Genomic DNA, 72,089 nt, shown 5'->3' with positions numbered 1-72,089 from the left:
TTAAATTAATGGGAATGTCTTTCCTTCACTACTTGGTGGCAGTATCTCATAGCCTTAATAATAGGCAGTGAACTTGAGGTATTTTAAATTTACAAATGTTGTCTATGTCTTAGATAGAACTTTGGCCTAGAATCCATAGATGTTTTTTGGGTGATGAATGCATATTTAAAATATGTTAATGACAAAGGTAGATTGATTTATAGACAGTGGAGAATTGAGGACAGACAGGACAAATTAACAGGACAGACACTCATTCACATTGACTGTTGAATGGTAGAGGAGACTTAGGTACAAGATAGGTTGCAAAAGCAATGAAAGCCAATCTAGAGGCTGTGTTGTTTTAATTAATCTTTACAGCACCTTTGTCAAACTGTGAGGCAATACTTCAACTGAATTTAAAAAACTGTTTTATTAAGTGATTTCTATGCTCTAGAATCTGGTATATATTTTATATATATTATTTCTAATGTACATAGCCATTTTGTTAATCGATATTTTTTATTTTCATTGAAATAATGAAAGTGAAACTCAAATAATTAACTTGTCCAAGATCCAAAGGTTTGTAAAGTCCATGTTCCTTTATAACATTCTTTAAAATGTCTCATCTTACACAAAAGTTTGTGCTGTTAACCACTAGAACATATATCCTACCACATTTAGCACTCATAGCTCAACACAGAGTTAAGTGACCATTAAAATAATAGATACTAAAAAAAATCAATTTTGGTTGTTGTAAGTTATGTCTAGACAAGTGATTTGTTCAGAAGATGAGAAAACATGTGTGTGTGTATATGTATATGAGTGAAATCAGGTTTTAGTATCTAGACATGAAAGAAAGCCCACATTTGTTAACTAGAGTCTCAGTATAAAAGTGAGGAGTAAACAAATCAAATTTAATAAAACCCAGTGCTTATACATTGAGATACATGAATATATTAGCTAAGCCACTAGCAACTGTTTAGGAAGTTAAAGATTTTCATCTTATGAATATTGACAATTTCTTCGGATTCTGATTTATTCAAAGACACCAATGCCTTGTAAAGTAAAAAAGATTGCCAAAGAAAATGTTTGCCTATAGACAAATGAGTGGACATGCTAACTTGCTCCTTTTTTATGAGCTAAATAATTACATATCTTAGTTAGACCTGATCAGTTCTGTATGTATTGAGGGATATTGCTGAAATCTGATTCAGGAGCACTGTGGTGTGAACAGGTGCCAGTTGACTTCCAAATTCTTAGACATGAGACTTCAGTCTAATCTCTAAGTGCTTAAGGATTCAATTCCCTCATCTATAACAGTGGAAAGCAAGCAAGCAAGCAAGCAAGCAAGCAAATAAACAAACACAATTTGGGGATTCTTCTTATTGTGTGTTTCACATCATTCTCCTTTATTCAGCATGAATATTTTAGAGAGCCCTCTCCTTTGTAAGCCAACTTCTTGGAAGGTTATCTTCTCTGTACTACCACCAAATGCCTCATTTCAAGAACATTTAAGTTTAAAAACATATTTAATTTATAAATTTTTGATGACATTAGACCTGATCATAGAATTTTATAGATGACAAATGAGATAGCATCACTAAAGTAAAACAGAATGTCTAAATTAGTAAATCTGAAAAGATTTTGTCGATAACAAGATGTGAATACAGAAGAAATAAATGTATGAGATACAAGGAAAAGAATAATGCAATACAGGTAACATTGTGTGCTTACCAGGAGAACTGAATACAGCAAACACAAGGTGGGGAGGGGGAGTGCCACAGCTACAGTAAGGAAATGCCAGATAAGTAGAAAGAACCAGAATTATCACTAAGGCATCACTGAAAAACATCACTGAATTTATTGACTTTATTGTGATATAGGGTATAAAAATCTACATAGGAATTGTCCTTTTACTGTCAATGTCAGTCAAGTTTTTATTATGTTGCCATATTTACATTTAGTATCCATCTTTTAAGAAGCAACAGAAACCTCAGAATGAGTTGAGAAAAACAGCAAAGATGTGATCAAATAACACTGGCTCTCTGGCATCTGTGCTGTGGAAATATAGAGAGTTTAATTTTGTCTCTAAAGAGGTTGGATGCACTTTATGGCTCTTGGGATTCTTTCTTTGGCTGAAGAAAGAATATTAACACCTCATTGATGCTTTCTCTGTTTCCTCAAAAAAAATTGTAGCTTTTGAATTTATAAGTTGAGTGGGAAAACAGCCGGTAGTAGAGAAAAAAAGTGTCTGACTGGAAATACAGTATTTTATTTGTCCATTCAGTGGGCTTATTTTAGCTTACAAAACCAACACATTGTAACAAATGCCTTCTATTACCATTTTCCCTCATTATGTCAATTATTTCCCCTCTTGACTGTTCTCTTCTCTGGGCTATTTTCTCTTGAATCATTCTGTGAAAGTCAGTAATGTTTTATTCTTTGTAGATTCTAAAGTGTTTTCAGAATTATATAATTATAGTAATAAGATCTCAATATTTAACAATATTAATATTTAAACTTGAAAGTTTTTCTCAATATTACATTCAGAAAGTTTATTTTTTTTCTTCTTTAGCCATTAAAAGAAAGCATAAACAGCTTTCGAAAATGATTGAAGTGTCTGTTCACTCTGGGGATATTTAGACTGTCAACAGTCTAGTGGTAATCGAATGCTGTTTGAGATATCCTCAGCTCTGTAAAATGATGTTGCTGGGTAATAGAACTGCAACATTACTAAATCAGCAAAGTGATGTCTTGGATTCATTAACTGTGTGATATAGTTAATGAATAGCAATCATCGTATGCAACAAAAGAGAATCTGGATGCACAATGAAAGTATGGGCATATTTGCTAAATTCAAAATATGATTTAGAGAATAACATTCTATAAAATATGGCTAATTTATGCAGAGTCTTTAGGGATGACTTAAAATTTTAATGGTTCTTTAAACAAACTTTTAATTAAATTTATGGAGGTAATATCAGTTTATAACATGTAAATTTAAGTGTACAACTTACATATGGCAACCATATATAACACTGTGTACTCACAACGTGAATCTAGTCTCCTTCCATCACTATGTATTTGACCTGCTTACTCTCTCTATTCTCCCTCAGCCCACCCCACCCTGGTAACCACTGTTCTATTGTCTGTGTCTATGAATTTGGTTTTCATTTGTTCATTCATTGTTTGTTTGTGTGTGTGTGTGTGTGTGTTAATAGTCTTCATATTAGTGAAATCATATAGTTCTTATTTATTTCCATCTGACATTTCACTTAGCATAATATTGTCAAGGTCCATTCATGTTGGCACAAAGGACAATGCTTCATCTTCTTCATGGATGAATAGTATTTCATTGTATATATGTAACACAGCTTTTTATCCAAGGTTATAACTTAATTTTACTTATTACAATATTCTAATGTTAACAAGGTATTGAAATAAATGTACTAGATATTTTGAATCTCCTTGGAAAGGGCTTTGATTGATTAGAGGATCCTGTTACTTATTTTAATTTTTTTTATTTTTAATCCTCACCTAAGGATACGTTTATTGATGAGAAAGAGAGAAAGAGACAGAGAGAAATGTGAGAGAGAAACATTGATCTGCTTTCCTGTTGCCTCCTGTAAGCTCCTTGACCTGTGATCAAACATGCAACCTAGGTATGTGCCCTGACCAGGAATTGAACTTGCAACCTTTTGGTGCATGGGATGATGCCCCAACCAAGCCATTTGGCCAGGACAGGCTCTTTTTATTTTTGCAATTTGCTTCATTTCAAAACTTCAACTAAACAATTTACATTTTTATTATATGGATTTTGCAAACCAATGATGTAAAGAATTAGAATCATATGGGGAAATGTTTTTTTTTTAAGAGTAAACTTTTATTTTAATAATAGAAGTGACTATTTTGCTTGGACCTGATGCCTCATATACTTTGGAGATACATATCAACCTTAATTAAGATAAATAGCCTATAGTGACAAATTCATGTTTTGTATACTAGTTTTTCTTATATTGCAAATGATATCTCAGAAAAAATGTGTGTATTTTTATGGCAAGCACATTATTTTTTCATTGCATGTTTTTCTATTTTGATGACAAAAAGATAAAGCCCATTTTACTAAATGGTTCTTTCAGTATGTTAGTTTATACATAATGAATTTTTCATGGTTAAACAATTGGTTCCCAGTATAGACATACCAAACATACCAGTGATTCTATCTTTTGGTGAGTGTGAACTGATTACAGGAGGTTTGAGTGAGATTGGCCAGCCTTGTCTGTAGACCCAGGGTGATAGGCTGCTGTCTCAGGGTGCTGGTCAAAGGTGTTTCCTTACACTTGCTAGTCTCCTTATCTGGATGCTGAGTTGTATCTTCATTCTACATTTAGCTGACTTCTGCTTTTGATAAGACTTCTCTAGGAATTTAAAGTTTCTCCACCAAAAACACCCAGGCATATCAAACCTGAGATAAGAAATGCCCTGTGGCTCTATTTCAAGTGAAACTTTTTATGTGTTTAGCCTTGGAGTAGCATGCCTTTATACTGATCTATTGTAAATACTTCATAAAGCTTAAGTAAGTCTACCAAACTAGATTTTCTAAAGATAAGAGATGTATCATTGTTTTGAAATAATATTTTCTTGATTGTCATTTAGAAAAATCTGGGTGGATAAAACCCAAAATATTAGTTAAGCAGAATTTTTATTCACTCATATTTTAAGAGAAAAATTAAAATAACCTTAAAATTAGTTCAAATAAGGGATTTAATTATATACCCTTTCACTTTCATATTTTTAATTTTTATGGTTTATTGCTGCATAATGTGAAATAGTGTTCAAAATTAATCCTCCTCTGAGACCCTGAACATTTGTGTATAATTAAAGAAATGCTATATTTTATTTTCCATTAATCATGAAATATTAGGAAAATTCCCAAAATTGCTTTGAAAGATATATTTTGACAGACTTCAATAAACCAGATTATGCAATTTCTTGAGCATTGTGTCTATTCTAGAATAATCTGTGAGGAATATGGGTCTAATATCTAAAGTTATCCATACAAGGAAATTTTTTTTATACTATAAGAATTTTGTTTATATTGACTTTAATATATGTGACCAATGTCTAAACACGTATTCAATAAATGTTTACTAAGTGATGATGGTGTCTCAGGCACTGTTCTAGGTGCTTGGGATGTATTGATGAACTAAGCATAAAAACTTCTTGTCCTCATGGGCTTACATTTTGTCAGGTAGGTAGAGGAAATAAATGAGAAACATAATAAACACATTTTATATGGTAATAAGTGCTACATAAAAAGGAAAATTAGAATAAGGTAAAGAATTAGGTAATGTAAGGAAAATTACATAGCCGCAGGGTTTTTTTGGGGGGAAATATTATAAGATCACCTAACCATTTATATATACATATCAAAATGTACTATATGTGTGTATATACATAATATACATATTATATATGTCTACCACCTACATATGCACTATATTATACTTTTGAAACGATGTTCTAAGCTAGTGTCAGTGCTTCCATTTAGAAATTGTTGCCCTGGTTGGGATGGCTCAATTGGATGGAGTATGATCCCATACATTGAAAGGTTGTGGGTTCCATTCCCAATAAGAGCACATACCTAGATTGCTGGTTCATTGCCCTCTCGGTACATGCATGGAGGCAACTAATTGATGTTTCTCTCTCATGTCAGTGTCCGTCTCTCTCTAACTCTCTCTGTCTCTCTCCTTTTCTCTTTCTCTGAGAGCAATAAAAAAATGTCCTCTGTGAGGATTAAAAGAAAATTTTGGAACATAGTCTCCTAACAAAACAAAGTCACTTAACAAAAGTAAGTTGACTTAAATTGTTGGAGTCTGGAATCAATCTAGAATTTAGAAGTCACAGTTCTCTAGTCCCCAACTATGTACTGTTTCTTTGTCATAATTTTAAAAATATTTTATTTATTTATTTTTTATAGCAAGGGAGAGGGAGTGAGAGAAACATCTATTGGTTGCCTTTGACATGTCCCCAGTTAGGGACCTGGCCCACAACCCATGCATATGCCCCTGACTGGGAATCAACCAGCAACATTCCTGTTCACAGACCAGTGCTCAATCCACTGAGCAACACCAACCAGGGCTCTTTGTTGTAATTTTGGAGGCTCATGATGAACTCTGAACTGTGTTCAATCTTTGTACATTTTATAATCTGAGGACAAGTCATATGTATAACTCTGAAGCAAAAGACCATAATGCATTTATGTGACCAGATAATTTATGTGAACAGACAATTTCATGCTCACTTGAAATGGAAGGAGAATATTGCTTCTACACAAATGTTATTGATCAAAAATCTGCAAAGTGATGAATTTTGTCCCTTTTACTTGGAATTTCAGTAGAGTTCTGGAACAGAGATTATACTTAAAAATATCAATTTTTCACTGTATAAAATTATAATTAAAAACACCTTGTTTGTGTTTAGCATCAAATTTTTAAAGCTCAAAAAGTTGTAGTTTGTTAAACAAAGTAAATCAATCAATTCAATTAATAAAGCAATGGCTATTATCTCAATAAACTAAAACTTTTATTTAATGTTTAAACATTCTTTTACTCATAAAGTAAAACTATACACTGCATAGCAATTTTTAAATCTTGATTTACTCAGATGCTTAATTTCAGAAAAGGATAATAAAAGATTCTAGTAATGCAAGTACCAAAACACAACCTATTGTTTATTTAAGCAAAGTTTCTTCAGCTTTAAGTTTGTGGGTATTTATTTTTACCTTTGATTACAACCAGATCTCAGGCTGTTTTTCACTCTTAGAAACATTGCTTCCTGTGCTTACAGAGTTGTTACTAATACTGTATCATGTGAGCAATTGTGTCCCCTTTACCACTTACAATTTTGTGTTCCTTTTAAGAATATTCAATTATTTTTCCTACAAGTCTTAATTGATCTGATCGGCAAATACGCTCTGTAGCTGGATCCACATAAAGACAACCAAGATAAACATCCATTACTGTTATGATCATTTTGTAATATATACAAATATTGAACCGTTATGTTGTATACCTGAAACAAATATAGTATGTTAATTATACCTGAATAAAAAAAAAGCCAAGAAAGTTTTCCCCTCCAGATGTTGTTAACAGTCGAGACAACTGTCACTATTGCAAGCACTCTACCATAAATAGGGAGAAAGGGCTTGGTGAGCCCAAAGGCAGAAAGTTTTGATTCTGTCAGGCATCCTGGGCAACATCATGTGGCCACATAATAAATGCTTGTGATAGACTAGAGTCACCTCAAGAGAGAGCTTTGAGTAATTATTGTCAAGAACTGTGAAGAAAATGTATTATGTAATTTTGTTGAAAAACATTAGTTATTTTGTAAACAAACTAACATAACCCTCCAAACCCAAGCCTCCATCCTTTACAATTTCTCTGGCCTGCCAATTCTCTGTAATACCATATTCTGACATGTGGTCCAACAACATAGGTGCTCAGAATTGGTTATTGTCTGGAGTCTCAGAGCCCTACACTCAAGGTGGCTGCAGTTATGGGGATCAATAAATAGCCAAAGACAAGGGGAATGAACAGGAATTTTTAAAAATTTTCTGTTCTTTAAAATTAAAATGCCTTGAATGTGTTTTCTGGTTAAAAGAGCAATAGCTGTTTATTATGAAGCATTGTGGACTAATAAAATAGAAAGAAAAAATTATCCATAAACCTGAATCCTCGTTGACACTTGGAGTCCATCCTTCTGGACCCATGAAGGACATTTTCTCCTGTCTAAAAAATCTGTGGAGACATTTTGTCCATGCCAAATGGCCCTCAAAATTTGGTTCTGTTCAGACATCCATGAGCATATTTGGTTCATGCCAAATGGTCCTTGATATTTGGTACTATCTAAGACACATATGCTTAGGAAATGTCCATGGGTTCAAACAGCTTGTAATGGTTATTTATGCTTTTGGTTTACAGAATTAAGACACAAAAGCACTACCACATTTCACTGGACCAGTATTTTTGCTGTGGTTATAGCCAATGATAACCTATTTTGCCTCTGTGGCCTAGCTGGTAATGGCACAGGGGATGAGGCAGATGGGTCTGCGTGGACCAAATATTTCCAAGGACACTTCAAACAGAATCAAATATTTGCTAATCCTCTGGACTACTGTATGTGTGTATATTTGTATATTTACTTGAATCTCACATAGATTATATAATTTTAATGTTATATTATAATAATCAATTTAATATAATTCTATAACTCTACAAAATTATTTTTATAAGTAAATATATATTTAAATATATGGATACCCTCAGTCACTTTAATTACCACATAAAACACCATTATGTTCATGTAGCATAATTAGTTTATTCTATACTTCTTGGTGGGAATTATAATATTCTCAATATAAATAGTATTATGATGAGTTTGCATCCTTGTGTTCTTATCTGTTAAATTCCTAAAGATAAGTTCTTAAAAATGTGATTGTTGGTTCAAAATATACTAAAAAATTTGTAATTAATTTTTGCTAGATTGACTTCCAATTGACATTAATAATAAAAGTTACTAACTCTTCCCAATACATTAGGTCAAATTTAGTATTAAATAACTTAATTTGCATTTATTTAATTACTAGTGAGGCTTAATACACTTCAGTGGCTATTTGTTTTGTTTTCCCTTTCTTAGTAATGCCCCTTCTACATCCCTTGATAGAATTGCCTTCTACACAAACCTTAAATGCTGGATTTCCATGTTATTTCATCTTGGGCCAACCCTTTTCTCCTTTTACTTCCCAATAGATTACCTCATTGCTCAAACAGCTTTAGTGGCTCCTACATTTATAACTCTAACTCTGACTTCTCTAACTCTGACTTCTTCTCTCAAGTAGGTGAATTCCAGCACCTACTTGAAACTTAAAAATATGATTTGGCATCCTACACAACACATTGATCCAGTATCCTATATACCAGGGGACCCCAACCCCTGGCACTGGTCTGCGGCCTCTTAGGAACCTGGCCACAGAGCAGGAAGTAAGCCATAGGTGAGTGAGCAGAGCTTCATCTGCATTTACAGCCACACCCCATCGCTCCTATTACTGCTTGAGTTCAGCTTCCTGTCAGCTCAGTGGTGGCATTAAATTCTCTTGGGAGTGTGAACCCTATTGTGAACTGTGCATGCAAAGGATATAGGTTGCACACTCCTTATGAGAATCTAATGCCTGATGATCTGAGGTGAAGCTGAGGCAATGATGTGAGGACTGGGGAGTGGCTGCAAATACAGATTATCATTAGTAGGGAGGTTTGCTACACAAAGACCATAATAAATCAATTGCTTGCAGACTCATATCAAAACCCTATCAGTGATACATCCCCTAGAGCAAGGGACATAAAGGATAGAATAAACAAATGGGATCTCATCAAAATTAAAAGCTTCTGCATAGTTAAGGAAAACAGTATCAAGATAAAAAGAGAAGCAACAGTTTGGGAAAACATATTTGCCAACGATACCTCAGATAAAGGTTTAATCTCCACAATATACGAAGAACTCACTCAACTCCACTCAAAGAAGACGAGTAACCCAATTAAAAAATGGGCAAAGAACTTGAACAGACACTTCTCCAAGGAGGACATACAGAGGATCCAGAGACACATGAAAAGATGCTCGATATCGCTAGCTATCAGAGAGATGCAAATTAAAACCACAATGAGATACCACTTTACACCAGTGAGAATGGCTATCATAAACCAAGAAACAAACAACAAGTGCTGGAGAGATTGTGGGGGAAAGGGGACCCTAGTTCACTGTTGGTGGGATTGCAGACTGGTACAACCACTATGGAAAGCAGTATGGAATTTTCTAAGAAAACTAAAAATATACATGCCTTTTGACCCAGCAATTCCACTATTAGGAGCATATCCTAAGAACCCTGAAACACCAATCCAAAAGAACCTATGCACCCTGATGTTCATAGAAGGACAATTTACAATAGCTAAGAGTTGGAAGCAACCTAGATGCCCGTTGATAAATGACTGGATCAAAAAGCTATGGTACATTTACACAATGGAATTCTATGCAGCAGAAAGAAAGCAGGAGCTCCTACCCTTTGCAACAGCATGGATGGAACTGGAAAGCATTATGCTGAGTGAAATAAGCCAGGCAGTGAAAGACAAATACCATATGATCTCACCTTTAACAGGAATCTAAACAATAAAACAAACAAGCAAGCAAAATATGACCAATGACACTCAAATACGGAACAGGCTGACAGGGTCCAGAGGGGAGAGGGGAGAGAATCATAGGGGAAAAGGGGATGGACTCACATGAACAAGTATAAAGGACACATGGACAATAACTAAGGAGGGTGTCAGAAATGGGAGGGAGGTGGGGAGAACTGGGGAGGGGGCAGGGCTGGGAATATAAGACAGAAAACTGTACTTGAACAAGAATTAAATTTTAAAAAAACCTATCAGGGAGTGGCAGGTGGCAATTAAGCTGCATCTGGTGGAAGGCTTTGTAGTGGCAAGTGAGTTAATGCACTTCAATTGTACAGCTGCATCTGGTGGCAGGCTTTAAGTAAGAATTTGATAGTTATTTTAGTCTGCAGATGACCCGCCCTTTATTTCATTTACCACTCCCTCTATGCTTCTTTCCCACACTGTGCACTGGTCTCAATCACAGTCTTGGTAAGCCCACAAGCTAATTCTAGCCCAAATGAGTAAGAAACAAATATTGCTGGCTCCCACTGATTCTGAATTATGGTGAATTATATAATTATTTCATTACATATTACAATGTAATAATAGTAGAAATAGAGTGCACAATATATGTAATGCACTTGCATCATCCTGAAACCATTCCCCCACCTTGGTCATGGAAAAACTGTCTTCCATCAAACCAGTCCCTGGTATTACAAAGGTTGGGGACTGCTGCCGTATACTGCATGTTCAGAGAAATTCCCAATTCTCTCCCCACTCTTCTCCACCAATCCTACTGGTCTTGTATTCTTCTCCAAATCAGTCAAACTCAGTTGTTTAAGTCAAAAGGAGGCCATCCTTTATTATTAACTTTTTAACTATTCACCAAATTTATTTATCAATAACTTCTGTACATATTACTTCCAAAACAGGTTCCAAATTTGTCTATACATCCTTGTGTTCCAGATTTCTTTATAAAAATCACATAACTTCATCATCTTTTGCCTAGACTTTATCTATTGCCTCTAGGAAATCTCCCTGGGTCCACTCTTGACACTTGCTCCTCCAAAGTTTAGTCTCCACAAAGTGACAAGAGGAGTATTCCGATATACAATCAGATCAAATTACTGTGCTTCTGATCTTACCAAGACTTTCCATCCCATTGCAAATAAAATTAATTTATTTCCACAACCTTAAATCAAAAATAGCCTCCCACCCTCATTTTATGTAGGGATAATGAGGAATTATTGTATTCAATAATTTCCTACTTCACTTTTCACCCTCCTTTAACCATCTACCAGACTTTGACATTTATTCCTTTGAATTCTACTTTAGTTCACTAATCATAGATTATTACTTTATCTTTTAAATTTCAATAATTATATTTATAATTGTCTTGAAATTTCTATTTAGACCACATTTGACATACATATTTTTCAATATCCCAATATTTTAAGAGTTTTTGTTTGTTGTATGTTAATCTTTGTACTTGTGATACAAAATACCTTTATATGAGTCTGTGCATATTTGACTGTGAGTTTCTGCTGTCATCACAAGTAACAAGCAAATTTGCTGATCAATCACTTTATAAGAGGTATCACTTTTGGCAAACTACGTGGCAGGTGAAAAATATAAAATGTTTAGGGGTGTGGAAGAAAATGGCCGCAGAGTAGGATGGAGTGACTCCAGTTCTCATACCCCTGGGAGAAAATCCTGGCAGATCTACTGAGGAACAGTGCAATCAATTCCCCAACCAACAATTCCCCAGCATTTATGAAAATAAGAGACCAGAGATAGTGACGCACCAGACAACTACAGGTCGGTGGGGTCTCAGGGACATGAGTGAGGATGGAGGGGGCCAGTCCGGCAGCCCTTGGCCAGCTGGTAATGGCCTTGGAGCCGCTGCCCCAGTGGTCAGGGCCCAGAGGCTTCCGCCTGCGCCCAGCGACAGGGGCGTCTGCCACAGAGGACTCATCAGGAACCCAGCACTTGTGAGTAAAGACAAAAGCGGCAGCTGCAGGGCCAGCGGCCCTCAGCCTGAGCTTAAAGGCCTCGGAGCCACCACTGCCACTGCAGTAGGGGTGTAGAGGCTTCCGTCTGCGGCCTGTGGCACAGAGGACTCATAGGGAGCCCAGCACCCAGTGGAGCATTGGGCTGGCTGCGGGGTCCTTGGAAGAGCTGGCTCCCTCCCTCCCCATCTAGGTGCGGCTGGGTGGCAGAGACTTCTCTGCCTAGGTGTGCAGGGAGGGTGGCAAGGACAGGGGGCCATGTTCAGTTGCAATCTCTGTGGTTGCCAGCCCTCCAGCCCGGGAGATTTGGGAGGAGGATTGTCCTAACCGGTCGGGCTAGGTATTGGGCTGGGCTGAGAGGCAGGTTTTCTGGAGTTTTTATTGGAAAGTAGATTGAGGTGTTCTGTAAAGGCAGCTTGCCTTGCTTCTCACACAGCCACAGGACTGGGAAGGACCAGTACCAGATCCCATGGGACCCAGGCAGCCTGTCGGCTGGGTGAGCGACCGCACCCCAGTCTGGTAGCCTGGTTGGTACGTGGGTGTATGCCTGAGCCTATAACCCAGCCCATAAAGGGGTCCTGCTGAAACCAGACAAAATGGATTGGACAGTTTGAAACCAACAAGGGAGGGTGTTTTTTTTTTTTCTTTTTTCCCTTTTACTTTTTTTCAGTAATCATATATTTTGATAATTTTATTATTGCTTTCTCTTTCAATACTTTGTTTCTCTCTTTTTTTCTGTTTTAGTCCTTCCTTTCATCCCAAACTTATCACTTTTTCCTCCCTTCTCCTGCCCTTTTTAAAATATTTGTGTGTTTGTTTGTTTGTTGCTTTTTATACCACTGTAAATTCTTTACAACACATCTCTCAGGTCTTAGGACACTTTACAAGTTCCTGAATCCCATTACTGCAGTGATTAACTCTTCTTGCTCATATGCTACACCTCTTTACTATTCTTTACTCTCACCTTACCTCAAAATCTGACCACCCGCAACCTCACTGTTTTCTCGATAGAACTCACAAGCCTTCCTTGCCCAACAAGAGACTTATCTTTGGTCCATTCTTTCTTAAAAGTGGCAAGTTGGGTTGAAAATTATGGTTAACACTATATATAGCCTAAAGATTTTCTATCTCTTCTCTACCAACGGCGACTGTAAATATCATAAAATATTCTCCTGCTGTCATAAACCATTTTGCCTCCCCCTCCAACTGATCACACACACACAAAGAAAGGAGTAGGTGGAAGCAGAGAACATCAAGATACCTGCAGGAGACTGCACCACTGACTCTCACAGATATTCTACCACAGAAGTTCACACCATAAACACAGGGAGTCAGAACAGATCAATTTAAGAAGTGGAGGCCAACAAGAAGAGCATCACAAACAATGGGAAGGCAAAGAAAGAACGCCCAAATGGAAGAAAAGGTGGAAGTCTCAGAAAGAATGTTAGATGAAAGAGAGGCAAGTCAACTGTCAGAAACTGAATTCAAAGCACTGGTTACCAGGAAATTCAAAGAGCTCACAATGAGCTACCAGAAACTAGAGGGGAACTACAATGAACTCTCTGCAACTGTATCAACATGAAAAAGGAAATGGAAACTATCACCAAAGGAGAAGAGGAAATGAAGAATACAATTTCTGAATTGAAGAACACAGTAGAAGAAATGAAAAGCAGGATTGATGAAGCAGAAAATCGGATCAGCGAGTTGGAGGACAGAGTAGAAAGAAACTCCCAGAAAGAGCAACAAAGAGAAAAGAGGCATAGAAAGAATGAAGAGGGATTAAGAGAAATGCAAGACAATATGAAACATAATAATATCTGAATAATAGGAATACCAGAAGGAGAAGAAGAAAAACAAGGGGTGGAAAACTATTTGAAAAAATAATGATGGAAAATTTTCCTACTTTGATGAGAAAAAAAGTCACATGAATCCAGGAATCCCAGAGAGTCCCAATCAAGAGGAACCCAAAGAGGCCCACTTAAGGACACATCATCATTAAAATGGCAAAATTCCAAGACAAAAAGAGAATCTTAAAGGCAGCAAAGGAGAAAAAAGAAGTAACATACAAGGGAGCCCCAATAAGGTTAGCTGCTGACTTCTCAATGGAAACGCTCCAAGCAAGAAGAGAATGGCAAGAAATATTCCAAGTAATGAGAACCAGAGGCCTACAACCAAGGCTACTTTACCCAGCAAGGCTCTCAATCAAGATAGAAGGCCAAATAAAGAGCTTCCAAAACAAAAGAAGTCTAAAAGAATATGCCTCCACCAAACCAGCTCTACAAGAAACACTAAAAGGACTGCTTTAAGGAGAGGAAGGAAGAGAGACAGAGAGAAACTCAGGTACAAAAATGGCAATGCATAAGTACCTTTCAATAATACCTTTAAATGTAAATTGATTAAATACTCCAATCAAAAGATATAGAATAGCTGAATGGATAAGAAAGCCTGACCCACATATGTACTGACTACAGGAGGCCCACCTCAGGACAAAAGATCATCACAGACTAAAAGTGAAAGGATGGACAAAAATTTACCAAGCAAACGGACAAGAAAAAAAAAGCTGGGATACCAATTCTAATACCAGACAAAATAGACTTCAAAAAAAAAGGGCCATAAAAAGAGATCCAGAAGGTCACTTCATAATACTCAAGGGAAGAATCGACCAAGAACACATTAACATCGTAAATATATATGCATTCAACATAGGAGCACCCAAATATATAAGAAAAATCCTAGAAGACTTCAAGAAAGATATTGACAGCAACACAATTATAGTAGGGGATTTTAACACCCCACTGTCAAAAATGGACAGATCTTCCAAACAAAATATCAACAAAGATATAGCAGCATTAAAAAACACCCTAGATGAAATGGACTTGACTGATATATAGAGAGCCCTTCATACCAAAGAAGCTAAATACACATTCTTTTCAAATGCACATGGAACATTTTCAAAGAGAGACCATATGATAGGACACAAAATGAGCCTCAACAAATTCAGGAAAACTGAAATCATACCAAGCATTTTCTCTGACCACAAGGGACTGAAATTAGAAAACAACCCCACAGGAAAAAAACCAATATACCCAAAATCATGGAGACTGAATGGTATGCTATCAAACAATGAATGGGTCAAGATTGAAATTATAAAAGACATCAAAAAGTTTCTTGAAACAAATGAAAATGAACTCACAACAACTCAAAACTTATGGGACACGGCCAAGGCAGTCCTGAGAGGGAAGTTCATAGCAATACAGGCTTACCTAAAGAAAATAGAAACATTTCAAACAAACAACCTAACCCGACGCCTGCAAGAACTCGAAGAACAACAACAAAGACAACCCAGAGCAAGCAGAAGAAAGGAAATAACCAAGATCAGAGCAGAATTTAATAACATAGAGACTAAAAGCACAATTGCAAGGATCAATGAATCTAAGAGTTGGTTTTTTGAAAAGATAAACAAAATAGACAAGCCTTTTAGAAGGCTCATTAAGAAAAGAAGAGAGATGACACAAATAAACACAAAAAGAAATGAAAGAGGAGAGATTACAACTGATGTCACAGAAATAGAAGGGATTGTAAGAAATTACTATGAAGAACTGTATGCCAAGAAATTTGAAAACCTAGGTGAAATGGACAAACTTCTAGAAAAATATAATCTTCCAAAACTCAATGAAGAAGTAGAAAGCCTGAACAGACCAATAACACCTGATGAAATTGAAGCAGTAATCAGAAAACTCCCATCACACAAAAGCCCTGGACCAGATGGTTTCACAGGAGAATTCTACAAAGTATTTAAGGAAGAGCTAACCCCTATTCTTCATAGACTATTCCGAAAAATCCAAAATGATGGGAACTCCCAAACTCTTTAATGAAGCCAATCTTCCTAATTCCAAAACCAGATAGAGACACAATAAAGAAAGAAAATTTCAGACCAATATCGCTGATGAACATAGATTTTAAAACCCTCAACAAAATATTGGCAAATCGCATCCAACAATACATTATAAAGACCATACACCACAACCGAGTGGGATTCATCCCAGGGATGCAAGGATGGTTCAATATCTGCAAATCAGTAAATATAATGCATCACATAAACAAAAGCAAAGACAGAAACCACATGATCATATCAATAGACGCAGAAAAAACTTTTGATAAGGTACAACATCCATTTATGATAAAGGCACTCAGAAAAATGGAAGTAGAGGGGGCATTCCTCAATATAATGAAGGCCATATATGAAAGACCTACAGCAAACATAATACTCAATGGGCAAAAACTAAAAGCTTTTCCACTAAGATCAGGAACAAGACAAAGTTGTTCACTTTCACCACTTCTTTTTAATATATTATTGGAAGTTCTAGCCACAGTGATCAGGTAAGAAAAGGAAATAAAAGGCATCCAAATCAGAAAGGAGGAAACAAAGCTGGCATAGTTTGCAGATGACATGAGAGTGTATATGGAAGAGCGTATAGCCTCTACCAAAAAACTGCTTGATCTAATAAATGAATTTGGCAAAGCAGCGGGTTACAAAGTCAATAATCAAAGGCATTTTTGTATACCAACAAGGAATCAGCAGAAGCAGAAATCAAGAAAAAATTCCATTTGGTTTAGCAAAAACAAAAATAAAATATCTAGAAATAAACTTAACCAAGGAAGTAAAAGACCTGCATGCAGAAGACTACACAACACTGAAGAAAGAAATCAAGGAAGACACAAACAAATGGAAACATATACCGTGTTCATGGTTTGGAAGAATTAACGCCATCAATATGTCCATACTACCCAAAGTAATTTACAGATTCAATGCAATACCTATTAAAGTACCAATGGCATATTTCATACATAGAAGAAACACTTCAAAATTTATATGGAACCATAAAAAAACCCAGACAGCGGCCGCAATTTTGAGAAAGAAGGGCAAAGTAGGAGGGATCACAATACCTGATATCAAACTATTTTACAAGGCCACTGTAATCAAGGCAGTCTGGTACTGGCATAAAAACAGGCACAGAGACCAGTGGAACAGAACAGAGAGCCCAGATATAAACCCAACTCTCTACATTCAGTTAATATTCGACAAAAGGGGCAGTAACATAAAATGGAGTAAAGATAGCCTCTTTAACAAATGGTGTTGGGAGAACCAGACAGCTATGTGCAAAAAAAAATGAAACTTGAGCACCAACTTACACTGTACACCAAAATAAATTCAAGGTGGATAAGACTTAAATATAAGCCATGACACCACTAGAGTCCTAGAGGAGAACATTGGCAGGAAAATATCAGATATTTCACGCAGCAACATTTTGCTGATATGTCCCCTAGAGCAAGGAATATAAAGGAAAGAATAAACAAATGGGAGCTCATCAAAATAAAAAGCTTCTGTAAGGCTAAAGAAAACAGCATTAAAATAAAAAGACAACCAACTGTATGGGAAAACATTTGCCAATGATACATCAGACAAAGGTTTAATCTCCAAAATATACAAAGAACTCACAGGACTTCACTCTAAGAAGACAACTAGCCCAATTAAAACGTGGGCAAAGGACTTGAACAGACACTTCTGCAAGGAGGACATACAGAGGATCCAGAGACACATGAAAAGATGCTCAATATCGCCTGCTATCAGAGAGATGCAAATTAAAATGAGATACCACTTTACACCAGTGAGAATGGTTATCATAAACAAAGCAATAAACAACAAATGTTGGAGAGTGTGTGGGGAAAAGGGGACCCTAGTTCACTGTTGGTGGGATTGCAGACTGGTACAACCACTATGGAAAACAGTATGGAATTTTCTAAGAAAACTAAAAATAAATGTGCCTTTTGACCCAGCAATTCCACTACTGGGAGTGTATCCTAAGAACCCTAAAACACCAATCCCAAAGAACATATGCATCCCAATGTTCATAGCAGCACAATTTACAATAGCCAAGAGTTGGAAGCAACCTAGGTGCCTGTCAGTAAATGAATGGATCAAAAAACTATGGTACATATACACAATAGAATTCTATGCAGCAGAAAGAAAGAAGGAGCTCCTACCTTTTGCAACAGCATGGATGGAACTGGAAAGCATTATGCTGAGTGAAATAAGCCAGGTGTTGAAGGACAAATACCATATGATCTCACCTCTAACAGGAAGCTAAACGACAAAACAAACAAGCAAGCAAAATATAACCAAAGACACTGAAATAGAGAACAGGCTGACAGTGACCAGTGGGGAAAGGGGAGGGAATTTCAGGGGAAATAAGGGAGGGATTTAGAGGAACAAATATAAAGGATACATGGACAACAACTAAAAAGGGTGGAAATGGGAGGGAGGGGAGGTCACGGGGGGGTTGGATGGGATGGGAGTAATAGAAAACTGTACTTGAAAAATAATTAAAAAGTAAAAAATTATATAAGACGTTTTTTAGAGCTCAGATGCTTGTGGAGTACTTTGTATTTTACTGATGTTCAATGATTTAATAAGATATATTTACCAATTATTTCTTCTTTTTTTATTAGTACAATCAAACCTACAGTTTTATGTAAGTTCAACAACATTTTCTTCTATTTAGTATGTGGAGATTCTTTCCCATAAGTTCTGTTCTCTTATTCAAAAGCTGTAGTGAAGTACAGCATAGGGAATATAGTCAACAATATTGTAATAGTGTTATATGGTGCCAAATGGGTATCAGACTTACCAGATTGATCACTTTGCAAGTTATATAAATGTCTAATCACTATGCTGTATACCTGAAACTAATATAATATTATTTTAAATATATATGAAAAATAAATTTAAATAATCTTCTTGTTGTTTCTATGAAGGACCTCCATTTTCTTAAATATCTATGATCTCTCTGAATAGTTTTATTTTATTATTATTTTTTACTTCAAAAGAATCTTATTAAATTCTTTAAAAATGGAAGAAAAAATAAATCAATATACATTGAACCAGAATTATATGTAATCTTTCTTAATGAACTACGTATTTTCATTGACATACTGTTGTGAAGCTTCCATTCTATAATTCCCAGCTGTTGTTGAGATGTTTCTTTTCTTTTACACTCCAACAAGTAGAGCATTCTTACTTGATTTTTTCTCTCAAGGATATAACTTACTTGTGGTTTTAAGTCAGTTTTTGCAGTCATTTTTAGTACTATTTATTTTTGTTCATTAAATTTGCATGTATAAATCAGGGAGGGTGACTCTTTGAATTCTGACCTTCATCCAGCGTCCTATTAGATATAAATAACCCTTAATCTACTGTGTAGCAAAGGTCAACAAATAACATCCACAGTAAGAACTACAGCTAAGTTAAAATTGTATTGATAGCCACTCATTTATTATATCAGTGAATGTTTCTAAAAGGCCCGCTTTGTGCCGCTTGCTGTATTAACTCCATGAAGCCTGTGGTTATGTTGACAGGCAGCTTGAGGGCACCTGCCCTCTTGCTCCAGGGTGATTCAGTTGGCCTTCCTGTATCCTGTATATATATATTTGATATATATTTCCAGGAGTTAGTGAATTTATGATGTTCTATAATGGTATATTTTAATTCTTTTCTCTGCATCTTGTGTGTATCTACTGTAGGTTTTTGGTTTTTTTTTTTGTTACTCTGAGGTTTATGTGAGAACTCTTATAGCTATAACTGTCTATTTTAAGCTGAGAGCAACTTAACTTCTTCACATACAGAATTCTACCCTTATACCAACCTCATTTTATGTTTCTGATTATACAATTTGCATCTCCTCATACAGTGTACACATTAAGAAATTATTGTAGCTAAAGGTATTTTAAATGATTTTTGTCCTTTAATCTTTATTTTAGAGTTAAGTGATTAACACATCACTGTATTACAGTCTTCTGATTTTGGCTCTATATTTACCTTTACCAGTGTATTTTATATTTTTATATATTTTTAAGTTGCTAACTAAAGGAGAGTATCCTTTCATTTAAGCTTGAATGATTCCTTTTAGTTTTTTTTATAAGGCAGGTATAGTGGTGATAAATTCCCTCAGCTTTTGTTTGTTGGAGAAAGTCTTTACTTTCCTACATTTCTGAAGAACGACATTGCCAAATAAACTATTCCTAGTTTGCAATCGCAGGGGAGCCCCCTTGTAGGTAACTAATTGTTTTTACTTTTGGTACATTTAAGATTCTCTCTTTGTCTTTAAACTTTGCCATTTTAATTATGATGTGTCTTGGTGTGAACTTGTTTGGGTTCTTCTTATTTGAGACTCTCTATGCTTCCTACACTTGTGTGGGTTTTACCTCACCAGGTTAGAAAACTTTTCAGTCATTATTTCTTCGAATAGGTTGTCAATCCTATGCTCTCTTTCTTCTCTTTCTGGTACCTCTATAATGCAGATGTTATTACACTTCATGTTACCTCGAGGTCCATTAAACTATCCTTATTTAATTTTTCTTTGTTTTTGCTGTTTTGATTTGGTGTTTTCTGCTATCTTTTCTTTGAAACCAGTGATTAGATTCTCTATTTTAGCTAACTTACAGTTGATTTTTTCTGGTGTATTCTTCATTTCTGATATTCTATCCTTCATTCTGTTTTCCATGGTTTCTGTGTCCTCGTTTATGCTTACTATCTCTGTTTGAGTTCTTACTGAGTTTATCCATTCTTCACCTAAAGTTCCATGAGCATTCTTATAGCCATTCTTTAGAACTCTGTATTTGGTAGATTGCTTGCATACATTTCATTTAGTTCTTTTCCTGGGGATTTCTCCTGTTATTCCATTTGGGGCATGTTTCATTGCTTTCTCCCTTTGGCTGCTCCTTAATATTTGTTCCTATGTTTTAGTTAGATATGCTGTGCCTTCCAGTCTTCATGGGGTGGCCTTATGTATTAGGTGTCCTGTGGGACCCAGCATTACAGTCTCCTTGAGGACTTGAGCTGGGCGCCCCAGGAATGTCCCTTGTGTGGGTTATGTGGGCCATCCTGTTATGTTGAAGTCGTGATTGCTATTGGCCCAATTGTGTGTGGGGTTGACCCTCAGGCTGTGTGACTGTGAGTCTTAGTAAGCTGGTCTCATGGGGAACTCAGTAGCACAGTCTCCCTTATTTCCCAAGCAATGTGCTCCAGAAATGCCTCTTGTACAGGTTATATCAGCCCTTCTGTCTTTGCTGAGTCTTGATTTTTGTTGGCCTATGAGTGGAGTTGCCTATCAGGCTGTCTGGCTGTGAGGATTGGCCTGAGCACAGTGTACAAGCTGCTATGAAGATGGTGACCACAGAACATGGAATTTATCCCAGTAGGTTCTGATGGCTGCTAAGGTCTCCCTTTGAATATGCCAGTTGTGAAGCTCGTTGGGTACTATTATGATGTATTCTGAAGTCTACAACTGGGTATATTTGTTATGTGGTCTCTTGGGAGGGAATCTGGTACAAGTTAATGTTAGAAGCTGCCTACAACTGTCCCTGGGCTATCTCTTTGGAGGTACAAAGTGATCCAAATTTTGTTGCTACCTCTTCTGGGCCCACCCATGTAGGGGAAAGCCTAAGGTGTGTACCCAGACTGGATCCACCAGCAACAAGCCTGGGAGTCAGGTCAGCAAAAGGCCCAAGGCACCCTGATATCTGCCTCTACCTGGTTCTACCTGCTGGCTTCCTATTAGGCTCAGTCACTAAAAGAGACTCTGGTGGTACACCAGTTAGGTGATGTACGTTCTCAGTGAGTCACAAGGTAGGGGTGAGTGGTTTTCGTTAGACTGACAGAGATTCACTCTCGATGCAAGTGCCGGTTCTGTGGCAACTTAAGTAATGTCTCAGGATACACTAAGGTCAGCTGTCACCTAGTGGGTGTCTGCACACCTTTGTGTTGGAATGGGGTCTCAGAGAGTTTGTCAGGGTGAGGCCAGTAGAGTTCATCAGGCCTAAACAGACCAAGACTTGGCCATGTGAAGGGATTGCTTCGTAAAGGAATGGTGTCATGGGTTGGCATTTGAAGGAAAATGGGCTTCACCCTAGAGCCACATAATTCAGTCTGTCCTCAATTCTGGCTGGACCTTCTTGAGAGCCCTGGCTCAGCAGAGCAGGTTTACTGGAATCTGGAATGGTAGAGCTAGTAGATCTCTTGTGGGGGTGCAGAGCTGATAAGGCTCAAAGTAAGGGGGAAGGGGAAGTGATTGGCTTCCACTTCAGAGCCCCACAACTCAATCTCTGACAGACCCTGTGTCGACCTGGACCTCTATACTGGGGACCCAGACATCTGACTCCTTTACAGGGTGTGAGTTCTGCATGGTGTGGTGGTGACTGGGAGTCAGGAGGGTTGGGCTATTGCATTCCTTCAGGCTGATGCAGTGTAAAGGGGAGTGCTTGACCCAAGAATGATGGCATTTATGGATGGTGTGGGAAAGGGACTCAGCACAGGTACCCTGGCAGTTACCCCATTATCTCTTTTTCAGAGTCACACAGGACTGTAGATTGTTCCTAGTCACTCTTCCTCCACCAGAGCACAGAGTCAGTGGCTGTGAATTAGATTTTGTACATTAACAATTTAAGAAGGTGCATGGGTCTCTAGCAGACTCTTATCCCTCCCTGGTGAACAGAATCCCTGCTAATTTTCATAGCCAAATGTTAGGTGGTGGATTTCTTTTTCAGGCTCTAGTGCTTTGGGCTAGGGAGTCCTGCGTGGGGTTGAGACACCATGCTCCTCAGTGGGTCCTTTGCAGTTGGAATATTCCTCTAGATGCTCAGCCACTGCACATGGGTGTGGGCCAGCCTTTTTCACATCTTTGATCTTGATATAAATCTGCCCTTCTTCTGTGAATGCTTGGTTATGCCTTCTGTTCAACTAAACTAGTCTTTAGTTGGTTATTTAGGTTTATTGTTCTATATTTGAATTGTAATTCCAATTTGGTCCTGTGAGGAGGTGATTATAAATTCTAGCTACTCTGTGGCCATCTGGGACCCCCCTTTCTACTTATTCTTTTTAAATATATACTATAATTAATAAGATTATGAGTTGAAAAAATGAAATAGAAGTTTCTTCAGAGGGTGATTCTGAATGGACAACAGAATTTTCCTTTAGGAATAGGCAAAATCTGTTATCTACCATTTCTAATTGAGTGGCTCACCGAGACTGGACCTAAGTTCCAGGAATATGTGATTTTATCATTCATGTCAGATTCAGATTATCCAATGATGCTGTTTTGAGAAAACTGGGTTATAGTTAGCATTAATAGTTTGCAAATTTGGGCAATAAAAGCTAGGGAAACAAAAGTTATTACAAACCGAATCTTCAAATTTGAAAAATATATGATTGTGCTTATTCATTAGAAAAAATAATAAAATACATTAATAAAAATTAATGATTAAGTCTTCATAAATAGAAAACACGTAGTTATCAGGAAAACATTCATAAATTTTTAGCTGCATTTCGTAGACAGCTTTTAATGGAAAATAGAACTATCTTCTTTACTATAAAAAGACTCAAATTGAAAAATTTATGCTGTAGTATTAAATTATACCTGGAGAGAATATGTTTGATTTATGTGTTCAATTTAAGTTACTTAGGCAGCATGGAAAATTAAAGAAGTTCCCTGAGAACTGAAAGATTAATGGCAAAATGCAGCAGTTTTCCAGAGTACCTCTGGTGCTCTATGTAACCTTAGTTGATTACTAAAAATTCCAGAAAGCACCCATATTGGTAAAGTGTACAAGATAAATTTTCTGAAATATTATTCTGAATATAAAAGAAATGTAAGATAAGATAAGAATAAGATAAGAAAAAATGTAGAAGCTATTTGCGTGTTCAGGTTCCAGGATCCCTTCTTGTGACCAAATATATTGTACTGAGATAGGAAATAGCCTGGGATTTTTTTTTTACTGTATTAAAATGCATTTCTGGATTGGCTGGGTAAATTTGATAGTGATTGAACAATTGGGGGCTTATTCAAAAACTGTTAGAGTATAATTCTGGGAACATGATAAAAGGCAACAGTGATTCCTGAAGAAGGTAATATGTTTAATCTTATGCATATGGCGTGGATACTAATATTGTATTCATTTCATAGATGGGGAAATAAAAGCATGAGAAGTTATCTTCCCTCATTTCTCACCCTTGATGATCTACAGGATTAAAACGTATGTGCCAGCCATTTCCAATCACTATGCTAGAATCTTTCAACAGGCTTGTAAGGGAAAGGAAGGGCATTAGTTCATTCAGACTAAGTTCTGGGGAAAACTAGGTTTATTTGCATGGCTATGCACATGGATTTAAAGAAAAAAAAATTCCACTGAATTGCAAGGGTTTATTTATATTTTTATTATTAAATGTATTGGGGGTGCCACTGGTTGATAATATTGTATTAATTTGAGGTTTACAACTTTATGACAGCTGTGTATTTTATTATGTGCTCACTACCTCAAGTATAGTTTCCTTCCCCTACTATATAGTTGGCCCCCTTTACCCTCTTTATCCTTCCTCCATCCTCTTTCCCCTCTGGTTACTGCCATTCTGTTGTCTGTATCTACAAGCTTGTTTTTGTTTAGTTGCTTTGTTTGCTCATTTGTTCCTTTCTGTTTCATACTTATGTAGAATGAAACCCTACAGTTATTGGCCTTTTCTGTCTGACTTATTCTACAGAACAATACTTTCAAGATCCATCCTTGTCACAAATGGAAATATTTAATCTTTTTAGTGGTTAATTAAATTGCATTTTGAGGGGTTGAGTTGCATGAGTTCTTCATATATTTTAGATCTTAGTGCTTTATCAGAAGCATCATTTGCAAATATCACCTTCCATTCAGTTGGTATGTATGTATGTATGAATGTATGTATATATGTATGTATGTATTTATTTATTTCTGTGTAGATTTTTAGTTTGATGTAGTCCCACTCATTTACATTTTTTTTTACTCCCTTGCTTTTCTGGTCAAGTTCAGAAAAACCTTTCTGAGACTAGAAACTGTTTTCCTCTGTTTCATTGTTTTAGGTCTTATATTCAAGTCTTTAATCCATTTTGAGCTGATTTTTTGTGTAGAGTGTCGGGCACCAATCTAGTTTCGTTCTTTTGCATGTAACTGTCCAGTTTTCCCAACACAGTTTATTGAAGGAATCTTCTTCATTGTATGTTTTTGGCTTCTTTGTTGAAAATGACTTATTTCATTAGTCTGTCTGCTTTTCTGCCAATACCATGCTATTATAATTATTGTAGCTTGGTACTATAATTTGAAGTCAGGAGTAGTACCTCTATCTTTGTTCTTTTATCTCTATTGTTTTGGTTATTTCAGGTATTTTGTGGTTGCATACAAAGTTTAGGATATTTGTGAAAAATATAATTGGTCTTTTGATAGATTGCATTAAATTTTTATATTGATTTAGGTGATGTGGCCATTTTTACAATGTTACTTCTTCCAATCCACGAAACAAAATTTCTTTTTATTCTTCATATTTTCTTAAATTTCTTTCAACATGTTTTGTAGTTTTCAGTATACATCTCCATCCCACCTGCACTAAGTTTAGTCCTAGGTACTTTACATTTTTTCTTCACTTGTAAATGGGATTGTTTTCTTTCTGATATTTCATTAGTAGTATATATGAATGCAACAGATTTTTGTATCCTGAAACTTTGCTTGTTTGTTGTTTATAATAGATTTTGGTAAAGTCTTTAGGGCTTTTTATACATAGTGTTGTGTCATCTGCAAATAGTGACAATTTTATTTCTTAATCCCTAAGTTGGATAACTTTTATTTCTTTTTCTTGCCTAATTGCTCTGGTTAAAACTTCCACTACTGTTTTGGGTAACAGTGGCAAAAGTGGGCATCCTAGTCTTGTTCCTGGTTTTAGAGAAAAAACTTGGTTTTTCACCATTGAATATGATGTTAGCTGTGGTTTTGTTATATATGGTACTTATTATTAGAGGTACTTTCCTTTTATACTCATTTTGGTGAGTATTTTAATCATAAATGATATTGTATATTATCAATGCTTTTTTCTTCATCTTTCAGTAGATCAGATGACTTTTATATTTTATTTTGTTAATGTGGTATGTTAGTTGATTAAGTTGTAAATATTGAGCCATCCTTGCATTTCTGAATGGACCTCACTTGATTGTGATGCAAGATTCTTTTAATGTATCATTTTATTTGATTTGCTAGCATTGATTTAGATTTTTTTTTTGCATCTCTGTTCACTAAAGACAGTGGTCTGTAATTATTATTATTTTTGTATGTGTTGTTCTTATCTGGTTTTTTTATTAAGGTAATATTGGCCTTGTAAAATGAGTTAAGTATTTCTTCTTGAATTTTTTGCAAGTGGTGAGAAAGATATGTATTAAACTTTCTTTGAATGTTTGTTAGAATTTCCTTACTGAGGACTTCTGGCCCTGGACTTTTGTTTTTAGGAGGCTTTGGATTACAGTTTCATTTCCTTACTAGTGATCAGTCTTTTTTTTTTTTTTTTCACTTGATGACTTATTCTAAGAATGTTGGATACTTCTAAGAATTTGTTTCTTTTAGTTTATTTAACTTGGTGGTACATAACCTTTTGTATTATTCTCCTATAATTCTTGTACTTTTGTAGTGTTCACTATAACATTTTCTTCAACTTATGATTGTATTTGCTTGAGTCTTCTCTCGTTAGTGAGTCCAGACAGAGGTTTGTCAATTTTGTTTCTCTTTTCAAAGAATCAATTCTTTTTTGTTAAATTTTTGTCTTTTTGTTCTCTGTATAATTTATTTCCACTTTGATTGCTATTATTTTCTCCCTTCTACAGACTTTAGGCTTACTTTGTTTTTCTTTTCATAGTTCTTTAAGGTATAAGGTTAAATTGTTTACCTGGGATTTTTCTTATTTCTTGAGGTAGGCTTGTAATGCTATAAAATCTCCCCTTAGTATTGCTTTTGCTCTACTCTCAAAATTTTATGTCACACTTTTAATTTAATTTGTCTCTATGTATCTTTGACATCTTTTATTTCTCATTTGACTCAATAATTGTTCAATAGCATGTTGTTTAATCTCCTCTTATCTGTAGTTTTTCCAGCTTTTTTCTTGTCATTAACTTTCAGTTTCATACTATCATGGTTAGAAAATATGCTTGATATGATTTCAGAAGTTTTAAATTTATTAGGACTAGTTTTGAGACCAAATATGGTTGATTCTTGAAAATGTTCCATTTTGCACTTGAGAAGAATGTATATTTTGTCACTTTAAGAGGAAAAGTTATATAAATGTCAATTAAGTCTATATGATTTTATAGGTTTTTAAGGCCAAAATTTCCTTACTGAATTTTTGGATGACATATCCATTGTTGTGAGTTGGGTATTCAGGTTCTCCACTTCAACTGTATTTTTGTTAGCTTTTCCTTTTAACTCTTTTAGTAATTGCTTTATGTATTTTGGTGCTCTTAGGCTGGGCACATATTTATTGGTAAGTATTATGACTTTATGAATTGTACCCTTTATCATTACAAATAGTCCAGCTTTGTCTTTTTGTACATTTTTTTATTTTGAAATATATTTTGTTTGATAAAAGTATTGCTACACCCACTTTTTTCCAGATACCATTGACTGGAAATATCATCTTCTACCCCTTCGCTTTGCAATCTATGTTTATCTTTGGGGCTGAGATGAGTCTCCTATAGGCAATATATGGGTGGGTCTTGTTTTTTTAATCCATTCTGCTTCTTAGTAGCTTTTGGTTCATGAGATCAGTTTCTTAACATTTAGGGTGATAACGGATAAAAACAACTTACTACAGACACTTTAACTTTTGTTTTCTGGTTCCTCTGTATCTCCATTTTTTTTCCTCTTGTGGGAAATTAGTTCTGTCTGCTATTTTAGTTTGTTAATTTTCTGTGATTTTTTTCCTTTGCTTCTTTTTTTTAACGTTTTGTATCTCAGCTCTGGAATTTTGTTTTGGGTTTGTCATAAGGTTTGTGTAAATTATCTCATATATATCAAAGTCATTTTTCTTCTAATTACTGTTTATCTTTATTCACCTGTATGTATTTAGTCCTCTTCCTCCACACTTTTTATGATTTTGTTGTCAGAAACTATTCGTTACCAAATCACAATAATTATGGTTATTTTTAATGCTACCCCCTAACATTTATCTTATGATTAAATGTTTACCATGCTATTATCAAGTAGAGTTGGAGTTTCCTGCTTCTGTCTATGTTTTAGTCATAATAGTTCTGCATAATTTTGTATTTTGGTTTCAGGTAGAAACCAAGAGCTTCTTCAACATTTCCTGTAATGCAGGTCTTGTGGTAGTACATTCATTCAGCTTTTGTTTGGGAAATTCTTTATTTCTCCTTTATAGCTGAAGGATAACTTTGCTGAATATATTATCCATGGCTGATTGTTCCATTCTTTCATTATTTTGAAGATTTTTTCCAATTGCCCTTGTTTTACAATGCTTCTATTGAAAAATATGATCATAGTCTAATGGGATTTTTGTAAGTTACAGGTTTTTATTTTGAAATATAGGTGGCTTGAGCATCCTTTCTTTGCCATAATTTTTGAAAGTTTGAATACAGTGTGTCTTGGAGAAGGTCTTGTTGTGTTAATATAACTAGGTTTTCTATTAGCTTCTTGCATTGTAATGTTTGGATTTTTTTCCACAAATTTTGGAAGTTCTCTCTGTTCTCTACTCTCTCTCTTTTTCTTCTGGGATATCCACTATTTTTCTTTTTCTTTTTGCAATAGTCCTCATAGAGTTCCTTCCTTTTTTAAAACTCCTGCCTCTTTCTCATCTTTATCCTGGGTCATTTCTATGTTTCTATCTTCAATCTCACTCATTCTCTCTTCTATCTGGTATGCTCTATTTCCCTTGCTCTCTAATGTATTTCCCGTGGAGTCTACTGAGTTCTTCACCTCCAGATTTCTCTCTTTTTCTTAATAGTTTCAGCCTTTTTGGTAAAGTACTCTTTTTGTAAATTAATTTTATTCCTGAGCTCATTGAACTTTATTTTTGAGGAAAGGAAAATACTCTGCATCCATTGGGGTGGTGGAAATACCTTCTGTGACTGACTCTACTCTGTCATGGGCATTACTACCATGGCAGGTGTTAGAGAATCAGTTTTGTGAGCTCATAGGGCTACCTCCTTTTTTACTATTGGTTGCTGGCCCTGCTGTATTTTTGGAGGCTTCTCCATTGTAGGAGAAGGAGGCAAGTTTACAATTTCAAAGTTCTACCCCCTTTACAAACAAGCAATGGATGTCAACATTGTTGTATTCTTTCAGGCATTTTGGGTTTTTCCACTTGACTCTGACAGAATGGGTAGCACACCAGAAGCAATTTTGTGATCTCCTGACTCTGCCCTCTGCCAGCAATGGCTGTTAAGCACTGCTATACTATCTAAATTTCTCCAGCCATTTATATAGTGTCTTCTGTGAGGTGAGGGTGTAGGAAAATTTCTTTTTCTGGGTGATCAGTGCTTCTATCTTTCTTATAATCTAGGTCATTATGTGAGGGCTAAAGCTCAACTTCTCCACCACTATATGATGCTGTAGCTGCAGTAGGTGATTACTGAATCTGTGGCTACCATCTTTGTCATTCCCCTTCACTGACTACCCTGATTATTCCAACATGCCCATTATCAATGTTCAATTATTTGCATCTTTTAGGCATGTTTGTGTGTAGAGCAGGGGATACTTTATTGAGTTATTCTTGGGACCCACCCTGCCTGGTTTCAGAAGCTGTAACCCCGCCTCCCCTCCCCCCCATGGCTAAGGCTGAGTGAGCGACCTTCAGACCATAAGCCACTAAGGAGACAGAGCTTATCTCTCAGGCAGAGGTGCTGCCTCTGCCTCTTTTACTTTACCCTACCTGGCCCCCAATGCTTGATTGGTTAGCCAATGATGGGTAAGATTCCTCAAGGGAGGAATGACCTAAGACAGCCACAATCACGGGGAGGCCCCATGGAAAGATTTGGGGGGCTATAGAAAAAGGGGATGATGAACCCTTGCCCCTCAGCTTTTACATAACCTGAGTCCTCATTCTGTCTATGAGAAGTCTCCTAATCTCTTGGCTGCCGTACTTCCCCTGCCTGACTTACACCTGAAACAATGACAGTGAAGCCCTGTGCTGTAAAGAGTGGGTTTGCTGGGTGATCAGGCCTAAGAATGAATATATAAAATCATGTGAAACCTGCTTTGTTTAGAATGCTCTCAATTAAATGACAAGGGTCTGAGCAGGAAATGAGTTTTTTTCCCCAAAATTTTGTAGCTCTTTAGTTAACAGACCCTGATTCAGAATAAGCCCTAGTCCTTTGTATGTTATCTATCGTTTGATCCTTACTGCCTGGCAATGATTAAAGAAAGAGCTTTACCTGTATTCCTGTGCAAAATGAGCCCATTAAAACCCCATTGAGGAAAAGGCTCTAGGCTCTTCTCCTTTGAAAGATTTGCCAACTTTCCTCCCCAAACAGATCATGTCTTGGTAGACTTATTCTCACCCATGGTGGCCAGGGAGGCCCTGTGGGAGGAGCCCCAAACAAGTTATAATTGTTTGACCTATAAATTCAAGGGAAGAAACAAAGGAGTCTTGTCACTTCACCGTGATTCTGATATCACTCCTCCAAAAGTTTCTCAAACTTTTACAACTATTGTCATTCAATTTCTGTGCTTAATTTCCAAGGGCTGTGATGCACAAGACTTGCACCTATATGTCAGATATGGGACACAACATTTCAATAGTTAAATACTTAGCAGAGTCAGCTGCCAATTAGAAAATAAGTCAATTTGAAGTCAGTCTAAGGATTATCGTTTCTTTTTCCAACTTTCCATAGATGATAAAAGGGTAAAAATAACAGGAGGTATAACTGCAATATAGATTCATTATGTAAATTGCCCATACTCTCCTTGCAAAGTTTGGGAAAGTAGCAGAATAAATGGTATGATTCCTAAAATAAGCCTGAAGAAAAAACATAAATTTTCTAGGATTATTAAATTATTTAAATGATCATTCTTGATTAGTACTCTGCTTTTACTTTCAGTCTATTAACAAAAATAAGTTAACTAGTAGTTAATTCTCAGTATTCATCCAAAGTGAAAACATTGAACCAATAAATTTCTACTTTGCCTACATTATCCTAGATTGCTTAATCTGGGATGATCTCTGGAGGTGGAATTCAGATATCAAGATTAAAAACATTTTTTGGTAAATCAAATGAGCAACCAGGGTAAGAACCACTGTCTTAGCTATTTTGCTCCAAAAGTCATTTGATTTGCCTCTAAACAATTAAAGGGACTGCCTTTCCTTTATTCTTTTTTTATATTTTTTAAGATTTTATTTATTTATTTTTAGAGGGGAAGGAGAGAGGGAGAGAAACATCAATGTATGGTTGCCTTTTGTGCACCCCCTGCTGGTAGTTAGCCTGCAAGGAACCGGCCTGCAACCCAGGCGTGTGCCCTGACTGGAAATCGAACCTCGATCATCTGGTTCGCAGGCCTGTGCTCAATCCACTGAGCTACGCCAGCCAGGGCTCCTTTTCTTTATTCTTATATTTGAAAATATTGTCCTCTATCTTTTAGAGGCAAGATAGAGTATCTCAACTTCCTTTGATTGAAATACAGCCAGATATTTAAAGAGTAGAAATTTGCTTTACTAGAATTAGAGAAATATGTAGTAGACAGAAGATCATGACTAATGTAAATCAGTTTGTTGGTAGTCTGTTTAATTACAGCAATGTTGAGTGTGATTTGAAATATATGACTATAGGAGTGATACTAATTGCTTTAGTTAGTCACCAAGGACTAAAGCCAAGAGAATGACTAAGCATTGGCAAAGTGAAATGGGAAAATAATAGTATTAGTTTTCAGCTTGAAAGCTAAGCCTTAGAATTTCTAACTCATCTTCTTCCAAAACAAGAGGAAAATTAATTATAAGCAAATAATGCAATAAATTTGTTCTGGAATGGTAGTCAGTGAAAATTATTCAAAACAAAGACCTGCTAAATATGAAAGAGTGATTTATAATCAAGACTGGATGAAGTGGTCCATTTGCTATTTGAAATTCACCTGCATCCATAAGTTTTTATTTTATTTTCATCTGTAATGTAAATATAATTATATAAACATAATTAAGAAAAAAGTTATCTCTGTAAGTATATATGAAGTACTAATAACTAAATTGTCAGTAACTAAATTATAATGCATGTAATTTTTGTCAACTTTTATAGGACATCTTTTATTTTCCTGAATGCATTTGTAATGATATAATTTTCAGAAAAAGACTTATAAAAATCAGTGTTAGGAAGCATTCTATAGGAGGCTCTTCTAGATAGTGTTTAGAAGACATACACTATATTAAAACCCCCACATAGCCCTGGCTGGTGTGGCTCAGTGGATAGAGTGCCAGCCTGTGAATTAAAGGGTCACTGGATTCCCAGTCAGGGCACATCTGGATTGCAGGCCAGGTTCCCAGTAGGGGGCCCGTGAGAGGCAACCACATATTGATATTTCTGTTTCTCTCTTTCTCCCTCCCTTCCACTCTCTAAAAATAAATAAACAAAATCTTTAAAATAACAAAATCCACACACATATATATATATGCACACATATGTATATTGTATACATGTATATGTGTATATACATGTATATAGCTTTGCAGAATGTATCGCTTATTACATGTACCATTTTTTAAATATAATTTTTTTATTTAATTCTTGTTCAAGTACAGGTTTCTGTCTTACATTCCCAACCCTACCGGCTCCCCACCCCATACTCCCCCCTCCCTCCCCTTTCTGCCCCCCACCCTTAGTTATTGTCCATGTGTCCTTTATACTTGTTCATGTGAGTCCATTCCCTTTTCCTCTATGATTCTCTCCTCTCTCCCCTCTGGACCCTGTCAGCCTGTTCCATATTTGAGTGTCATTGGTCATATCTTGCTTGCTTGTTTGTTTTGTTGTTTAGATTCCTGTTAATGGTGATATCATATGGTATTTGTCCTTCACCGCCTGGCTTATTTCGCTCAGCATAATGCTTTCCAGTTCCATCCATGATGTTGCAAAGGGTAGGAGCTCCTTCTTCCTTTCTGCGGCATAGAATTCCACTGTATAAATGTACCATAGTTTTTTGATCCAGTCATTTACCGATGGGCCATTAAATACATTTACACCAGTAAGCCCTTCAGTGAATCTTTTTAAAACAAGAAAAATTACTTTTTCTATTTCTTATTTAGTTTTGATTTAGTTCTGATTTAGTTTAGTTATATTTCCTCATTTTAAATGAAAATTTAGAGGACTGTTCTTCATCTATAACTTTCCTCATATATGCATCTATTTTTGTCTATTGTTTTTTATTTCAAAATAGACATACATTAATCAGCAAAAGTCACCCAAAAGTAAAGTGTCTGTGTTGTTTGTATATGTGTGCATATACACTTGTGTGTATGTGAATGCATATATATATATATCTATATATATACATATGTATGTTTCCTGAGTTTTGAGTTATGTCTAGGGAGGAGCAGAGTTCTATATTCTACTCTGTCTAGAAGTTCCTCCTAGTTGAACCAGTGATTTCGTCAGCCTGGGTTACCATAGAAAATACCACAGATTGGGTGTCTTAAACAACAGACATTTATTTGTCAGAGTGCTGGAGACTGGGAATCAAAAATCAGGGTGGCACCATGGTCAGGTTCTAATGTGAGCCTTCTTTTTGGCTTGCAGAAGGCCACCTTCTCATTGTATTGGCGCACAGTACAAAGAGAACTCTGGTGTCTCTTCTCATAGGGAAACCAGCTCTCTCACTTCAGGGCTCTACCCTCCTGACCTCATTAACCATAATCACTTCCCAGAGACCTTATTTACAATGCAATCATATAGGGGGTTAGGCTTTCAACATATGAATGCGCACAATTGTGCATGGAGCGCAATTCAGTCCATGGCAACCAAAATCTATTCTCTTATTTAAGATGAAACCAATGCTATTTTCATTGCTGTAGCAAGTACACAATGACAAGAACTAAAGTAGATCATTGGGAAATAAAACACTTTTAAGACATTGCCATGCTTGAATTTGTACCTTTGTGTAGTATTTTAAGAAATTGAGAACTGAAGTTTTATTCACCTCTAAATGTACTTCTTTGTATCAGCCTTATTTCCCAAAGAGACTGACTACAAAAATCTGGTTGTTGAAACCATTAGCCTGTGAAGAATACAAAGTAAGAGACAAAGGAGCATGGAATTGGAGATCAAAGGCCTTCCAATTATCACCTTCCCCAGACACTTGTCCTTGAAACCTTTCAGTTCTCATGTTCACTTGGTTTCAGATTTACCTCAGCTCTCTTATTTAGCAGAAAAAAGCTCACATTTCCTTAAAATAGTAAGTTGAATTATTTAAAGTGAAAGTGTAGAGGAACTGTATTAACCTATAAATGCCTGTCATTGACTTTTGAGATGACAGTTAATGAACACCCTCGTTCTTTGTCCTATGCTTTTATCTCTGTGAATCTCATTTATGCAACACATTTATTATACAACCACTGTGACTCCAAACATAAGATGTGATTTATTGCATTGTGGTACTAGGATTTACTATGCTGGTATGTCTTCATTGTACAATTGATGATAATCATGACAAAGTGGGGGAACCAAAAAGTTACCCCTATTAAATAAGAAACAGAGTGTGAAAACTGATAGAAACTAATAGGAAATGAGAGTGCATTTATTTCTATTCTGTCTTTTATTTTTTAAGAATGAAATGACTGATTAAGTGGGGTGGTGATAGGAAAGGAAATTCTAAGTAAAGGAGTTGCCACAGTGAACCCCATAACGTGGATACAGATATCAGCACAGTTCTCTTCACCAGTCTTTGAAGTTAACCAGCTTTTAGCATCCATCCTTTTATGTTTAGTAAACATGGTTACATATAGGTCCTGAACTGTTTTTCTCAGCTTTCAGAGGCTCTGAATCTACTTGAGTAGTGTTACAATATATGGTTTATTGGTTTCAACATAAATGTTGCTATAAAAGAATAAATAGCAATTTTTAAAAATACTTTAAACACCAAACATGTACTGTAAACACAATATACCAGAGAAGATTACAAAATTTGAAAGCACAAAGAGTAGATTTTCATAGAATTTTAGGTCAGAAAGCACTCTAAGATAGCCCTAAAGTTTGGTTTTCAGAGCAATACCCATTTGTTTAAATAAATTAAATCTAATTTTGCTTCATTATTTAACAAATGAAAAACCTGGTGGACAGAGAGATTAAATGCCTTGTCTAAAGCCGCATAGTTTGTAGAGTCAAGGTAAAATCCCAGACATTTTTTCTCCAAAACCAGTGCATTTGTATGACAATGGCAATATCTAGCTATTGAAGATTAAATAGTTTCTGAGTCACATAGTTTTCTTTGTGTTAGACAATATACTAATCAATATTTAATGCACTGGCAACTCTCTTTTATAAAAGGTTACTGCAAAAGTTAGACCTTGGGCACCTAAATTCCTATAAGTCTACTTCAAATCTTTATAAGACTTGAGTGTGAGAGGTTCGTTCACTGTGTTAAGAGTAGTCATTGGTGAAGCATTTTTTTTTTTAACCAGGCTGACACTCATTGCCTCCCATTCATGGGATGGAGGGTGATGAGGAGAAAGGTATTATGTTTTTCAAAAAGGAATTATGTATGTTTTGGAATATTATTTGAAGTAAAACAGAACTGTGATTTAGTGACTCTGAATATATTATCATCTTCAATTGGATAAATTCCTAGTTTCCAAAGTTTTTCTCTGAACAACATATACAAGACCTGTCCAGAAAGTTTCCAGCCATGTAATATGAAAGAGACATTTGTTGAAGAAAATACAAGATATAGGGAACATTGTACATAGGATAATGACACCTCAGTCCCTTTCAGAGTAGGCACCTTGGGACCTCACACAGTTGTTCCAATAGCCATTAGATGCCCTCTTGCATTTTCCTGAATCTCACTGATGGTGTGATATCTATTCCCATTCAAAGATGATTTTAGTTTTTGGAAAGGCCAGAAGTTGCAGGGTGCCAAATCTAGGCTGAGTCACCTGGGTGATTTGATGTTTCATCGAAAAACTCTGCACAAGACATAATGTGTGAGTGGGTACATTGTTGTAATGAAGCTGCCACTCACCAATTGCCCATAGCTGTGGCCTTCTGAATCATCTGAATAGTTTCTGCAGAGGAATGGTCAAGCTTAATGCAAAATTTAATGCACATTCATTGGTCTACTCAGTCAGTTGTTTGAATGAGAGAGTCACACAGTACATGTGCTCACTCAAAGGCATCTACTTTGCCCACTGACTAGTATAGTGAAGTCATCATTGTTCATGTATGTGCATTCCAGTCTACTCCCCTTGTCTACCATGTTACACTGATGTCATGCAAACCATTCTTGGACCAACACTGTATACTTTAATGACTTAACTGATGAAAATGAAAGATGTACTTCTATGTCATTTGTAGACTAAGTAGTTAAAGCTGGATTAAAAAGGTGAGGTATCAGCTTTGGTTTCAAATTCTCTTAGTAGATGGGCAACTTGGAGCAAGAAATGTCAAGTAAGTCTTGTGTGAAATGAAGATAATACTGAAGAGCACAAACCCAGTGGTTAGCATGAAATACATAACATGTATTATTATTAATCTTAAAATAATAACAAATTTAGATTAGAAACTTGATGTAGAACCCACCATGAATCTTTGTTGTTTCCTTCCTACATTGAGCTTGACTACATTTGTGGTATACTATAATTAGTGAGCTATGATATATTAATAGTTAAGAAATTAGTCCATTTAAATGTGAAACTTTAGCATCAAAGTGAGGCATGACGTGAAGATGTGTCCATTCCGGTGAACTTCTCCCCATTCTCTGTAATTTCTTCCCTGTATTTCTCTTGAACTACACTTCAATAAAATTGCTCTCTTCCCAATTTACTCTCCTAACTCTTATTTAACTTTTTGATTTAGTACTAAGTTTGTGGAGGATTTTTTTAGCCAAGGCAAAAAATATTATACTCTCATTGATTTTGCTCATGTAAAACTTAGTTTTTAAGTTGTTTTCCTTTGAGCACACTACATTAACCACTCCAAATTCCCATATGAATATGACTGAAAGAGATTAAAGAGATTTCCATATCAAAATAGTTTAACATTTGTCTTGCTCTGGCATTCTTTTTGTGTTTTTGGAAAGAGACATTTGAGAACAAATGATAATTAGCAGAACTAATTGATACTGAATACTGTTTTATACTCATCAATCACATTTTTGTAGTTCTGTAACATATCACATGTGTTGACAGAACTGAATAAAAAATTTTTAGACCCTGCTATTAGGACCTCTCATTTCTTTGCATGTTCAGTTAAAAGATAAACTAAAGTATATTAAGTTTTTAAAAGGGCTTGCTTCAGTAAAAGTTATTTCCAATCAGGCAGCACCAAACCAGAAATGGTTAGGAATGCTTCAAGTCAAGAGCTCAGGGGAAGGCTTTTATAGAGCAGATGTGGAAACAAAGCAAGAAAATTGTTTTCTTGAGTGTTTGCTTTATTTGGAGAAGACTAGTTGGCTGTTGGTAGTTGGTAGCCCTTAGATTTTTATTTCTTAACCTTGAGGTATTTACAGTCTTAGCTTTGCTTATGTAGGTCTTTAAGACCTTAGAGACACCTCACTCTAATGGCCTGCTTGTTTAATTAATTAACAGTTCCTAAAGGCTGGGTTGGATAAAGAGGAGGTTTGGAAATTCAGATGGTTATATTTTTGAAACCTTATCCAAGAAGGCCTTTGCCTCTACTAAAACAGCCTAAGTCTATTTAGGCCTTGGCTACTTAAGATTATTTTGATTCTATCTATAAACAAGTCTAAATTTAGGTTATAAGACCAATAGATATTCAAGTTAATAAGAAAGTATTTTGGATCAGGTAGGACTGCGGGAAAATTGAAATGCATCCTTTGAAACTATCCTTATAAATGCAAGAAATCACAAACATTTCTTCACCTTTCTTTTGGCCTAGGAGTAAGATTGGAGTGGAGGGAGAGAGCGATTATCTTGGCATTTTTCATTGGTACCAATAATGTTGTACCTCTATTTTGATGACCTCCCGTAGTTGGTTATACTCAACTTTACACTTTATTTTTAAGACTTTTACCCTATTTTAAATTAACTTTCTTTATTTATAATCAGGCTAACTTATAAATATTTAATCCTAATTGAAAAGCTATTTTCTTTAGAAGAGTAATACTTATTCACATATGAGATTAGCCCATCAAATTGTTGACAATCCAAATGCATTTCTGTTGGTTTGATCTTTACAGAAGGGAAAATTTAGAGGTGATAGAGAAAGAGCTGACTTTCATTATCAGGGAAGTTAGGAGGACATGAATTCATTATTTCTCTATTACTTTACAGAGTATGGTAGACTTTTTATAGACTTTCTTCACTAGCTGTTTAGAAGGAAATTAAATGTGCAGTCTATGAAAGTTAAGGAGGCCTTTCTTTGGTGGTGGAATTTTGGAAGATGCTTATATTTATCAGAGATTTTAAAATCTAAATCTGTGCTTCTTTAGTGATATTCTCAGTGTACTTCAGTGCAGCACTGTTCTGAGAATGAAAAAATGAATTCTGATTTCATAGAACCAGTCTCCTCTTTATGTATTTATTTTCTTTAATTGGCAGAATAAAGGTACTAGTAGATAACTTTCTAGATGGTTCACTGTTTATGCTTTTCTTATAAATCTATGTTCTGCCTTTTCTTCCTCCTGTATTAGGGTTCACTGTGATGAAAAGCTGCAGAAATCATTACCTTATTAAAGTAAAATGCATCAGGTAATAGCCCCCTAAAATATCACTACTTTTGGTAGCACATATAAGACAATAATGATGAGAGAACTGGTCACTTCCTCAAATAAAACCAGCAGCTCAAACAAGGATAAAAAAAATTGGCCATGCATTGGTTTAACCATTAGAGAGGTTTCAAAGTACAGGTCAAACATATATAAAGTTCTTTAGTAGATTTACATTTAATTTATTTTGCCTAAAATAAAGCAAAAAATCTAGTTGTCTGAGATGACCCATAAATTGGAGCTCTTGCAAAGAGCTGAAAAAAGTCATGAGGAACCCAAGAGCACAGTTGCTTCAGCATTGCCAGAGCAGATTAGCCTCCTGCTGTAGAAAGTGTGATTCTTGCACACTTCATTAGATTTCATTAGATGCCAAGGTAATCCCTGTGCAATTTCCATCCTGTCCTGTGTCTGGGCTCTGAAAGATTTATAGGCTGGCTACCTGCTGTTTGAACAGATGAGCCCAAATACAGGCAGCTCAGTGCATGACAGTGCTTAAGCCTTTTGTTAGGTAATTTCTCAAAGCCCAGCTTTCTGAACTGTGTGGCTAGGGAGACTGCTGTAGCTGATCCAGGTGTGAGCTGTCTGAACCTCCTAATTTACAAAAATAGTTTATCTCTTTGTAAGACAAGTGACTGAAAAATCATAAGTTAAAAGGAAATCTGCTTGGGGATAAAGATAATTATCATCTGGGAGATCTAATTCTTCCTGGCTTTCTGCAAGTAAGAATAAAGTAAGCTCTTCTAATTAGATAATTATTTGGGATATGAATTCTCACTTATTTTTGGAAACGTCTGTTCACCCCAGGCTGATTTCTCTCTTAGGTTTGGCTAGTGCTTGATTTCATTTAACATCAATAGTGATATGTACAAACATGTTTGCTGTATAATACTATCACTTGATGGGGGCTATAAAACATTAAAAGTTTGGATAATAAGGGTTCATCAAATAAAAAATATATTTTACCATTTAATATTGTTATAGCTGTCACTTATGCCAGAACACCCAGTCATCCAAAATTTTACCCGCTTCCTGCAGCTACCCCAACCCAAAAGGTCATCATATTGTTTTTTCCAACTTTAGCATTTAACTGGACTACAAGAAATTTGTAGGCAGGAGTACATATATTGTAAGGGTATTATTTTGACCCCACTTTCTATTTTGCAGTGTTTTTGTTTGTTTTTCTCAAGAATCTCCCCAAAAGTCAACAGAATGCTCTTCCTAATGTTATTCAGATTATGTTACTCTCTTGCTTAAATATCTTAAATGAATTCTAAATACCTGAGAGATAAGGTTAAAATTTTTTTGCCTGATTTTTACAATTTATTTATTTAATTGTTGTTCAAGTACGGTTTTCTATCTTTTACTCCCATCCCAGCCCACCCCCAGAGTGCTCCCCACCTCCCTCCCATTTCCACCCCCCCTTAGTTCTTGTCCATGTGTCCTTTATACTAGTTCCTGTAAATCCTTCCCTGATTTTAAGGCCTATGTACTCTTGATATCCATGAGTTGTTTTTACTCCTTATAGCCATTGGCCCCCTTCACTTCCCTGATATACCCATACTTTCTCTGGAAATACTGATCAGCTATAGCAGTTGTGAGCAAGGTTTTTAGAGCTACTTGGAAAAAAATGTTTACTGATCAAATTTTGTCATTCCACCAGAAATAACTTTCTTGTCTTCTGAGGTATTGAAGGAAAGAATTCAGGGACACTCACATAGAAGTTTAAGCAACAATTTCAAGGTTTATCAAAGCAAAAAGCGAAGGTTCACTCTGGAGAAAGACACAGCAGACAGGCTAGAGACCAGCTGCCCTGAGGTCTTTGTGTAAGCTTTCTTATATTTCCTTAGTTTTGGGAAAGAGCAGCCACTTTTTCACAATATACAATCTTGTTTTCAGGTTTTCCCTGTATTTGTGCCCTCTCTTTTATGGTAGCCGTGTGCTCAATAAAAGGAATTCCCTCTGCACCATTTCTTCCTTCCTAGTTAGGCAGGCAGAACAATATTGGTTATACCCCGGGGTAAGTGCAAAGCTGTTTACCTGCCTAGTCTGATGTTTTGTTCTGTTTTCCCTCTTCTTCACTGTTAATATCTAAGTAGCAGACTACTCTAACATTAAAACCTAGATTTTCTATTTCAGTGAAGAAAAGAACACCATTGAGATGATTGGAACCATATAGATAATGGCTCCAATATTGGTGCTGTTTTAAAAGTAATAGCACTTCAACAGATGTTCAATCTTTTATTCCGAAAGCAGGCTGAGTACCTTCATGTGAAGTTACTTAGGCTGTAATTGGAACACAGGCTGTGGTTTACTCATTACATATAACTTCTATGATTGAGGTGTGTCTTTTACTTTAACCATAAATGTCTTTTGCTTTATTACTATGGTATCCCCATATTCATTATAAGATTTTTTCTTAAATAATCAACTTTATTAGGCTATAATTTACCTACAGTAAACTTTACTCATTTTAGGAAAACTGTTCGATAGTTTTGATAAATGTATGTGGCTGTGTAGCCACCACCACAATGAAGATGTAAAAGCTCACTCTCAACCCAAAAGTTTCCTGATGTGCTCTTGTAGTCAATCTCCTTCTCCCTACACAGCCTATTGAACTTCTTTCTGTCACTATAGTTTCACCTTTTCTAGGATTCTGTATAAATGGAATCGTAAGATATGTAACCTTTTGTGTCTGGATTCCTTTGCTTAGCTGATGGTTGGGATTCATCCATACTGAATGTGTCAGTGGTCTGGTATTTTTCTCTTCATTCTTTTGGGTGGATCCAAATTTCCACCTGGTGGCATTGCCCATTTGCCTAAAGAGCTCTTTGTATTTAATATTTCTTGGTGAGCAGATACAATCTCCCAGAGTTTGTCTGCAAGTCTTTATTTTTCCTTCATTTTTAAAAATTTTATTTATTTATTTATTTATTGAATTTATTGAGATGACATTGGGATTAAGCAAAGAAAAACCTTATAGACATAGAAAACAATATGGTGATTATAAGAGGGAAAGGGGTAGACAGAGGTAGAAAAAGGTAAAAGGGAGATAAATGGTGATAGAAGGAAACTTGACTTGGGGTGGTGAACACACAATACAATATACAGATAATGTCTTATAGAATTGGATACCTGAAACCTATATAATTAATAACCAATGTCACCTCATTATCAAATGTATATTTTATTACAATGACTATCTTAAAAGCATGGCTATGTCCTTTATTGGACCATGAATTCCATGAACCAGGAACTTCAATCTCTAGTGACCGTATCTGGCATGGACACAGAAAGAACTCAGTCAAGTTTGTTTGGATCAAGTTGAATCAGTCATATGATTTTGCTAATTCCACTCAGTAGGCTGTTTGTGATGTCTAATTATAAAATCATTTACATGTTTATACAGAAAACTTGGAAAAGAAAGAAAACTTAAGTTTCACACTTCAGAGATAGTTACATTTAGCAGGTAGGCATATTTCCTCCTAGTTTTACTTCAAGTTATACATGTACACAAAATAGTTGGGATGATGGTTATAGATATTAAAAGACCTATATCATGAAATTTTTGTCTTATTATTTCCCAGAATATTCTTCTAAAATTGGAATTATTCTTCCAAAGTGTCTGACATATTAAGACTCCTAAAACATAATAATAAATTGCTTTAGAGAGAGGAGATTAATAATTTTCACTTTCACTAGTTAAGTAGAGGCATTTAGTTTTGCTACATTCTTGCTCCCATTGAATATTTAATATTATTATTTAAAATAATAATAAATTATTTAGTCACATCATTGCACATCACAAGACAAGGAATTGTATTTGTATTTATTTGATTATTAATGGGGATAATCTATTTTCTTAAATATATAAATAGGAAAAATGTACTTAAAAATATATACATATATATACTTTTAATACATATAAGAAAATATCTTTAAGAAAAGATATATAATTTGTTAAATGTCCATTTACACAGTCTTTGTCCATGTTTCCACTGGAGTTTTGATTTATAAAAGATCGTATATTAAGAATATTAACTGTTTCTAATTTGTTATAATCATTTCATAGATTGTTTCTCTTTTGGCTTTTATAATTTTTTGAGCAATATCTATCACATTTTCAATGTTACACAAAAGTCTTGTTGCATTATTTTCCATTTATTCCATTTTTAATGCCCATGAAACATCTCACCATTCAAACCTTAGAAATTTCCTTATATTCTTACTGTCATTTTTAAAAATTAGATTTAACTTTTTATCTATTTGGAAATTATTTCAATATTTTATATGAGGTAAATCTTTAATTTAACTTTTCCCTATTAATTTGGATCAATTCCCATGCACATAGCAACATTTAAAAAATATTGTTGTCTCTATCCATCCTACTCAATGAATCAATTTTTCAGCCTATGGTCAAGTGGGACCCATTAAATCAGAGAACCTAATTGGAGAAAAGGAGAAAAAGCATCAATGATTTTTACTGTTTTACTGACTCTTATTTTATTATATAAGTCAATAGGAAAGGCAGGGGTTTCTATTTTGTTGTTGTTGCTGCTGCTCTGTTTGCTCATGGCCACTGTGAATTGTTCTGGGCTGGGAAGGAAGCATGGCTCTTACTTCCTTATACTGAACCATCACCAGGGATGTGGAAGTGCTAAGCCATTATTATGGGGATTTATTAAATTACCAAGTGAGTTCTAGGGAAATGCTTAAAAGCAATTGTATGGTGCACTTGGCTAGAGGGTGGGTGTCTTTTCCGGATCAATCTATCTCGTACTCCATTGGAAAGAGGAATTGAGGAAAGAGATTACACATTCTTACTTTTGCCTCTATGGAAAGAACTGAAAGATTATTGTCAGAGAAATAATCTTTAGCCATGCCATCCTTGGAATATGGCAAGTATATTTGAATTTGCTCAATGGGGAAAACTTCCAAAATTTGAGTATCTAAATAGAAGCTAAAATATATTATGTTACTTATTTATGTAATATTCATTGATTCAGTAAATATTCTTGTGGGAACTCCTTTTAAAATGTAATGAGAGAGATAATGGAAGTATACAAAAATACAATATATATTGATGCAATTGGATTGGTATCCAATCAAGTATATAGAATGGATTAAGGAAGTTGGGAGACATCATTTCCATTTACGTGTGTAAATCAGGGAGATAAGATTCTGAGATTTGTAAAAAAAAGTATGATTTGATGAGTGCTTTATAAATAACATTTTATTTGAATGAAGCAGTGCTTGTGTGTGTATATATGTTTGTATGTGTGAGGAAATAAGAAAGGAAGTGGTTCAGGTTGGAAGGGATAGATGTAAAGATATGACCACAGGCACAGAGGCAGGGAAATATTCAATGTATTCACAGAATGTTAACAAATAATAGGGTTCCCAGAGAGGATAAGCAAATAGACATAAGGCTAAGAGAGCCCATATATATGGGGCTAACTCAGTGGTTCTTGGGGAGGGTGGTTTTAATCTAAGGGCGTATTGCCAAATGTGAGGTGTTTGGGGTTGCCGTAGTAATTTAGGAACACTAACTGGTATTTGAAGAGTGAGGGCCTGGCCTATTAGACAATCTGCAATCTATAGGACAGACCTATTCAGTAAAGGAGTTTCCCATATATTCAAATGTCAACTTTTTCACCAGACATTCACTAGGTGAAAAACCNGTAAAGATATGAGCACAGGCACAGAGGCAGGGAAATATTCAATGTGTTCACAGAATGTTAACAAATAATAGGGTTCCCAGAGAGGATAAACAAATAGACATAAGGCTAAGAGAGCCCATATATATGGGGCTAACTCAGTGGTTCTTGGGGAGGGTAGTTTTAATCTAAGGGCGTATTGCCAAATGTGAGGTGTTTGGGGTTGCCGTAGTAATTTAGGAACACTAACTGGTATTTGAAGAGTGAGGGCCTGGCCTATTAGACAATCTGCAATCTATAGGACAGACCTATTCAGTAAAGGAGTTTCCCATATATTCAAATGTCAACTTTTTCACCAGACATTCACTAGGTGAAAAACCTGTGCATAATAATTTTAGTCTAGAACCCAACTCCATTTTCTAGCATAGTTGATAAAATTATGAGGGGGGTATAATAACACAGAAGTATTTAGACATTTGTTTGGGCCAATTAAAAAAGTACTTTATTTTCTGTATTCATTTTCTATTGCTGCATAACAGATTACCACAAATTTAGTATCTTACAATTCACCCATTTTTCAGTTCAATGAGGCATGCCTGGGTTTCCACTCAGGGTTTCCCACACCTGGAGGAATCAAGCATCATCTGGGACTGCGATCTCATCTCAGGTTGGCTCCTCCTGCAAGGTCATGTAGCTTATTGGCACAATTCACATCCTTGCAGTCATCTGGCTGGCTATCATTTGGGAGTCATTCACATCTCTTAGAAGCAGCCTGTCGTTGCCTGTCATATGATTCCACAAAACAAACATTTGCTCTCCTGAGGCCAGTGGGAGAATGTCTCTGTGGCTTGAAATTTATGACTTCTCCTGTTTTTAATCTCTGGACCCAGATTTTCAGGGCTCATGTAATTAAGTCAAGCCTACCCAGATACTCTCCCTTTTTGTTAAGTCAAAGCCAATTGATTAGTAACCTTGATTACATCTGCAAATTCTCTTATGCATATACTATAGTATAATTACAGAGTGATACCTTATCTTACTCTCTGGTTTGCTCACACTGAAGGGGTTGGGGAACTACACAGATATGCACATCAGGGAATGGGACTCTTGGAGGCTGTATTAAAATTCAGATTTCTACATCGTCTAGTAGCATCCAGAACGTTTTGTGCTAGGACATTCGTGTTCATGGTAATGATTGAATACTTAACTAAATCTTCTAAATTCCAATCTTGATTATTGCTTTGACCTTGACAGTGGATCAGATGCAAAATGATTTTGTGAAATCTATGAATTGGACAAAATTACTGAGCCTTTGTTGATGGAAAACATCACAGGATAATTAGTAGTATGTGGATACATGTGCTAAGTAGCCATAATAACAAACTGTTTCATATATAATCCTCTCCAAAGGAAAACATAGCATAGATATTAATGTTGCAGTGATTGTGAACTATTCAAATTGGCTAATGTGTCAAGTCTAATTTTAGTTTATAATTCCTTTATTTCATTCAATCCAGAGGTTGTCAACATGAAAGTAGAAGAGAGGAAGAAGAACAGAGAAGCAGCTATGAAGCGATAAAGATGAGAACAATAGATTAGTGAGAAGAGAAGAAAGTGAGCCCTGGAAAACCAATTGTCCTCTTTGCCTTCCTTTTCCTGTGCTGGGTTATTTGCACATTACTATCACTTGCTGTGGAATGTCTGCCTCCTCATGGTCTTGCTAAGACTCTGTAGAGCTTCAAAGTGTGGTCTCTGATGAGGCTTTTTGTTTGGAAGAATTAGAGAAACTTAGAGAGGGCTAGAAGCACCTTTTAACATGTTTCTACTTTCCTCCAGGATCTTACTTATCTCATGTTGCTGATTGGTTGTACATACTATTATTAACTCTTGGTCTGTTTTATTGATTCTAGACATTTTTTGTAAGCTATGATCTTCTTTTATGCATTGGCTTAGGTCACTATTCATTTATAATTGTTGGTGCCCCCTGACTGGTACAGTTGGTTGGGTGTCACCTTGAAAAGTGAATGGTGGCTGGTTTGATTCTTGGTCAGTACACATGCCTGGGTAGCAGATTCAGTCCCAAGATGGGGCATCTGTGAAAGGCAACTGATCAATGTTTCTCTCTGACATCAATTTTTCTCTCTCTTTCCTCTCACTCTAAAAACAAACAAACAAAAAGACAAACAAACATAAGTTGTGGTACCTGTGGTTTGGAACAAGGGTTTCTAAAGTATAAGTAGCTTTGGTATCATCTGGGGCTGGGAATGAGGGTTGTTTCCAGCCACCTGTGTTCATTAAATCCCTCAGGTGATCCTGAGAACAGGGTTTTCTAGTCAAATCATGTAATCTCTCTCTCCACCACCCACCCTGTCTTCATCAGGGTCATCCTCTATCTCTATTTCTGAACTTCTTATAAAAAAGCTGGAGACAATAGATATTATTTTATACATTTCCAAAAAATTCAAGTATTTGGGCTAACAAAGATAAAATTGATTAAGGCTAAAGAGGAGGTAAATCAGGAGAATGTGAGTGGTATAAATGGTATAAGGCATCACAGATGTGTAGCACAGTTGTTCCACAACAAACGTGTGAAGACTGGAGCTACATGGTGGGAGTAGAGGTCCATAAAGGCTGTGGAGCTGTTCATTCCTCAGTTTTTGTGAATACAGCAGCAATGAGTAGGACCTCAAGGTCCCTTTCAAAAATATCTTCATCACTCATAGTAGGAGATTAGACAAAAAGCTATAAGCTTTTTTGTTTGTTTTGTTTTTAACAACACAGTGGTGGAAACTAGCCCATAGCAGCTATCCTACAATTGCCAACTGTTTGGGCATTTCTTGAAAAAAATATTTCGCAATTAAAATTTTCTTCTATAAAACACTTTCCCAGAATGTATATATAATGTTTAAAATATTTTGTATATATTGGTTCATAGTAACGTTGGTTTATTTGTAATGTTTAATGTATAATAGTTGTGTTTGTACCGCAGCACTTACATAACAGTATTTGCTAACTATAGTTTAGTATTCCGGTGTAAAGAGCACTATTTTCTTATTGCTTATCTCTGAATGGTGTGATTTTTACATATTGTCTTCCTTAGAGTGTTTCATATTTTATTTTCATATGTGCATATATTCCTTTACTCTTGTAAAAAGTTGACCTAAGTATGCCTTGAACTTTCTAATATCCTTTTAAATGGTAGACACGTACTGATTCCATAATTAAGAATGTCTAAGGTTTATAAAGTGCTAGCTTGTGCACTAATGCCTGGTGGAAACAGTGTGCCTAATGGAAGCTGAAGTTGACAGACATATGCTGGAAATGCAGCGTTATATAAATGTGGAAAAAAATTCTTCAAAACTCCAGTAAAGATGTAATTTCTCTTTTTGAGTTGGGTTATTTTGAAGATGCTATAGTGCTTTTTACCCTGGTGAGTGTTACAACCTCATAAAAATAGGGGTGCTCATGATCATATGTGGGCCAACCTCTGACATGGACTGGGGAATGGGTGGGGCATCAGGAACCTGGGTGTTGCCTGACCTTGCAGTACTACTAACCTGTACAGTTTCAGTGCAGAGGGTCCCAGAGCCAGCCTGTTTGTGCAAAGTGATTAAGTTGAATAGCCAAAAGGAAGGAAAACAAATGATGTGTGCAGATTCTACTCCTGAGAACTTCAAAAATAAATACCAGCAAGCCAGATATTCATTTTTAATTCTTTGGGACCAGAAATGGGAGAGAAAGTTAAGAGATAAATGTATGAACACTCTGGGGAGTGAAATTTAAAGATATCTATGGAAAGAAGAGGGGAAGCAATTAGGGAGTTACTCTCTTATGGGTGCTTCTGTAAGCTGACTGAGGGACTTCTGGAAGTTGCATTAGGGAGAAGAGAGGTTATGTGTTTGGCTTGTGAAATCTGAAGAAACAAATTTTTTGTTTGCTTTGTTCTTACAGTTTGCTCTTTTTTTTAAATCAGCGAATGGGCCAGATAAGGGATGCTTCAGATCCACTCAGAAAGTTATACAAGGAATCCTGTTTTGAATCCAGAATTTCTCTTTCCTGCCACAGTGGTAAAAGCATCCCCTACAAGTTCATCTTTGACATGCTGGCAAAGGACCACCAGGCTCACTGCCCCAGACTTGTCCCATTGATGATTATGGGTTAATCCAGGAACATTAGTCTTCTAGAGCTCAGTTAGATGTAGGAACAGATGGTGAAAAATTTCATATTAAAATAGTACCGTCTCCCTCTGATTAAAACAAATGTGGTACCTAATCAATTTTCTTAATCACTAATTTTCACAACAGTTCTACAAGATAAATACAACTTAACAATGGGAAAATTGAGGCATAGAGACATTAATAACCTGCCCAAGATCACACAGCGAGGATTTAGCAGTCTGAAGCAGGGGCCCTGCTGCATGCCTACCTGTGTTCATCCAGAGCACATCACCTTGCCTCTGTGTGGCTGGAGAAGGTGTTTCTCTCTCTCCTGTCCCCATGCTCTCTCTATATAAAAAAAAAAGAAAAAGAAACATATCAACACCATGAATATCTCTTCAACATGCTTAAAAACACTTCTGTTTGTTGAGAGAACTAAATAATATCAAATGGCATTGTGTTTGAGAATATATCATCTCTTTAAAAAACACATTCACATTGGCAAAACAGCGGGATACAAAGTCAATATCCAGAAATCAAAGGCATTTTTATATACCAACAATGAAGCAGCAGAAGCAGAAATCAAGAAAAAAATCCCATTCGATATAGCAAAAACAAAAATAAAATATCTGGGAATAAACCTAACCAAGGAGGTAAAAGACCTGTATGCACAAAACTACACAACACTGAAGAAAGAAATCAAGGAAGACACAAATAAATGGAAACATATACCATGTTCATGGATTGGAAGAATTAACATCATCAAAATGTCCATACTACCCAAAGCAATTTATAGATTCAATGCAATACCTATTAAAGTACCAATGGCATATTTCACAGACATAGAACAAACACTTCAAAAATTTATATGGAACCAGAAAAGACCCCGAATAGCTGCTGCAATTTTGAGAAAGAAGAACAAAGTAGGAGGGATCACAATACCTGATATCAAACTGTATTACAAGGCCACTGTAATCAAAACAGCCTGGTACTGGCACAAAAACAGGCACATAGACCAATGGAATAGAACAGAGAGCCCAGAAATAAACCCAACTCTCTACAGTCAATTAATATTCGACAAAGGGGGCAATAACATAAAATGGAGTAAAGACAGCCTTTTCAACAAATGGTGTTGGGAGAACTGGACAGCTACATGCAAAAAAATGAAACTTGAGCACCAACTTACACCATACACCAAAATAAATTCAAGGTGGATAAAAGACTTAAATATAAGCCGTGAAACCATTAAAACCCTAGAGGAGAGCCTTGGCAAGAAAATCTCAGATATTCCACGCAGCAATATTTTTACTGATACGTCCCCTAGAGCAAGGAACATAAAGGAAAGAATAAACAAATGGGATCTCATCAAAATTAAAAGCTTCTGCATGGCTAAGGAAAACAGTATCAAGATACAAAGAGAAGCAACAGCTTGGGAAAACATATTTGCCAATGATACCTCAGATAAGGGTTTAATCTCCAAAATATACAAAGAACTCATTCGGCTCCACTCAAAGAAGACAAGCAACCCAATCAAAAAATGGGCAGAGGACTTGAACAGACATTTCTCCAAGGAGGACATACAGAGAATCCAGAGACACATGAAAAGATGCTCGATATCACTAGCTATCAGAGAGATGCAAATTAAAACCGCAATGAGATACCACTTAACACCAGTCAGATTGGCTATCATAAACAAAGAAACAAACAACAAGTGCTGGAGAGGTTGTGGGGAAAAGGGGACTCTAGTTCACTGTTGGTGGGATTGCAGACTGGTACAACCACTATGGAAAACAGTATGGAATTTTCTAAGAAAACTAAAAATGAACGTACCTTTTGACCCAGCAATTCCACTCTTGGGAGTATATCCTAAGAACCCTGAAACACCAATCCAAAAGAACCTATGCACCCCGATGTTCATAGCAGCACAATTTACGATAGCCAAGAGTTGGAAGCAGCCTAGATGCCCATCGGTAAATGACTGGATCAAAAAACTATGGTACATTTACACAATGGAATTCTATGCTGCAGAAAGGAAGAAGGAACTACTACCCTTTGCAACATCATGGATGGAACTGGAAAGCATTATGCTGAGCGAAATAAGCCAGGCGGTGAAAGACAAATATCATATGATCTCACCATTAACAGGAATCTAAACAAACCAAACAAGCAAGCAAAATACAACCAATGACACTCAAATATGGAACAGGCTGACAGGGTCCATAGGGGAGAGGGGAGAGAATCATAGGGGAAAAGGGAATGGACTCACATGAACAAGTATAAAGGACACATGGACAATCACTAGGGGTGGGGGGTGGAAAGGGGAGGGAGGCGGGGAGCATGGGGTGGGGGGCGGGCAGGGTTGGGAATATAAGACAGAAACCTGTACTTGAACAAGAATTAAATAAAAATTATATTAAAAAATTAAAAAAAAATTAAAAACACATTCACATATAGTATTAAACATACTAAGAGGATAATTTTCATTTTAAAATATATTTTATTGATTATGCTATTATTGTAGTCTCAATTTTTCTTCCTTTTCCCTCTCCATCCAGTACCCCCCCCCCCCATTTCCTCTGTCAATCCCCTCACTTTAGTTTGTGTCCATGGATCATGCATATGAATTTTTTGGCTACTCCACTTTTTACACTGTTCTTAACATCTCTCTGTCTATTCTGTACCTACCAATTTGTACTTCTTTTTTTTTTCAATTTTTTTATTTAATTATTTTCCAAGTACAGTTTTCTGTCTATTACTCCCATCCCATCCCACCCCCCATCCTCCCCCCTCCCTCCCATTTCCACCCTTCTCAGTTGTTGTCCTTGTATCCTTTATATAGGTTCCTCTAAATCCCTCCCTTATTTCCCCTGAAATTCCCTCCCCTCTCCCCTCTGGTCACTGTCAGCCTGTTCTCTATTTCAGTGTCTTTGGTTATATTTTGCTTGCTTGTTTGCTTTGTTGTTTAGCTTCCTGTTAGAGGTGAGATCATATGGTATTTGTCCTTCAACACCTGGCGTATTTCACTCAGCATAAGGCTTTCCAGTTCTTTTTTAAAAATTTTATTTATTTATCTTTAGAGGGGAAGGGAAGGAGAGAGGGAGAGAAATATCAATGTATGGTTGCTTCTCATATGTCCCCTGCTGGGAACTGGCCTGCAACCCAGGCATGTGCCTTGACTGGGATTCGAACCTCGATTGTCTGGTTCACAGGCCCACGCTGAATCCATTGAGCTACACCAGCCAGGGTCCAACTTGTACTTCTTAATCCCTTCAATTTTTCCCCCATTCCCCTCTCCATCTCTCAGCTGATAACACTCATGATCACCATATGACCCTGTTTCTGTTCTGCTAGTTGGCTTAGTTTGTTTTTTAGATTCAACTGTTGATGTGAATTTATTGACATTTTAATGTTTATAGTTTTGATCTTTTTTTCTTAACTAAGTCCTTCTAACATTTCATATAATAATGGCTTGGTGATGATGAACTACTTTATGTTGTCTGGGAAGTACTTTATCTACCCTTCTATTCTAAATGATTGCTTTATTGGGTAGAGTAATTTAGATTGTAGATCCTTTCTTTGTATCACTTTGAATACTTCTTGTCAGTGCCTTCTTGCCTGCAAAGTTTATTTTGAGAAATCAGCTGACAGTCATATGGGAACTCCTTTGTAGGTAATTCTCTGCTTTTCTCTTGCTGTTTTTAAGATTCTCTCTTTATCTTTAGCCTTTGGCATTTTAATTATGGTGTGTCTTGATGTGGTCTCCTTTGCATCCATCTTGTTTGGGACTCTGTGCTTCATGGACTTGTGTTTATTTTCTTTACCAAACTGGGGAGTATTCTTTCATTATTTTTTCAAATAAGTTTTCAATTTCTTGCTCTTCTTTCTCCTCATTCCAGCACTCCTGTGATTTGAATGTTGAAGTTGTCCCAGAGGCTCCTTAGCTTATCCTTGTTTTCTTTTTTTAATTTTTTTTTGCTGTTCTGAATGATTTTTTCCTTCTTTATGTTCCAAATCATTGACTTGATGTTCAGCTTTATCCACACCACTGCTGGTTCCTTATAAAGTTTTCTCTACTTTATTTAGTGTAACCTTTGTTTCTGTCTGGGTTTTGTTTGTGCTGTTGAAGTAACCAATGAGTTCCTTGATCATCCTAATAACCAGTGTTTCAAACTCTGCATCTGATAGATTGCTTATCTCCCCTTCATTTATTTCTTTTTATGAAGTTTTATTCTGTTGTTTCACTTGGGCCATATTTCTTTGTCTCCTCAATTTGGCAGCCTCCCTGTGTGTGTTTCTATGTATAAGGTAGAGCTTCTTTGACTCCCTGTCTTAGTAGCATGGCCTGTTGTAGAAAAGCACACTGGTACGTTGGATGGAGCAGAGCCTTAGGTAATGGCCAGGGCAGGGAAACCCATGTGAAGCATGTTGATGGAGTCTCTGATATGGTGTTGCCACTCTGTGGCTCTGTGTTAGGGAGGGTTCAGAAAGGGGAAATGCCACTGCCTAGCCTCTGGACTTTTATCCAGGGGGACCAGTCCCCTGGCACTTTCCCTGATGTCACATACTTCAATTTCTCTATGCCACGGGTGCCCTTCCAGCTGCTGCTCTAGTGTTGAAGTCTAGAGGGAGTGAGTTTCTGTGAGTCTGTGGAAGTCTGCCTAAGTCTGTTACTGGCCCTTTAAGAGGAGACTCCTGAGAATCCTGCAGTTTCTTCCACTGCCCCAATCCCAATTTGTTGTTATAGCCAGAAGTTATAGAGACTTATTTTCCTGGCACTGGAAACTTGGGCTGGGTGATTTGGAGTGAGGCTGGGATTCCTCACTCCCAGCGTATCCTTCCCACTTTTTATCCACCACATGTGGATGTGGAACCACCCATTCATGTCTATGCTTCTCTGGGCCTCTCTGCACCTCTCCATGTCTCTTCCCCTCCTACTAGTCTGGATGAATGTGACTTCTTTAATTCCTTCATTGTCAGACTTCTATACAGTTCAATTTTCAGATGATTCTGGATGATATTTGTTTTGTAATCTAGTTTTAATTTTTGCTGTGGTTGTGGGAGGAGGTAAGCTGTGTTTACCTATGCCTCCATCCCGAGAAGAAAATTTTCCTCCCTGTTATAAATCTTCACTCATAAAATTGTCAATGAGAGATTTCTGTACTCTATTATATATGGCCTTCATTGGCAAACTAGCCATGAGAATCCTGGATAGCTTCAAGACATAGCCAAGCAAAAACACCACCCCTACTGTTCTATTTTTTAAGAGAATTCTGTTCCATAACCAAAAACTTCAATTCAAGTTGCATGCATACCAGGTCTAGCTGCCTCACAGACATCTTGGTCTCTGGTAAAGCCATTTCCATTTGTGCAGTGTCTCTCTTGTGGATTAAGTGCAATCATAGCTATGAGTACATATGCACATGATTGGAGACTTTGATGTTTCATCTTGACAACCAGAAAAAAAACCCCATCAAAGTGTATTGTAAATAAAGAAAAAGTGAATATTTTTAAGCATTAATCAAAGTAAGTGATAGGAATAGAGTTAGCCTGTGAATTTTACAGTGTATTAATTCATAAACAAATTTCAGAGAATGACAAGAAGATTAAATGGAAAAATTCTTTGCAACTAATGGATGCATGGGTCCCAGAAGAAACTTATACACATATCATCAGGGACAACCCTCACCATCTTATTAATTTTACTTTGATGAACTTATTCTGACAGGATGACTAACTGTGGTTTGCATTTAGCTCTTGAAGGTGATGCATATTCATGAAATAGGCACTTGTCAGGCCATCATTCTGTGCTGTGAAAAGGAATTCTATCACCAGACTTTGAAGTTCTATGAAGTTCACATAATGCTGACCATATGCTAAATGTTTCTCTTGGGAAGGTGAGATGGGAAGCCCTTGTGCAAAGTAAAAAGTCAGTCCCTGACTCTTCAGGAATGAATATGTTAAGTAAATAAAATGGATGCATGTAGACCCAAGGATAAACATAAAACGATAATAAACATAGATAGCATTTATCAAGGATTTACTACTTGCCAGTCATTTCACACCAACTATCTCTATCTTCTCCAATACTGTGAGAAACTCTTATTCCCATTTACAAATAGATGTTATATAATTTGTTCAAGTTTGTATAAGACCTATGACTCTAATGTAAGCTGTTTTAGGTAATCTCTACACATCATATCTCACTGAATCTTTATTTGCAGATGCAGCTACTGGTAACTGGGGTTTAGTGGGGTTATGCAAATTACCTAATGCCCCATAATTAAGGAGTATGAGATCTGAACTTCCAATCAGATCCCTCTGTCCAACTGTAACTGAAAAAGCAGGTTCAGCTGCCTGCCGCAACAAAAACCAAACTCATGAGACAGGTGCTGGTGCAAAAAAAAGACTTATTCATGTGTCTTGACCTGGGAGAACCATAGACTCCTGTCTCTAAGACCATCTCACCATCCTGCTTAAGCCTGTAGTTCTTACAAAGATAGGGAGGGGATTTTCTTTCCTATCCAATTATCTTGCTATCTTTTGGAGTGTTCAGTGTAAGAACCTCCCCCCTGTACCATCTTGGCCAATGGGGGAGAATCCAGGTGCTCCCTGGTTATCTATAATATGAGGGTCAGTGAGGAGTAGGGGTACTGCAGGACCTTTGGAAACGGAAGCCTGTAGATGCTGCAACCCTCAGCCCACCTCTCCATGCTGGACACAGTGCCTGTGCATCCATGGAAGCCACTGGAGTTGCGGGAATACCCTTGGATCCCGGCACGCAGCACCCTCTGCACAGCCCTTCTGAAGTGGCCAGCTAGGCCACACTTACCATGCGGCCATCTGCTTGTACTCCCACTGACTGCCCGTGGTAACACAATATGTATATTCTCTTTCCTATAAGAGACTGTTTTCCAGGCCCCAAGATAAGGAGGATACATTCTCTAACCTAAAACAACAGTCCAAGTAAAAGGAAGAAATTAATCAGAGCATTGTAACTACCATGTGCGCAGGGTGCCATTTCCTTCCTCTGCACTATTTCATCACTGTGTCACTGCATCTGCCTGACGTAAGTATTTGCTTACATGGTCTTTCTCCCTAACCAGACTCTTTAAAGGCCTTATCTTCCAAGGTTGGTGCTTTACTCATCATTTCCTCAGAACTTAGAAGAATGTCAGGCATGTAGTAGGTATGAAGCAAATGTTAGTAAATTTAACAAACATAATTTGGTTTTAAATAGTCAAAACAACTCAGGTGAATTAATTGGCAATTTTTAAATATCATTATTAAATTCTATTTTTAAATGATTAAATTCTACATAGTACCTACATAGCAGGGGATATACAAACATATTTACTGAATAAATACATAACTACTTCCCACAATACTACAAGCTGGTGCTATGTTTTCAGTGATCTTCTTTAAAAGAATAAGTCTGAGAGCTAATTATATCAAGGCGCTCAAGAATACAATTCTGGGGACTTCCGCCAAGATGGAGGCATAGGTGGAAACACTGTGCCTTCTCCCACAACCAAGTTTGAATACAACAAAGGTTTGGAGAAACAAAGACACAACCAAAGGACAGAAAATTGAATTATACGGAAGTCCGACTACATCTAACCCTTCAACGGGACGGTAAGAGGGGCGGAGCCAGCAGCGAGCAGGGTCGGGCAGGACAGGGCCCCCGACCCAGGCGCGCAGGCAGACGGGAACCAGTTGGGGTGCGGGGCAGACCGCGGGCGCATATTCGCGCACAGTGAGACAGACCACGCAGGCCCCAGGGGGCGAGGGCTGACGGCGGTGGCGCACTCGCGTGCAGTGGGACGAAACGCGTGGGCCCGGTGACGGCAGCAACTGCGGCACCGGTGAGGGCCGTGGCGGCAGGCGGCGGACAGGACGCCATAGTCCCTCTTTGACCCCGCCCCCACATACAGCGTCACAACCCAGCGACTTAGTTGCCCTGCAAGACCAGTGAGAGCCATTGTCCCTCTTTGACCCCGCCCCCACCTACAACGTCACAACCCAGCGACTGAGTTGCCCTGTTCTAGTGAACACTTTAGGGCTCTGATCCTGCTATGGAACAGGCACGAACAACCCGAAAGATGGCACAAGAAGAACTCAAAGTCCCAGAGCCAATAACTCTAAGCGACCGAGAAATTGCCAGCCTCTCAGAAGCACAATTCAGGACACTATTTATCAGGATGCTCACAGAACTGGTAGATTATAGTCACAAATTAGAGGAACAAAGTCACAAATTAGAGGAACATATGAAGGCTAAACTAATTGAAATGAAGGGAGATGCACAGGAAACCAATAGTGATGGAAAGGAAACGGGGACTCAAATCAATGGAATGGACCAGAAGGAAGAACAAAACATCCCACCAGAAAGGAATGAAGAAATGAGAATTCAAAAAAATGAGGAGAGGCTTAGGAACCTCCAGGACATCTTTAAACGTTCCAACATCCGAATTATAGGGGTACCAGAAGGGGGAAAGAAACAGCCACGAGTGGAAAACGTATTTGAACAAATAATAAAGGAGAACTTCCCCAGTCTGGCAAAGGAAATAGACTTCCAGGAAATCCAGGAAGCTCAGAGAGTGCCAAAGAAGTTGGACCCAAGAAGGAACACACCAAGGCACATCATAATTACATTAGCCAAGACCAAAATGAAGGAGAGAATCCTAGAAGCATCAAGGGATAAGGGGACAGTCACCTACAAAGGAGTACCCATCAGACTGTCAGCGGATTTCTCAAAAGAGACCTTACAGGCAAGAAGGGGCTGGAAAGAAGTATTCCAAGTCATGAAATCCAAAGACCTACAGCCAAGATTGCTTTATCCAGCAAAACTTTCATTTAGAATGGAAGGACAGATAAAGTACTTCTCAGATAAGGTCAAGTTCAAGGAGTTCATCATCACCAAGCCCTTATTATATGAAATGCTAAAGGGGCTTATCTAAGAAAAAGAAGATGAAAAAGATGAACAGTGAAAGGACAGCGAACATACAGTTATTAACAACCACACCTAAAACAAAAGCAAACCAAGAAGACAGCTAGATCAGGAGTGGAACCATAGAAATGAAGAACACATGGAGGGTTAGAAACAGGGGTGTGGGAGGGGGAGAAGAGGGGAGAAGGCACAGAAAATAGCATAGATGGTAGGCAGAAAATAGATAGGGGGGGCGAGAATAGTGGGGGAAATATAGAATCCAAAGAACTTGTGATACGTGGTTGTAAACTAAGGGGGGCAGAATGGTGGGGGAGGGAGTGTGTGGGTGGAGGGGAATGAAGGGGGGGAATAGAACAACTGTAATGATATAGTCAATAAAATATATTTAAAAAAAAGAATACAATTCTGCCAATGAAAATGTCAAATTGAACATTAAAATAAAAATGATGGAGTTCTGAGATGGATATTAGAATGTAGAACAGAGACGTGTAAAATTTATTTTAGTTTATGCACTACTCTATCCTACACTTTAATATAAAGAATTTCTAACAAAAGAATTGCATTCTACAAATGAGGAAAGGCTCTGCATTTGTGACTAGATATCAGAAAATTAGGTATGTGGAGAACCTAGAAGAGGAGCTATAAAGAGGGAGGCCCTGGAATGTCAGATTGAGACCAGCAAGGATAGGTATCCATTGTGTGGTAAATTCTGGTTTAATAAAAGTAGTAGTTAGATCATTGGAGACCAACCCTATGAGCCCTACTCCTCCTTATATGCAGGAATGTGGCAACTATATCAGAACCAATTCTTGAAGAATAATATATTTTGACAAAGAGGAGATCCAAGTTTATTCTTAGGTGATGTTCCATGAACAGCAAGTCTTCTCTTTGCCTCACTTTCTTCATGGGAAACAGGGGTTTCATGAGATAATTCTATGGACTCTCTTAGTTCTGTGATCTAGTCTTATAAACTGTTGTCATTTGGCATGTTCTCTAAGAACTCATCAAGGGTTTCCTAAGGAAGGGAGTCCTGCTCCTAGTCCTAATGATAGCTGAAACTCTGATTCTTTAAGGTTTTAATCCAGCCATCAAATACTTAAGAAATTAAGAAACAGTGGTTTCCACATTTGCTCTCATTGTGGGCCAATAAAGTAGTGCTTCTTCTGAAAACGGTTATAATTTGCCCAAATTTCATTTTATTTTGGGTAAAGATTTTATGTGAAGAATAGTATGTGTTTATTTAAATTTGCAACCAATATTTCACTTTCATTTTTAAACCAATATTTACAAAATATATTTAGGAAATTAATATTGACTTCAAGCTAGTTATTAACTATTCATTTCTTTATTTTTAACCCTTTCACATGTAACAATACAGGAGCTAGCAGTTTCATTGCATTTCAGAAATGTGGTTCAAAGTTCTTCTGAATACATTGGAATACATTTTATTCTGAATAAATCTTTTGTTTGCTTTAAGCAGTAGAGAACAATATTTTTTCTGAATTGAAGAAATGTGTGTAATATGTTGCATAGATTAACCATTTTTATAAAAGAATAATTAGGGGATCATGGACTAATGAGCAAGGAGGTATGTAGTGTGATGCCTACCTCTGAGCAATGGAAAATCATTCAACAATTTGGTACCAGAAATGCTTACCAAGTATTTTCATACACCCCCTTTCATCATCAAAAGAAATGAGAAAGTAATTAGAAACAAAGCAAAACATTTGGCAGTACGCTCTATTTTAAATTAGAGCTTCAAGTAAACAATCATACATGAATCCTGTCCTAAACTTAATGATTCAGTTACAAGGTTAAGCCTCTAGTCCCTGTGCTTTTGTCATTGACCTTGATCTGTCTTTTGGGTCCACTTTAGGATTCCCACTTGGGATTCTACCCTGAGACCTTAGGTTATTGCATTTCTTTATTCCTTGACTGCCTAGAAAAATTTAATAGGATTAATTATTGATTTTTTGCTCGGTGTTGATTTTTAAATTAATTAAAACATTTCTTTTATGTGGACAAAGGATATTTAACACTGATACAGATGATTCATGGTGATGATACAGAATACAAGCAGAAGTCTGTTCTAACAGTTCTAAAAACTAATGTGATAGAAGAGAGAGTCATTTAGCCAACAAATACTGCATGACACGATAATTCTGATCCCAGCAAAGTAGGTTTAATTGTCTGGATGGGAACTGGGGCACTTCTACTTTGTTGGAGAATGGGGAAGGGAGGGCTGGTGGTCAAAGACGATTCTATCTCGAGAGAACCACAGTGGAAATAGACACTTGTCAGAGAGCAAATAGCTAGGACAAATGAAGAAACTAATGGATTTCAAAGACACATGCAGAGAATTCATAGGGGGTGGTGATAATCCTACAAGTAATAAAGCCAACAATATTCTGAGTAATAAATATGCTTATTGAGGACTTATTTACATGCATTCTTTCATTTAATTGTCTTAACCTGTTTTAGGGAGGAACAAAGCCTTAGAACTTTTTGTAACTTTCCCCAAACAATACAGATTATTGAATGTTATGCTAAGAATGACTGAAAACTTATAAGAGATATAGTGGGTTAAAAATCTATATAAGTGACTTTTAGAAAGTCTTGCATGTTGACTAAAGTAGAGCTACCTTGCAAAAACACAAACCATTGAAGGGGGACAACAGTATTCCAATGGAGAGATGACTAGAGTTTATAAAAACAAGCGAGTTTCAATAGTATGGAATAAGTACATCGAAAAAGTAGGAGAATATTTAGCATATGGTGGGTGTGTAGAATAAAAAGTGATTGATAGCTAAAAGCTGTTCTCAGTTTCCAATGAACTCATGGAATGTTGTCACCATAGAGGGCCTCTAGGTTATTGATTCACTCTGACTTGGTTTTGGAAACTAAGATCTGGGGAGAAAATGAAATGTGTATACGATCTAAGGAAGTATAGCAGAGCTGGTAAGGAAACACTTTAGAAAAAGATAAATATGGGTTTGAAACCTGACTATGCTATTAACTAGCTGATAGGTAGTACTTGGGCAAATTATTTACTTACCTCATATGTGACAAGTAGGTGGCACACCAATATAACAAGACAGTGGTGGAATGTAGGAAAGAGCTGGCTCAGCACGCCCTAAATTGCCATTTTCATTACAACCAGCACATGAATCCAAACTTCTGGCTCTCAGGTCCATACTCTTCAGCACAGCAAACCTGCTCACATGTCAGTGCCAAATACCAAGCTGATTTCAGAAGACTTTCACCAAGTCATTTTCTATAATCCGCTTCAATGTGCTACTTTTCCAGGGGAATTTACCATTCAATAACATGCAGGAATGTTAAGAGAATGGCAACAACAAATATCCTTGTGTCTAAGGTTATCTGAAACAAAGCAGTCTGTGAGAAGTTTTTCTTTCCAAAGTCATGGCATCCAATTATTTCAGGGATTCTCCTTTATGCTCAATTCGAGATAGTCAAATTGCCATTATTTCCTTTACATTTCAGTTAACTGGTGCTGAGAGATTCCAGCTCCCAAGGCTATTCAGCTTTAGTTACTGAATCCATCTCAGCACCAGTCAGCCCGTGTTTCATGCATCACTGAGCTGAATCGTGAAGCTGCAGTGCAATCTTTTTGTCATTTTAGGATGTATAACAGAGTGCCACGGTAAGAGGAAACAGGCAATGACTTGAATCCTGCTCCTTAGTGAGCATAAAATGGTAGAAGATGTATGGAATCTAGAGACACTGGGTATATTTTACGAATATCTAAGAGATGAAAGCCATTTTTGAAACTTAATGGTGGAGAATACTATACTTAAAAATTGGTCATTAATAAACTGACTTCAAATTTTGGGCCACATTGTTTTAATCAGTGCATTTTAAATAACTTCTTAGTTCTTATTTATGTTCTCAAAGACTTTCAGAAAAGAATTATTTAGTATCTGGAATGTGTTGAAATTTTCTAATTAAATATTGAAAAAAGTTATATCTATATCTAAACACCTATAAGCCTAAGCTTTTCCTAAGTCGACATTGTTGGAGAACTAATGTTGTTCTGTCCATCATCTGCATGTTTAAACAAACTATTTAGAGAGGTAGGGATTTGTGTTTCTTGGGTTTCTAATTCTGGTTTTCACATTGAAGAGATAATACATTCTCTGCATTAAAAGGATAGTAAAATTTGGAAACATCTGCTTGATTTGCTTTGGGTCATCATCTAGTCTTGTCATGAGCTCTGACTGTTCTTCAAGGCCCTCTGTTGATTTTATTGTAAAACTCTGGCTTAAAATGTTGATTAAGCTGAAATCTGTCTCCCCATATCTGCTGATCTTTATTGTATTTTGGGAGTGAAACTGTGTGCAGCCAAGAGGGGGGACCAAAAAGCGATTTGGAATGGGGTCCAGAACTCAAGGTGTCTAGGGAATATTAGAAAGACATATATGATGTCCTCATTCCTTCCCTCTCCAACAGATGTGAGTTGGGGGAAGGGACACATGGAGCAGGAACATACAGAGCTGTTTTGTGCAGCAACAGCTTTGCAGCTAATCCAAGGCATGGCCATTTAACATATCTATAACCTTTAACTAGTTGCACAGATACATTAAATAGCTGTGACCATGCTCTGAGCCAGGGGGATGGAAAGGGACTTCTCCCCAAGTTGTAACTAGAGGCAGCTCCCCCTGGTTACAGCTCCTGTGTGAGAGCTTGGACAAGATTGGCTCCATGACATGAGGCCACACCTGCCCATACTCATGCAGTAAACTAAGAATAATACAGGAATGCTGGCAAGTGTAGCCAAGTGTGGGAGGAGTCGGAAATAGGGCTTGGTAGGAGGATTGGCGCAAGGATTTAAACTGAGATGCAGCAGCCATCGGAGGAGAGCCACGCTCTTCTGGAAGAGTGGGGACCCCTGCAGCCATGCGAGAAGGGAGAACCAGCACTTTGGCCAAAGTGGGGACCTCCACAGCTTTGCCAGGGGAGAATCACCATGCAGTTTTAGAAGAGAACCACCACTTGGTTTTAGCAGAGTGGAGACTCCCCACAGCTTTGCAGAGGAGAACCACAGGGCTTGATCCTGGTGGATGACACAGCTGATGGTATCGGGAGCCTGAATCTACTTATTTTCCTGAGATATGGTACCCCAAATTAGGGCAGGGGGAGCAGGAAGGACTGTGTGCATCTGTGGATATCCTAAAGGACTTCGCTATTTTTATGAAGACATTAAGTTACTACTTCAAGTCTGTATAGCTTTGAATAAACATTTCCTTTCCTTTTCACAAATCTCTGGCATTGAGAGATGTCTTTCCTCTGGCTGCGGACAATGCAAGCCTAGTGGAGGGTCCTCTCAGTGATAGTATAGTTGCCCTCCCCACCCCAGCCCCCAGCCTGTTCTGTAATAGCTGAAACCCATAGGTGTGTTCTTCATTATAACAATATTATTTACATTTATAAAAAAATATTTGTTGCCCTGGCTGGTATAGCTCAGTGGACTGAGCAGGGGCCTGTGAAGCAAAGGGTCGCTGGTTTGATTCCCAGTCAGGGCACATTCCTGGGGTGCAGTCCAGACCCCCAGTGGGGTACACATGAGAGGCAACCACACATTGATGTCTCTCCCACTCTTTCTCTTTACCTTCCCCTCTTTCTAAAAATAAATAAAAAATATTTAAAAAAAGTCATGCACTACATGATGCTTTCCATTGAACTTATTGTATATTCTTTAAAAAATTATTTTTTTATTGTAGAAACTTTGGAAAAGATAAAAAAGAATAGAAGATAAAATGAAATTCACCTACATTCGTATCCTGCTAAGGTAGTTACTATTAACATTCAATATCTTTTTTATAAGTTTCCCCATGTAAGCTTATAAACACACGTAGGTACTAAATAGAAATTGCACACTGGCTTCATCCATTATTTTCAGAATTACTTCTTACGTTGAGAAGAGTTCCCCACATCATTAAATATTTTTCAAAAGTATAGTTTCAAATAGTCTAAATTTTGATGTGCCATAATTTACCATTCCTTCAGTTTTTCATTGCTTAGTTAAGATAAATAAATATGTAAACACCTTGGAATTACTTAATATTTGAGGGTAACCTTGAATCTTTCAAAGTTACAAAGTACCTCAAAAAATTGTTTCTCCTCTAACATGCTTTTCCTAACTTTCATCATCTAAATTGCTTTCTCCTGAATTTAATTCTGTTTTGTTATATCTTTTACTCACAATGAATACAATACTTTGGTTAGAGTCTGAGCATTTCAGAGCGAATCAGGATACATTTCCTGTAGTCGATGAATTCTTTTATAGTCCAATGGCACAATGTAATATTTCATTAGGTAGGTTTTTCACTGACTACTACTAGATACTACTAGCTTTCCGCTTAATTATTTTTAGTTTATAACCTCATAGAGTGCCTGCTACATAGCCCTTGATGAACAGTAATTAATTATGAAAACAAAATTCAAAAATTACTCCTCTTTATCCTAGTCAATATAATTTGGTATGTGTACTAGAAAGAATATTTATTCGTTTTAAGTATATTTTATTGATCATGCTATTATGGTTGTCCCCTTCATTCCCCCCAACCCTGCACCACTCCTCCCACCAGCATTCTCCCCCACCCTGACTTAGTTCACATCCCTAAATCATACATTTAAGTTCTTTGCGGTCTCCATCTCATATACTGCTCTTAACACGACCCTATCTATTTTGTACCTATCAATTATGCTTTTTATCCCCTGTGACTTTTCCCCCATTATTGCCCCGCCCTTCCCTACTGATAACAATCCAGGTGATCTCCATTTTTGTGATTCTTGTTCTGGTTGTTTGCTTAGTTGGTTTTTGTTTATTTTTATTTTTTAGATTCAGTTGGTGATAGTTGTGAGTTTGTTGTCATTTTACTGTTAATAGTTTTTTATCTTCTTCAATTTCTTAGATAAGTCCCTTTAACATTTCCTATAATAAGGGCTTAGTGATGATGAACCCCATTAACTTGAACTTATCTGGGAAGCACATTATCTGTCCTTCCACCTAAACCATAGCTTTGCTAGATCGAGTAATCTTGGATGTAGGCCCTTGCCTTGCAAGACTTTGAATACTTCTTTCTAGTTCCTTCTTGCCTGCAAGGTTTCTTTTGAGAAATCAACTAGAGTCTTATGGGAACTCCTTTGTAGGTGACTGTCCCCTTATCTCTTGCTGCCCCTAGGATTCTCTCCTTCATTTTAGTCTTGGCTAATGTAATTATGATGTGCCTTGGTGTGTTCCTCCTTGGGTCCAACTTCTTTGGGACTCTCTGAGCTTCCTGGACTTCCTAGAAGTCTATTTCCTATGCCAGGTGGGGGAAGTTCTCCTCATTATTTTTTCAAATAAGTTTTCAATTTCCTTTTTTTAAATATTTTATTTTTTATTTTATTTTTTTAAAATAATTTTTATTTTTCAATTACAATACAATATTCATTTTAGGTGTACATCATAGTGATTAGACATTTATCTAACTTAGGAAGTGGTCACCCTGATAATTCTGGTACCCATCTGATACCATATATGGTTATTACAATATTGTTGATTATATTACCTGCACTACATTTTATTTATTTTTTAAAAAAAAAAATTTTAATATAATTTTTATTTAATTCTTGTTCACGTACAGGTTTCTGTTTTCTATTCCCAACCCTGCCCACCCCCCGCCCCATGCTCCCCGCCTCCCTCCCCTTTCCACCCCCCACCCTTAGTTATTGTCCATGTGTCCTTTATACTTGTTCATGTGAGTCCATTCCCTTTTCCCCTATGATTCTCTCCCCTCTCCCCTATGGACCCTGTCAGCCTGTTCCATATTTGAGTGTCATTGGACATAGGACGTGATCAGGACAGGGACCCTGGAGTCTAGGGTTTCAAAGCCATAGCACCCCCACTGAGGTACAGCCTGGGAGCCAGGGTAGGTTTCTGCTCCCCTAAAAACCAGTGAGCTGCTATGCCTGGCCTGGGCAAAAAGTGAACTTTTTTGCCCTCTGGCTACTTTCACAGGCACTCTCCCTTTCTCTTTCCTTCACTTAGGAAATGTATTACAACCTTCTGTGAGTTGAGGTTTTTACAAACAAATGGAACACCTTCCCTCAGGAAGCTGCTGCTTTCTGTTCAGCTACAAACTACCTGTGAGACCAGGGAACAAAAACCAATCTCTCTGCTTCAAATGTAGGACGAAAAAACTAGAGAGAATTAAATTATTAATTTAATTTAATAAATTACCTTCTGGTAACTACCAGGCTAGCAAAGTAGCCACCATGGCAATAGATGCTATGAAGATAATGACAGCTGATTAATTAGGATAATTTTTGAAACTGGTGCCAACCTATATGGATGCTAGCTTTTAGCTTCTTTCTCATTCACACAGCAGATTTTTCAGTGCACCCATGACATACGAATACTTCTGTATTTATAAGCAAGAGAGCTGGGGTAGTTTGGATGGTGGTATATGAACGGGAGGGGGAGAGAAAAAGGAGACTATTCATCCCAGACTTAGGTTATTCCTAAGACTTGCCATTTTGACCTTCGCTATTTATATTTAAGAAGTCAGAGCTTTTATTTGAAAGTGTTTACTTTTTATTTCTGGATTTGTTTTTGGAAAAAGTTTTATTTATGGTTTAAAATGTGGTTTTTGAAAAGGTAATTATTTACATAATTAAAAATATTTATAATTTAAAGTTATATTTTATTGATTATGCCATTACAGCTGTCCTGATTTTTCCCCTTTGCCCCCCTCCCCACCCTCATGCCCCACTTCCTCTGGCAATTGCCCCCATCATTGTTCATGTCCGTGGGACATGAGTGTAAGTTCTTTGGCTACTCTATTTCCTAGAGTGTACTTTACATCCCCATAGCTATCCAGTAACTACCTATTTGTACTTTTTTTTTAAGTATATTATATTGATTATGCTATTACAATTGTCCCATTTGTTTCTCCTTTTTATTTCCCTCCACCCTGCACCCGCCAACAGCATGGCCCCTAACTTAGTTCATGTCCATGGATTGTACATATAATTTCTGTGGCTTCTTCATTTTCTGTACTATTCTTAACCTCCCTGTGTCTATTTTGTACCTTTGTATCTCTATCTACCATTTATGCTTCTTATTCTCTGTACCTTTTCCCTCATTCCCCCCCCCACTAATAATCCTCCATGTGATCTCTATTTCTGTGATTCTGCTCTTGTTCTACTTGTTTGCTTAGTTTGTTCTTGTTTTTGTTTTTTGGTTCAGTTGTTGATAGTTGTGAGTTTGTTGTCACTTTACAGTTCATAGTTTTAATCTCCTTTTTCTTAGATAAGTCCCTTTAACATTTCACATAATAAAGGCTTGATGATGGTGAACTTTTTTAAGTTGACCTTATCTGGGAAGCACTTTATCTGCCTTTTCATTCTAAATGAAAGCTTTGCTGGATAGAGTAATCTTGGATGTAGGTCCTTGCTTTTCATGTCTTTGAATACTTCTTTCCAGCCCCATCTTGCCTGCAAGGTTTCCTTTGAGAATTCAGCTGACACTCTTATGAAAACTCCTTTGTAGGTAACTGTCTCCTTTTCTCTTCCTGCCTTTAAGATTCTCTCTTTATCTTTAATACTGAATAATGTAATTATGATGTGCCTCGGTATATTCCTCCTTGGGTCCAACTTCTTTGGACTCTCTAAGCTTTCTAGACTTCCTGGAAGTCTATTTTGTTGGCCAGATTGGGGAAGTCTCTTTCATTATTTTGTCAAATATGTTTTCAATTTCATGCTCTTCCTCTTCTCCTTTTGGCACCCCTATGATTCAGATGTTGGAATATTTAAAGTTGTCCCAGAGATACCTAAGCCTCTCCTTATTTTTTTGAATTCTTGTTTCTTCATTCTGTTCTGGTTCAGTGTTTACTTCTTTCTTCTGGTCCAAATTGTTGATTTGAGTCCTGGTTTCTTTCCCTTCACTGTTGGTTCCCTGAATATTTTTCTTCATTTCACTTTTTATAGCCTTCACTTCTTCCTCTGTTTTGCATCTATACTCAACCATTTCTGTGAGCATCTGATTATCAGTGTTTTGAACTGTGCATTTGATAGGTTGGCTAGCTCTCCATCACTTAGTTATTTTTGTGGAGTTTTGATATGTTCTTTCATTTGGGCCATATTTCTTTGTCTCAGAACACCTGTTATATTGTAAGGGGCAGAGCCTTAGGTATTCACCTGGGTGGGGCAACCCACTTCACTGTGCTGTGGCACTATATGTGGGTGAGGGATCAAAGAGGTAACAGTGCTGCTTGGTCAGCTCTCGGCTCACTTTCAGTCACTTCCTCTGCTACCCACAAGCAAATTGGGCCCTTCTGGTGCTGATTCCCTGGTGGGTGGTTTTGTGTACATTCTAGGACCCTGTGGATCTCTGCAATGAACTCTCCTGTGAGGTTGGGAGTTTCTCCCACTGCCACATCCCCCACAGGTTTTTAGTCAGAGGTTTTGAGGCTTTATTTCCCCACACTGGAACCCTGGGTCGTACAGTCTGTCTAGCTTCCAAGTTGTTCCTCCTGGTTTATCCATATGCAAATGTGAGACCTCTAGTTGCCTCCCATCCACCAGATCCTCCAGCTGCCACCTTGCTGTGCATCCTCTCTGCCTCAGCTACCTGTCTCCACACCCCCTACCAGTCTGGATGAATGTTTATTCTTTAATTCCTTGGTTGTCAGACTTCCATACAGTTCAATTTCCTGACAGTTCTGGTTATTTTTTGTTTTTAAATTTGTTGTTGTCCTTCTTTTGGCTGTGTGAGGAGGCAAAGTATATCTACCTAGCCTCCATCTTGGCCAGAAGTCCTCTATTTATTTATTTTTAGAAAGGGGGTAAAGAGAGGGAGAAAAAGAAGGAGAGAAACATCAATGTGTGGTTGCCTCTCATGTGCCCCCTACCAGGGACCTGGCCTGCCATTCAGGCATGTACCCTGACTGGGAATCAAACCAGTAACCCTTTGATTTGTAGGTTGGCAGTCAATCTACTGAGCCACACCAGCTAGGACTTATTTTTCTTTTTAATGAAAAGTAGAATACTTTACATCCTGCTCTGTCTCTTGTTAATTTTAATCTGACATTCAGAGAGTAATTATAACTCAGATGTTTAGTATAAGGGTATTGCCAGCGTGCAGCTCAATCCAAGCTACAAAATAACTTTACCAAAAGAATCCCACCCATCACCTTCAACACAGCTAGTGAATATCATCACAGAGGTTTAGATGGTTAGTTGAAATTCAGTCTTTGTATGTGTATGTGTGTGTGTGTGTGTGTGTGGTTATAGTCCATATATTTCACATCTTTGGGAACACAAAAGGAAAGCTTTTGATGCATTTAGTTTGGGTACCAGTTCAGCAGCTTTGAGCCATATGCGCATTCAGATGAATGCATCTTCCTACGCATTCATCTGAACCGCCTACCATTGTAAGGACATGCAGTTTTAATGCAATATAATTACAATACATGCTTTCTATTGCCGCAATACTTGTAGACAGTCATAATTAGCCAGGAGGGACAAATATTATCAATCCTATTAAAAATTTCTCATGCAATGAAGCTTTGTGTATGTGGCTTTTAAATATGACAAACATATAATTATTTTCCAAAATACTTGAACCCAAAAGTTCATTCAGTCAAAAGCCAAATATTTAAGCATCTATTATTATCATTCCCCTTCAGTAAAACTCCTATATTTTCATAACAGTTTTTAATAACTGCTCCTAAACTACTACAAAATTATTTTTTGAAGTCAGCTTTCCATTAATCAGTGGAAAATTATATAGTCTGTGGCTCTTATTAGGCCACATATCCCCTTCGATGCCTCTTTTTCAGTTATTCATCAACTTCCTCAGACTGTATGAAAGGAAATTATGAGATTTGCAAGACTGGTTAATGAATTATAGTATGGTGTTAGAGCTCACCTAACCCAGCCTCCTCATTTCACAGATTAAGACACTAAGGAAGGGAATGGCTGAATGACTTGCCCAATGTCATGCAATGACTTCCTCAGAGACCCATGACTGGGAGCCAAGTCTCCTGCTGGCCAGCCCAGCATTCCTTCCACCACGTCATGATGCACATTCCTAGGCATGAATGAGAAAACAAGCTCCAGTAATTATTACTGACAAGGATATGACGACTACCAACAGCTCTTCAGGCATACCCACAATATGTTTTTAGAGCAGTTTTTTTCCAAATTGGGCAATGTCATTCACTCTCATAGTTGTCATTGCTAACTGTGTAACAGATGACCTAAATAGCACAGTGAGCCATGACCTCCTGTGTGTATTCCATTGCCTTTGTCTCTGTCCTCTTCAAGCTATTCTCTACAATACTTTGTAGTAATGTTTCCAAAGGGTGAATATTCTCTATGCTGTTGCCTGCAACTCTCACTGTCTTCCTCAGGTTCATTCAATAAAGCACATATAGCATGATTATTTAAGGTCCTTTGTATAATCTGTCCCCTCTTGGCCTAACTTCTATTCCACCATAGCTTTTCAATGTTAAGTTCCATAAAGGCAAAAGTGCTTGGAGTTTTTTAAAGTTGTCAGACTATCTCATGCCCCTATGTCCTTACATACACACTGCCTCCAACTAAAATATTATCCTCTGCTCACCTTTCTCACTTCTGAGCATGTCGTCCACTGTTGCTCTCATATTCATTCCTTAAGACTTGACCTGAGTGTAAGAATCAACCCTTCAGTGAAGCCAATAGGCAGAGCTTATTTTTTTGATGGTTGTACTATGTCTTGTATGTATTTCTATTATTATATATCACATCATATTATAATTCCTTATTTACATGTCACTGTGGTATTATCTTTGCCTCAAGACATAGCTGTGTCTGAATGAACAGTAGAATAAAATGGCACGTATAATAATAACCTAGAGAAACATTTTGTGGTCAGATGTAACCTGGTATTCTTAGAACATCTGAAAATAATAGTATTTGGTTGATGCTGCTTGGACTGGACTCATTGCCTAAGCTATAGCATTGAAATGTTTTGAATTTATAAAATTGTAATAACTATAATTTAGAGTGATTATGATTCATATCTACCTTACCCTTTCATTGAGTTTGTTTGCTCACTATGAAATCATTGCACATAATCATCTCCAGATGACAAATAGTCATTTCAGCATAACACAGATATTGAAAAATATCTTACATTTTATTTCCTTTTCTATAGGGTATTTGCCAGAGTGTTTCAAGTATTTTTAGTAGAATTAGTATCTGCATCTTTATATATAGTCANTCAGTAAATGAATGGATCAAAAAACTATGGTACATATACACAATGGAATTTTATGCTGCAGAAAGAAAGAAGGAGCTCCTACCTTTTGCAACAACATGGATGGAACTGGAAAGCATTATGCTGAGTGAAATAAGCCAGGTGTTGAAGGACAAATACCATATGATCTCACCTCTAACAGGAAGCTAAACAACAAAGCAAACAAGCAAGCAAAATATAACCAAAGACACTGAAATAGAGAACAGGCTGACAGTGACCAGAGGGGAGAGGGGAGGGAATTTCAGGGGAAATAAGGGAGGGATTTAGAGGAACCTATATAAAGGATACATGGACAACAACTGAGAAGGGTGGAAATGGGAGGGAGGGGGGATGGTGGGGGGTGGGATGGGATGGGAATAATAGACAGAAAACTGTACTTGAAAAATAATTAAATAAAAAAATTGGAAAAAAAGAAAATAACTAATTAGCACAAAAGAAATTAGAGAAAAGGTTTTTAAAAAAAACACAAAACAAAACAGACAAATGCAGAGAAAAACAGAAATCAGAAAAGATCGTAGAAATAAATCAAGGTTTATCAGTATTTTCAATAAATGCAAATGGACTAAATGTTCCGTATAAAAGACAAAGATCATTAGATTGGGTAAAAAGATTATAAATAAATGAATAAACAAACAGACTAATAAATAATCCATGATTAGGATATTATAGTCAAAATTTAAACCCAATGTGCAATTCTTGAACTTCAGGCCAAGAAGAATAATAAGGACAGGCCACATTTTCCCCTCCCACTTGACACAATAAAAAATAAAATAAAATAAAGCAGGAAAAAACTGCAACATAGCAGGCAATAAAAGATAGTGAACCCTGGGAGATGAGAAACAAATAACATGAGCCCAAGTGAATAGACAAAGAATCCCAGAGATCTACAGAGGTCCTTTCAAGTATTCAGCAGAATATCCTCAGTGCACATGAGTGAAAAGAACCATTTGAAAGGATGAAGGGTACCAAGGGAAGTAGTGCCAAAAGGGTAAACTAAAAACAATTTAACTGCATTCCAGAACAAAGTTCATAGAATTTGTACAAATAAAAAAGAATTCAGTCCCCAAGAAGA

This window comes from Sturnira hondurensis, unplaced genomic scaffold, assembly GCF_014824575.4.
Source record: "Sturnira hondurensis isolate 20B ecotype Veracruz unplaced genomic scaffold, ASM1482457v3 Scaffold0024805, whole genome shotgun sequence".
NCBI classification, from domain to species: domain Eukaryota; kingdom Metazoa; phylum Chordata; class Mammalia; order Chiroptera; family Phyllostomidae; genus Sturnira; species Sturnira hondurensis.
This window is presented reverse-complemented; position numbering follows the sequence as displayed.